This window comes from Episyrphus balteatus, chromosome 1 (assembly GCF_945859705.1).
Source record: "Episyrphus balteatus chromosome 1, idEpiBalt1.1, whole genome shotgun sequence".
In the NCBI taxonomy this organism is placed as follows: domain Eukaryota; kingdom Metazoa; phylum Arthropoda; class Insecta; order Diptera; family Syrphidae; genus Episyrphus; species Episyrphus balteatus.
In genome coordinates, this window is record NC_079134.1 from 129,716,264 (window position 1) to 129,777,211 (window position 60,948).

A 60,948-nucleotide genomic window follows, 5' to 3' on the forward strand; every position below is an offset into this window, starting at 1 on the left:
GAAAAGTACCTCAAAACAGAGATCTGTTGACGATGACCAGTGTAGGAAGTACCGTAATCTGAGCTTGAAATTTTGACATAGTTGGCTTTAAAAAATTCTTATTTTTTTTCTAGGCATGATAGAAATATGATTCATACGTCATATAAAAGGTGAAATAACCTTTCAGATGATATAAAATTTACTATAGGTTGTCATTTAAAAAAATATATTTAATGGTGTTAAAAGAGAAAAAAGATTGATTTTTTTGCTTTTTTGATAAAAAGTGATTTGGTTTGAAAAAAATAAGCTCTTTTTGTAGATGTTGTATAGACATGGACGATATAAATATTTTGAGCTGAAACAATAAGCTTTCAGATGATATAAAATTAATATAGGTTGTCATATAAAAAACATGTATTTAAAGGAGATAGAATAAAAAATAGGTAGATTTTTTCTTTCTTTTTGCAAGAAAAATTTTTTTTTTTTAAGGTTTCACTTCTACCACGTGTGAATTGCACACCTGACTTTTTTTTTGTTTGTTACCTCATAACTTTGAACTTTGATAATTCTTTTTGTAATGGAAAGCTGGTGGCTGCAATGTGGTCCCATTTCAATTTCGTTCAGTTCTGGCTATTACTCCAGTCAAAGCGTCATTTGACCTTGCGCAGAGAGGCACTGTCAGTTTTTATTTCATGGATCAATAGGGGTGTATTTAAAAGGCTTAAACCCAATTTCTCACCACCTGATCATTCTTTTTAGCGGAGTTATTCACAAAAATTCATTTTTTGGGATATTTTACTTCTAAGCTAATATCTTTGCTCCAGATTGTCGTAGATCAAAAAATAAACATACATTCTCTTCCTTATAATATTTTCTATCGTTGTATGTAATTTCATTGTATTTGAGTGAGTAAATACAAAATGGCAGCCATTTAAAGTCAATTTCTTGTTGTTAAAAAACACATTTTTTTCATTATTTCGAAAAAAGCTTATATCATGATTGACATTTTTCTAACCTATTTTGTAGCCCTATTCATGTCCTGCTCTAAAAAGGTAATAAAATATTTGGCCAACATTTTTCGAATGACACTGTAAAAATTAGTTGCCAGTTGCCCTATAACTACGGTGACCATCCGTCCCGGTTTACCCGGGACTGTCCCCTATTTCTACAGCTTGTCCCGGGTTTTTATTTAAGAAACCCGAGACGTATAAGTGTCCCGTATTTTGTAATTTGTCCCGTGATTGTCCCGTATTTGCACATGCTCTGATTTTTGTATTCAATATTTTAAAAACTTTGTACGGAAAACAAGAACAAGAAAACAGTAGTTGGAAATTAACATTTGTCTAATTTTTCGGATAAAGCATTAAGCCTAGTACGCTGCTGAAGCAAAACGAAAATTTTTCTAAGTCTCCTAAGTTAAAAAACTTTAGCTGCAAGAAAAATTGCCAGGACAAATAAACGGAGGTGACAAACGATTGAAAACTCTCCTTATATTCTAGCACAGATAAGAATTTCGTTGCCTAAGGTCCGTATTGTGCAACGAAAAGCAAAATTTTGTTAATGATTTCGTTGTGTTGGTTTTGTATGAAAATTTTCGTTTCGCCTCTAGACTAGGCTATAATTTTTTTAAATGTTCGTCAATTATTTAGTTCTAGCTTCTGTTTGTCTGGTTGCTACACCAGCTCTCCCGATTTTGATTAAATATTGATTTTTTAGAAGTTATTAACAGACATTATTATAAAACCATTTTCTTGATTTCTGATTTCTTAAACGACTTAAATGATTTCAACGAAAACGCTCCCAAAAAATCATTCTTGATATCAAAATAAGGAGAAAAATTATTTATTTAAAAAATATTGAATTTTTTTTGGAAAAATCAATATTTTCAAAACGATCCAATGGATTTTGTATGTGTCCCGGGTTTGGCTTCCAGAAATATGGTCACCGTACCTATAACAGAGGCCTTATTTCACGTAAGTTTTTATATCGCTATTAATTAATTTCTTGTAAATTGAGTGAAAGATTTTATTTTGAATATCATAACCCAAGTGGAATAGATTTTTCTGTCTAAAAACTAAAACTAAGCAATCTCTGCCAATTAGCAGTTTTGAAAAATGATCTATAAAAGTCGTCATCCCACAACCTTGAAATTTTGGCATTTTCTCTCCGTAATAATTTTGTCAAGGTCAAATATTTTAACCAATTTCGAACTTTGTTATGGTAACATATACGAATCCGATAAAAAAAAAACAGATATGTCCAGAAATCCTCTATTCCTTTCTTAATTTTCCATTATTGGTTTAGTCATAAGTGGTCTGAATAACACCTGAACACTTGCACATGCACATCCTGAATGCTGAATTCGTCCCGAGTTTCTTCAACTTAATCCAATAAAACAGGTAGTTTTGTTTTTTAATTTGTTGCTCTTCTTGAATTTTTCAAAAACCTTACTTGACTTTGGAAAAGGTCATGACTAAAGTATGTATAATCCAGAATCGTCTTCAGAATAAAATTATGTCCTTAAGAGACTGCCAACATTTTCAATGCCGACTCGATACTTGAAATCTAGCCTTCAGCTAAAAGTGGTTTCTTTACTCTCCTTCACTTTTAAATGTATATTCGCCGTCTTTTATAACTATTCTACTATTATCCCATTTAAAATAAAATTACTAAAAATATGTAAACAATTTTTTGTCCTTGAAAATGAAAAAAATAAAAAAAACTCATCCTCGCTGCGTTGTTTTTTGTATATCTAATAATGTAGATGTCCGTATCACCTTTCATTTGTACTATTTTTTTTCTTCATTTTGATTTTTCTCAAGAAGATAAGATGAGAGAATCCCTTTTCAGAATCAAATCACTTTGCCTTAAGCCACGACGACGGCGAAAATGAGAATAAAAATTGCAAAGGACAACAACAAGCAAAAAAAAAAAAACTCATAAAATCTTGTCACTCTGTACCGAGTGTGTATAATTTGTGAGCCTCTTTCATTGAAACCACCAAACAACAAAACCAAAATGAAATAGAGAGTCTCCTTGACGGCAAAGAAACATTCGCATCGACATTACCCGCACTTGAAAACAGCAGAAATAAGCTTTTAAGATCTCTCACAAAAGGATAAAAGAGGATTCAAGATTTGTAACTGGGTATCTACTTAGAATCATCACACACCAAGATATGGTACTTTGAAAGCATCTTTTTGCATAACCAGTTGTGGATTTAAGTATTTGATGGCCTTCCAAACAGAAAGATCTTTTGGACTTTTCATTTCTTGAAAAGAATAAACGTTAAAAACAAAGTTTAAAGGTCTCACAGAAATATTTCTTTCAAGCTTTTCAAGCTGAGTTCGAATATTTGATTGATAGTAAATTTGTTCAAAAGGGCCCTAAAAAAATCCCTGAAACCCCCAAAAATATCCTTTGTGTGGTGTTGTTTTTAATTCACTCCTGGTTCATGAAGATGTAAATACGCAACACAAAAAAGGAAAAAGGCCTAATCCTGCCGATTAGGTGCCAAAAGAATATGACACAAGCACAAAACTATAACAAATTTCTCACTTCCAAATCTGGTACATCAACACCCTAAGTGCCTCATCTTCATGCGGATAGATTTTTTGTCGACGAAATAGGATACATGCGGTGTTTTTGTTAACAATTTAGGAACAATTTTTCAATGTCGATTGAAATAAATGTTGGAAGTCATTAAAGTCTAAGAGATAGGGTTACCAAAATGGCCACTTCTAAGACAAAGTCTTGAGATTTTTGTTTGCTAAGTTTTGTGTTCATTTAAAATAGTTTTCGGGACCATTAGAATAGCAGTAGTCAAATTTAACTGAACACTTTCACTTCCACTTCAGCCACTTTAACAGCCAGACTATAATTTCTTTAAAGCAAAATCAATATAATAGTGTCAGGAGTGCCTGAATTATGTCGGTGAAAAATTGAATGCGGAAATCAATAATATCTAATCTTGCATGATAAGTTAGTAAACTAATGTATATTCAAAAGATTTTATGATTGATGACAAAAGTGAAGTGGAACGGAAAAGTCTAATATTTTGAAAATTGTTTTGTTGAAATATCGAAGTATTGAAAGACACATGTTAGTTTCATATCTAAAATGTCATAATTTAATAAGCATTCACAACTGTAATGGTTTTAATTGAATATTTTTTTTTTTTTTTTAAGAATGCACGTTTTGTTTTATCAAAATTTCACCACCTACTGAATTTTGATAAGATAATAATGTTAAAAATTAAAGTTTATAATTTTAATATATTTTCTTTTTTAATTTCAGATTGTTTTTGTAAGGTAAGTGACCTTAAGTGCGAAAAATATAACGGGTAAAAGATAGTTACCGGGACAAAACAAAATGCACGACTGGGCCGCTCTTGGAACTCAAAATGCTTAAATTTGAAAGACTTATTATACAATTTTGGTAAATTTATATAAAAATAAAAAAAAAAAAATAAAAAACGTTCTTCAAATGAATAAAACAACTCTTTAAATTAAATCCAGCCCAAAAAATTATGCAGTTTAATTTCTTTTCTAAAGATGCATTTTTTGAAAAATAAAATTAAAAAATTGTTAGAACCGTTTACAAAAAAACTAACTTGTTATAAATAATTTTTGGAAAAAAAAGTTTTAAAATAAAGTTGGTTTGCCATTTTTAGACAATTTTTAATCAACAACTTAAATAGCCCAGGGAAATTAGTAATTTAAATCGCATTTTTCGCGGGACAAAATTTTTTTCATGAAATGTGTTCGGGTGGTTGTCCTTATCATAAAAGTCAATTTGTTGGGATAATTGGAGGTTGGGAACAGCCGCCATCTTGGAAAAGAGATTGGTATCGTTTTTATTGAATAGCTCCATTGTTATTCATTTTAACAAAAAATGACAAAGGTAAGACTTATTAACAATAAAATTATCTAAGATATGATATACAAAACAATTCCATGAGTTGATTAAATAAAATTTTATAGTTGGTCAAAGTGCGGGTTTGTATCGCAAGGTTGGGACAAAATGACATTTTTTCATATATCTGACGAACTTTTGATTTGTTTGGATAATTCTTCATGAATGAATTGTAGTACTTATAATTACCTATAAAATGAGCCCACAATCGTTATTGTCACCATCGTATTGTAGAAGTAATCTAACTCCGAAACTCTCCATGTAGGGTAAAAGCGGGTGAGATGGCATACCTTTTTTGTTTTTGGCATATTTTTCAAAGTAAACCACATTTCATACTTCTAACAATGCAAAAATGTTCTATATTCAATATCCAACGTATTGTTTGTTTTACAGATTTTTATATATTAGATTTATATTTTTAAATTAATATAGAAAAAAAGTTTAAAAAAAACCATCTCCCCCTATAGGGTGGGTGAGATGGCGCATGAGTTTGTTTTAGGTTTCTATTGCCAAATTCATTGCACAAATGGTTGAACGATGTGAAGGAGTCAAATACTAATGCATGCCATAAAATAGATTGCAACTAGTCGTCTTTTTTATAAAATTTGAACTTGGTTGAATTACTTAAAAAAAATTGTTTGAGGGTGATATGGCACATGCTAACACTATACTCGAGTAAAAAATTCTAGTAGGGAATGCGCCATTTCACCCGCAAAAAACTGCGCCATCTCACCTTTTTTGCATAATTCCTATTCGTAAGCTCCTATTAAAAGCAGATAGAAATAGAGCTCAGATTTCACATGCAATGCATAACTTATACTCTCTTGTATGTATTGGTGTATCAAGGGCATCTAAGATCCCACCGACTCACAAAATATCGGAACAAAAAAAAAAGAGCGAAAAAAAATTCGAAAAAAATAATCACATGATTTGCTTTGAAATTTTTTTTTATTTTTTGTATCACAGACAAAGAAACGAATACTGGCTACTTCGATTTAAAATATTTAAAGAAAGCTAAAAATATTTTTCATACATTTTTAAAGCAATAAATGCCCAAGATATTTAAGGTGCGCCATCTCCCCCGTTGCGCCATATCACCCGCTTTTACCCTACTAGTCAAAAGTAAGAAAAAAAGCTGTTTTTTTGCTAGTAGGCCGAGAAAATTTTGGGAGTACAGGTACAACCAAAATATAAGTACGCAGTTTTGCAGCCATACGCGTGTTAATGTCGATTTCAAAGGTCTGACAACTCTAATTTTGTGCTTTATACGGTTTTTGAGGGGTTAAATAACGTAAGTTTTCCAGTTAATGTGAATGGGCTAAATTTATACTATTTGAAATTATAAATATACAAGCTGATGCTCTATTATTTTTCCTAAATCTGAACACCCCAATCTTGAGGATGTGACCAATAGAACTATATATAAGCCGTTTATACGATTATGTTTTAGAAGCTTTTTTTGTTTAGATTTTTGTTTGTTTATTTGAATTGAAAAGCCTGATATGGTTAGTTAAAAAAGCTTATATCGTGAGTTCTATTAACCCCATAGCCGAGATTGAGGTGTCCAGATTTAGGAAAAATAATAGAGCATCAGCTTGTATATTTATAATTTCAAATAGTATAAATTTAGCCCATTCACATTAACTGGAAAACTTACGTTATTTAACCCCTCAAAAACCGTATAAAGCACAAAATTAGAGTTGTCAGACCTTTGAAATCGACATTAACACGCGTATGGCTGCAAAACTGCGTACTTATATTTTGGTTGTACCTGTACTCCCAAAATTTTCTCGGCCTACTAGCAAAAAAACAGCTTTTTTTCTTACTTTTGACTAGTACATGGAGAGTTTCGGAGTTAGATTACTTCTACAATACGATGGTGACAATAACGATTGTGGGCTCATTTTATAGGTAATTATAAGTACTACAATTCATTCATGAAGAATTATCCAAACAAATCAAAAGTTCGTCAGATATATGAAAAAATGTCATTTTGTCCCAACCTTGCGATACAAACCCGCACTTTGACCAACTATAAAATTTTATTTAATCAACTCATAGAATTGTTTTGTATATCATTTCTTATATAATTTTATTGTTAATAAGTCTTACCTTTGTCATTTTTTGTTAAAATGAATAACAATGGAGCTATTCAATAAAAACGATACCAATCTCTTTTCCAAGATGGCGGCTGTTCCCAACCTCCAATTATCCCAACAAATTGACTTTTGTGATAAGGACAACCACCCGAACACATTTCATGAAAAAAATTTTGTCCCGCGAAAAATGCGATTTCATGCCCATATTTTGACTAATTTCCCTGAGCTAAAACCAAAATTTCAAAAAAATTCAATGCTCCGTTTTTGAAAATTCGATTTTTCAAAAAAAAAAATTTTCAAAATTTAAGTTTTTGTTTATATAAAAACTATATAAGTGCTTTTGTGTAAAAATTTTCGCTGAAATTAAGCAAATCGTTTGGGAGAAAATCAGATTTAAAAAAATACGGTTCTATGGGAGGTATACCGTAAACAACGGGTTTTCAAAAAAAAAACAACTGTTTTCATAAATAGATAGAACTTGTCTTAAAACTAATACCTACTTGAATTTTTTGATCCCGCAAGAGCCGTTTTTGATCAAATTAAACTTTTTTCTATTCTAAAAGTTCATACGGTATTTGTGTCTTGTAACTCAATTTTCGTATAGAAACTTTTCTTAATAAAGATCAAACGTTTCTAATTGTTAACTATTTCGTTTGTAATTGACCTTTAATATCACATGTCAAATAAAACATTACAAATTCTCCTACGAACCACACATGCAATTTTAAGGGAAAATCCAAAGATTCTTTTACAAAAACTTTTGGACGATGAAATCCTAAATCTATCTAGACACGTAAAATAAAAAAATCTGTTATTTTTTGTTTTGTACTTTAAAACACCCTTTTACCCTTCTCATGAATGTATCATGTCACATAAGAGGTTTTGGTATTTTTGCATACTTTTTTACAAAAAAAAAAATGAAAACAAAAACAGAGAAATTCCAAATTTGAACCATATACCCATGTATTATGATCAAGAGATCATTAAGGTGAATCTGGGAAAAATGACATGACAATAATATGCTGTAACTGACAAAAAAAAAAGGTTCCCGAACTCGCAAACGACTCAAATACAACTTAAAAATTGTATTATTTTAAGATCTTGACAATTTTTTTTATACATAAAATACATTAAATACATAAAAATCCTAGCCCTACGTATCACCGATATATTCTATAAACTCAAAGTATTAGTTAAAAGGTCAAGACCAATATTCACCTTATACCACCCCATAAGCTGATTCCTCAATACATAATATAAAAAGAGTTTTCCAAGTTCAACCCCATAATATTTTTGGTAATTTGATGTTTAATTTTTTTTTTCACTTTGATTTCATCAGTTTCGGGTCACATATTATTTAGTTCAGATTAATTGTCCGATCATTTTCAACCAATTTATATTGATATTCATTAATTAACAACACAAATCGACCCTCTAAATAATGCATTCAACATATTAAACATAGTTAACGTCGAAAGACTTAAAATAAAAGTCTGTTCTTTTTTCAACATCAAATTGCCACATTACACGACATTAAATTTTTGTCACGCAAGAGACATCTCATTTATTTGTTTTTGTTTGCCTCTTAATTGATGAAACGGATTGAACTGTCATGAATAACTTATTGGCAATCAGCTATGTAACCAGATTTTTTTTATATATATATAAAAAAAAACATAAATAAATGCTGTGTAGTGTTTGTCTTTCGTGATTACTTCGAATTTCAAATTGAGAATAAAAAGTTGAGATCGATTTATTTCCTTTTAAGAGAAAGAGAAGTCAAATAATAAATAATTATTTCATGTACCTATACTGGTTCAAAAAACTATGCAAATTCAATCATCAAACATTGTTTACATTTCTTCTAGGTCACCAATGAAAAATTTGCATTAAAGACAAATTTTTTACAGCAACTAAAAATATTTTGTATTAAAAAAAAATGTTGTTGCAAATGAAAAAATTTTGCATTGAAAATAAAATTTTTATTGCAAATAAAAATATTTTGCATTAAAAAATAAATTTTATGCATTGCAAAAATAAAATCAATGCAAAATTGCACACATTTTGCATTGATTTTTTTTACTCGTAGAATTTCTTACAATTTTGGCTAAACTTTTTGAACTATAATATTGAAGATATTATAAGGTCAAAAAGTCATATTTGTAAGAAATTCGACTAGTAATAAAAAAAATATTTAATGCACACATTTTGCATTGATTTTTTTTTCAATGCCGACAATTTTTTATTTGTAATAAATTTTTTTTTTTCAATGCAAAATATTTTTATTTGCAAATTATTTTAAATGCAAATTTTTTTTGTTAATGCAAAATATTTTTGGTTCCAAATTTTTTTTCCATTGCAAATATTTTTCAATTGTAATAAAAAATTTTTCAGTTCCAATACATTTTTTTTTTTTTCAATGCAAATTTTTTACTTGCGATATAGGTACTACATATATATCAAGTTATGTATTCGTACAAAAAAAAAGTTGAGATAACATTTTTCCATGACATTACATCTCTACCAGAATGCCAAAAAAGTGGGTCCCGGAAGTCCGTCTGTCTGTCTGTCAGTCTGTCTGTATAAGGAGCTACAGCCTAAACGGATGGACCGATTGACTTCAAATTTGGTATGTAGCGTTATTTAGCGACTCTCCAGAGGGGTTTTTGGAATTAATTTTTTTGGACAAAAAATAACGGTACTTGTCATATAACGATTTTAGTAAAGTTGAAATTGCTCAAAAACAGCTCCAACGATTTTGTTTAAAAAATTCAAATGTTAGTTTTAAGACAAGGTCTATCTTTTAATGAAAATTTTTTTTTTTTTGAAAATCATTATTAACGGTACCTGCCATAGAACCGTTTTTTTTTTCAAATCCGATTATCACCGAAACTGCTTATTCGATTTCAACGAAACTTTTTGTGGAAAAGCATTTATATAATTTAAATATAAGCCAAAAATAAAATTTTGAAAAAAATAATTTTTGGAAAAAATTTTGAAAATTTTTTTTTGAAAAATCAAATTTTCGAAAACGGGACATTGAATTTTTTTGAAATTTTGTTGATTAGTTATTTCTACAAAATGGCATACCAATTTTATTTTTAAACTTTTTTTTCAAAAAATTATTTATAAAAAATTAGTTTTTTAAAAAACGGCTCTAACGATTTTGAAATTTTTTTCTAAAAATGCACCTTAATATATCAAATAAAACTGCATACTTGTTTTGTGGGGCGATTTGATTTCAGATATTGTTTTATTTTTTTGAAAAATTAATTTTATTTTTTTGAAAAATTAATTTTATTTTTTTGAAAAATTAATTTTATTTTTTTGAAAAATTAATTTAATTTTTTGTTTTTTGTTTTTATATACCTACATTTCCCAAGTTTCTATATAAAAAGTCTTAACAATTTAGGCAACTTCAACTCTGAGAGCAAGTTCGTGCGACCCAGTCGTGCATTTTATTTTATTTGCAATAAATATTTTTTTTTTTTAATTTCTAATGCATTTTTTTAAGTTGATATTTTTACAACCCTACGCAACATATTTATGTATTTCAAGTGGAACATCGATAAGTCCTTGCAACTGATTTCCAGAAAAATTTGTAAAAATTCTTTAGTTCACTAGGTGAATTCCGAAAAAATGATTTTTGAACAAAAGTGTCAAAATCAACATACATTTTTATATAAATACCTCATTGTTGAAATTGTAACTAAAATAAAAAATATAATCTATGACTTTTGTTCTGTATTACCACAATTGATAAATAAAACTACTTCCATTACCTTTTTTTTTTTATTTTTATATGTGTTCTTCTTCTTCTCCTTCTTGACGAGTAAATAGTTATCTTCCTTTTTATTATACTCGTCGCCGTGTTTATAAAATCTAAAGAAACAAAAAAAAGAACGATTACAAAAGCTTTTTCGCACTTAGATTAATTATATTGTCGTCTGCTGGATCTCCTGCGATAAGGTTTTTACAAACGTTCAGCTATTATAAATGCGTTGCCTTAGAACACTTTCAGAGCTATGGACAATTTTAGTCGTAATCTGAAAAGGCTCCAGAATGGAGTTGGATCTGACAATTGGTGGGCCAGACGCCTTTATATAAACAAACTCGTGTTTCATCATATCTTGTGATAACAATAATTTATTCAAGGACGAACTGGAGTGGATAAAGAAATAAACCCAAAAAAAAAAGACACCAAAGTTTATAATATTTTTTTTTTATTCTCCTGTTCCTTAAGGAACTTTTTAGGTGATAAGCTTTTGAACATTTTTTTATTCTTTTTCAAGTTTTTCTATCCATTAGTGAAAGTGTTATTGCGAATATTTTTATTCAATCAGTTTGTCACCAAGTCATTGTGCATTCTAATAAAATCCGACGCGAAGTCTACTTGAGATACGGTCATTCAACTTTTCGGAACGACAAATATAATCTTTACCCTTTATTTTCAATTTATAATTGTATATCAGTGTTGATTGGATACTGTGTTTTTCTATTTTTGTAGGAGAAAGGTGAGTGATTCTAGTAATATACCGTATCATAAGTGGAATTAGAGATTGTTTTCTGTTAACTCTTTATATGATTGGCAGTACATATCGTCGCTATGCTGCCAAAACGCACTAAGTCATATTTTAAGGATTTTTAGATTTAAATGCAAAACGGTTCAGAATGATGATATCGATCTAGTAAAATACCACACTCAGAAATATTTGGCGTACTTTATGAATTATTTGAGGTATATTTTTGCACGAAGTCAGAAAAAATAACTTTAATACAGGCACAACGCACTAAGTTGACTTAGTGCTTTTTACCTGTAACGCAAAAAAAATTCAATCAGTACCAGTTTATAGCAAGAGAAAGCATTAATGAGACTTAGTGCATTTTTCCTGTCTTCAAAACAACATTTTTAAATTTGAAAAATGACTTACAGAGTATCTTGTGAGGTAAATGTAAGAAAAAAGCGGTCAAATGTAAATAGATTAATACAAATTATAAGTTTATCAGCGAGTAAAGACGACTTGAATTTTCTATATGAATCTTAATAACCTTTTAAAAATGAATTAGAATTCTCGTTCTTAACTGGCTTCAAATTAAATGTTTTCGATACGAACAAAATGAACCGGGAATACTTCAAACTTAATATGAATTTGACCACAATTTTCGAAACTTGAACGTTTTTAAGAATTTTCGAAGAGGGATAAATACTGTTCCTAATTATCTGCCGGTAAAAAAATGGCCAAGACTGTACAGGGTACACCGAACCTCTTAAATTAGCACAACTAGGAGAAAGACCTGATTGATATATGAGGTGTTCAGAGTAATAATGGGTTAAGTCCATTTGAAATTTGTGCATTAATTTGAACTTTGAAAAACCTTTTCTCAAGAACTAAAGGAACTTTTGAAATAAAGGTTTCACAGATTTCTTTCTTGTATATTATTTTATATAGAACAAAACCCTTAATTTTAAAGACCTTCAAAAATGCGACTTATGAATAGAGAAGTGGACTTCACCCTTTATTATTCTGAACGCCTCATTTGTAAGAAAGGTGTTATTCCTGAAATTTTTCATTTTTGGTTTTCATCATTACCATCAAAATGTTAGACAAAAGATTTCCTTCCAGAACTAGATGTATTAGATGGAAGAGATTATTTTAAATTGCTTCCATTTTTAAAGCCTTCTTTTAATAGTTACTTGTTTTTAATTCTTCTACGTTGTAAAATTTCTGATTTAACTAGGTATAATTGAGATTTTGTCTTTACTTTTGTGCTATAATGTTGTTTCCTTTAACTTCATATGCCAGAAAAGTATTCATTACGAACAAATAATTGCAAATCATTACAGGTAAAAGGCACTAAGTCATGGCTTTTTCTACTTTTGTTCACATAATTATCATTTTTGTTATTCAAAAACCAAAAAAGTTTTTGGAAACTAATGTCAAAATGTTGAGTTTGTGTTTAAAGTGATTATCTGACAAAAAATAACAGTTAACATTGAATTTTCACAAGAGAAATAATCTTAAAAATCGATTTACTCAGAACTATGTTTTTTGACTTAGTGCGTTTTGGCAGCATAGCGACGATATAAGGTGTTAATGAAAAATGTGCTTTACAAATCTCTGTTTAAAAAGATGTTTTAATAAAAGTTACTCAAAGAAAAAAAAAACTCGAATTTCTTAGTCTAAGGTCTCAACAAGTGATATAAAAAACCACTTTTTATTTTTATAATTTTTTTTATTTTTTATTCAAAAACTTGTCTGTGATATATGTTTTTTCAGTAATTAGTTTCTAATCTAACAATCTATAATTGAAGTTTGATTAATGCATTAAGGTTTCGAAAATATTCAATAGTGTTTTGAAATTGTTAACAAACTTCATTTTTTATATTTCAAGAAATTAAACAAATTTCATTTTGGGATATGAGTAGAGTATATTAGTCGAATGCTACTAATATATAATATTTAAAGTAAATTTACTGTCCTTTGTTTGTTTTTATGTACAGTGCAATATTTACCTATCCACTTTTTTCTGCAAACCTTTTTCAAAATTGTATGATAAAATTTGGCATGAATGTTTCTAATGACATGCATTGCATATAAACTATTTTGGAATAATTTGAATAAAAAAGAGTGTTTTGATGAAAAGAACAAACCGGGGTTGCAAAAATGTTTGTTTTTTTAATATATTTGTTTTCCAATATAAATAAAAAGAAATATTTATTGCAAAAAAATTGTTTTTGATTTAAAATAAAAATATTTAGGTATTACAACTGAAAAAAAATTGTATTGCAACTGAAAAATATTTGCATTAAAAAAAATATTATTGACAGTAAAAAAAATTTTGGAACTGAAAAATATTTGCATTGAAAATACAATTTGTATTGCAAATAAAAATATTTCACATTAAAAAAAAATTTTGTTGCAAATAAAAAATATTTTTTTAATATTTGTCGAATTTCTTACAATTTTGGCTATTCGACCATACATAAGCTATTTTAACCCCTTGTAGCCGAATGTGAAATTTTTGTAACAAACCGAAAAAGATTGCACAAAAGCTGTACAAACTTTTTTTTTTTCTTTTGAAGCTTCTAACACAATCTTTAATAATTGGCACCAATAGTTTTTAATTGGCAGTTAATGTTGAAAGTTGAGCTTTTTTTGAAAATAGGCAAATTTGTGTAAAAACTACGAAATTCAGAAAAAATAGTTTTTCTGGTTTTAGTTTGGGATTTTAGGAAAGTGCCTAAAAATTAATATTAGATAGTTTTTTGCTTGAATTTTTGCATTTTTATATAAAAATAAATTATTTAAAATTTCTTTTTTGCTCTTGAGTTAAAGTCGAAAAAAAAAAATGAAGAAGGAATGCATAAAATGTTTTGAAAAATGTATGCATATTTTTTAAACCGTTAGTTTGACAAGCAAAATCAAACAACAAATATTTTTTCCCTAAAAGAAATAATTGGAAAACGCAGTCTAAAACACCACAAAATTATTGGGCCAAAAATACAAAACCGTACCGAGTTTGGGCACTGTAGTTTCAGTTTAACTTCTGTTTCAGTATTTTATTGATTAACTCTTTTGTATAATACAGTTTTTAGTCCACTTCATATAGTTGAAACCAGGTTTTGCGAGCCAAATTATTGATTTTATCCAATTTTCCTTATTGTACAGTATTCAGTGTATTTGTAAAAATAACGGTAAATTTCTGAATTTTAAGCCTAAATGTAATCCACAATATACCACAAAACTAAATTCATCATATTAAAATTTACGGTCTTGGGTTACAAGGGATTAACTATAATATTGAAACTAATGTACGGTCTAACAACCAAAATTGTAGGAAATTCGACGTATACTAAAAAAAAAAATATTTAATGCACACATTTTGCACTGATTTTTTTTTTTTCAATGCAGAACATTTTTTATTTGCAATAGATAACATTTTTTAATGCAAAATTTGTTTAATAAATAGTTTTTTTGGAAATATTTTTTTTTTAATGCAAATATTTTTTAGTTGAAATAAAAATTTTGTTTGAATGCCTCTTACGGTTTTAAATATTGTTCTTTAAAAATGCATCTTAATTATTGAAATCAAATTGCAAATTTTTTTTGGAGCTCAATATTCATTTAGGATAGGTATTGTTTATTTTCTTTGAATAACAAATTTTATGTTTTTTTTTTTTCAGTTTTTAGTTTTTAAAAATATAAGCTACTTAAACTTTAAGCACAGATAATAAATTATACAGATGTCTTATTCATATGGAGAGAATTGATATATGAAACTGAAATTATTGACCAAAAACAAGCTTTTCCAAAAGCTTTAACATATTCAGTAAATACACACAAAATCATCTCGCTCATCTTCTTTCTTGAAAAAAAACCTCTTCTTCCTGTGAGAGTGAGTGAGAAAAAACTGTCCAATTGAAAAAGAGCTTTTTCAGCTTTATTTTTGAAAGCTCCTTGTCTGGTAAGGCTTGTCTGGTAAGGAAAAAAATGATTCATGTTTTTCTGAGCAGACAAGATATCTGTATGATTATATTATCTGTGCTTTAAGAGCAAATTCGGGGGTCCCGTTGTGCATTTTATTTTGAAGTGTTATCTCCAAAACTTAAGAAAAAAAACCCGAAACTTACCCCTATTGCCTGCGAAGAAGAACAAATTAATTTGATTTATATATTTTTATTTTCGATTTAAACCTCCAAGAAGTGAAATTTTACACTCGGATTATAATTGCAGATTATATTCAAATATTCCTACAGAATGTGTTGTGTAATCATGAAATAAAATTTGACTTGTCCTTTTTTAGAAATGAAACTTGAAGACCCACCGCATAAGAACTCACATGGTGCACGACTATGTTCTTTTTTTTTAATCCATGGTCAGCTAATCTGGCAATAAGAGACAAAACCTTTGGAGAAAAGCAAACCATTCGTTGTTTATTGTCTTTTCTTATCGCCAATACAACACAGATCGTATTTATGCAATTCAACACCCAAAATATTCACTTAGGATATAAATAATAAAAAAAAATATAAAACTTTAAATCCGTTCATCCCAATTGAGGACGTCTGAGTATTGAAATCCCAGAAAATGTGTTCAAAGAAAGAAAACCTCCATAAATTTAAATTAATTATATTGGTAAGAGTTTTAAGACTCCCAACATTTGTGTGAAAACTCACAAAATTGTAAATTGTATTCAATTTAAGTGTCTTTTTAATCGGAAACTGATTTATTTCAAGTTTATAGTGTTTAGTTCTTTTTTTGTGCTTTTTTTTCCAAACGAGCATGTCTAAAGGATTAATAATAATTAATTGATTCCCACTTACCAAAAACTATCTTTGTCATTTCAAAATTTGTCTTAATATTAATCAATTTCTTCCATTCCACTAGATTAAATCAATAATAACTTATCAGGTTATGTCAAAGAAACCGCTATTAATTTGTAGAAAAATGTGAAATTTTTAATACAAAATACTCGTAATTATGTAGGATTGTATCGGTCCAATTGTGTAGTAAGCCACATTACAAGTTTGGAAGACACATTTTCTCTCAAACGAAAACAAAATATTTTGTTCAAGAAAACCATACATTTTTTTTTAAACAATATTTTGTTTTAAGGTTAAACTTCCTAATATATTTATTTTTAGTTTTGTTTTCGTTAGAAAAATTCATCAAAATTTATTGTTGCTATAAAAATTATCTTATCTTAAATTTATCGCTATAACAATCAATAATATTCACACACACAAAAAAAAAACTGACAACCTCGATATGTTTGTCAATTTAATTTCAAAACATTTTGGCTAGACGCCTTTTTTTTAAGTGGTCGGCATCATAAATAATTTGGTGTGACGAAGGTAATGTTAATTATGATTAAAAATATAAATTTTAATAAAATAATAAATGAGTCTTATTTTTTGTTTACACATTAGCTGAATGTGCGTATTTACTATTTGCTAAATGAGTAAAAAAAAAGAATAATTTATATCTCACGTTGAAGGAATTAAGTATTAAAGAATTTTATTTTTAACTTCATAGGTTTGTATAAAGTACATATATGCAATATGCATATTGGAAAAAAGAACAACAAATAATTGTTTTAATGCATTTGTTGATAACAATACACGAATTAAACTATTGTAAAAAAATACTTGGTAAATAGTGCCCTTCTCCGGTTGAAAAATTCATAACTCTTCAATAAATAATAATTACATAATATCGTAAGAATTTTCTTGCCCATTCAAATAGGGAACGTGTCAGAGCACGTGTTCACTTCAATTGAACTTTTTTTAGGGATTTGCTCTTTTTTTTCTTATACATATAAATGATTTACATGAAGCGGTCAAGTGGACAGGGACAGCTGTAAAAATGTTCTATGATCTTAAAGCACTGCTTTTATAAACAAAGCTGCTCTCTGTTCTTTGTAACTTCACTGCTCTCTTTCAGAAAATGTTCTCGAGTTTTTAAAATATCACTTTTTTTTGTGAGTATTCTGTAATTCATATCTAATTATTTGATTTAGCGACGAGAAAAAGCAAAGATATAGTTAAAATTATACCATGATGATGACGAAACAGATTGTTTCAGTACTGTAAAGAAGTTATTTCTTATTAAAATATTCGAAAATGGTGACTCAATTTTTATATTTCAAATTATATTTCAATTATGTATGTATGTATGTATATTTTAAATCAGGAAGACATTTAAAGAGAAATTTGCTTTGTTAACTGCTTTTAAAGATTGCTTTTAATCGCTGCTTTTGTGATATATTGCACACTGCTATCACTGCTCTTCAAAAGTCGCTCTTCAGCACACTCCTAGTCAAAACTTAACACCGCTCTAAATATTTTGGTACATTTATCACTCTGAATAATAAATTAAGCTGGAAGCTTACGTTCCCTTCCTGGTGTATTGCTCTCAGTAAAAAATATTTCATCCACAAACTCAGCGTACGAGTGAGGCTCTCCTGTCCAACTCGTGCCTCTAGCGGTCTCCTTCATATCAAATATCTCAACAAGCTTTAAGCCATAATGTGTAACACTTCTTTATCCTAATCTAATATATTTTACCTGAATCTATTTAATTTATATATTCTTACAGATTACGTTAAGTTGCTGCATCGTTAAAACGACGTTAATAAAAAATTGTTAATTTTTATAATCTCCAAATTTCACGGTTCATTAAAACTTGCAATTTCACCTTAATTTGTATGATCTATAAAGATTGCGCTTTTGATAAGAATTTCAAAGTAAATATCTACTTGCAACGCGACCCGACACAAATTAAGTGATCTAAATTCTTGGTCGGCAAGATTTGTTCAAGGTTTAAAATAATTATTAAATGCGATTTAACAATCATTTGTAACAATTAATATTTTATAATTTTTTTTTTTTTTTTTTTATTACTTAACTGACAAGACATGACTGTCGGAAATAATGTGGTAACTAGCATTGACAATTTTCTAAGAGATAACAAAATTTATTCCAGGGAATCACAAAATAACTTGTCATTCTTATGAACATTGTTGAATTATTGCACTTTACGACAAAATCTAATTATAATTCATATGAAGTTGAGATAAAATTTAATTATACAGCTTTTGTAGACTTGAAGTTTGTCTACACGAAGGTTTGTAACTATAAGTTATATACACTGAATATAACTATAGTTACAATGTAGGAAAGTAGTTATTACAACAAGATGTTAATATTATACACGTGGTGATTTTTTTGATTTTTAACTAATCGTCTTATCTATTCATACAAATTATTCTCGTCATTCCTTTATTTTTTTTTTGTGAAATCAAGTTGATAGTTAGATACCATTTCTATCTAATATGCCGAAAATTATTGATTTAATTTATTTAAATAGATAAACAGCTTTACAATAGAGTATTTTTTTTTTCAATTAAAGTTAACTCTAAAAATAAGTTTTTAAATAGGTAGAATAAAAATACTGATAAATGTGATTAATGCAATACGTACCATTATCATATTAATTTGTTACATTTTAATAATAATTGTATTGAAAATCAATATTAGACTTTTCAGAAGAGAAATAAAACGAATTTATTTTGAGAAAAAAAAAGCCATCTCGGGTGGTGATTACTTAAAATTCAAACTAAATTTAAAATCTTATTTGCAACGATTTTGCAGAAAATTTTTTAATATCTACAGAAACGTACTCTTTTAAAAATGAAATGCAAAACTGGGTCACATATACCAGCTCGTTTTGTAAAAGTTGCTTATAATAGCCGTGTTTTATTTTACTGAGTACACATTTTATGCTGTTAACAACAACAAACGATTCCTTTTATTTATTTTATTAAATCCTTTACAGTTGAAAAGTCAAAAATTTATAAGTTTAGAAACAATTTTCTTCTGTAAACCAACAAATAAAAAAGTTTTGAAGAGGTTTGTTTATAGCTTTCATGATACTTGCAGTTCAGCTGCAATTTATATTGAAGGTTTTGAATGAACAACAACAACTTGTGTGTGTTACCACCAAGTTCTTTTGTTTATCCTAAGCAATCATTTGCTGTTGTTTCCCGTGCGAAATTTTACTGTGCTAAGTACTGAGTTACCAAAAAAAAAAAACGAACATAATATTAAAGCTTTTTATGTAAAAATGTATAAAAGAAAAATTTAATTTTAATTAATTTAAAAAAAATATAAATAATTTTTTTTTTTTTTTTTACCTACAAAAAGACCTCTAGACCTCCAAACAGGTATTCTGATTAATTTCACTGGTCAACAAAATTGAACTTTTTTTTGCCACACGAACAAAGATATACTTTTCTAGAGGTTTTTGATGTGCTGAAGATGTAAACATTTTTTGGAAGAATAATACAAATTTATTCATTATGAATTACCCCACATAAAAACATATATTCGAAAACAGCCCAAAATGACGTTTTTTTTTGGCATTTTATAACGGTAATATTTAAAAAAACGGAAGCCAATTCAAATTTTTTGACTTCAGATTCAGTGGCAAAAACCTTGTTGACCAATGTTTTTTGTGTAACGAAGTATTTAAAAAAAAACAAAAAATTGAAAGTCGTTGGATGCATTTTGAAAAAAAGTTGTATTTTTTTATACGAACAAATTTTCAAAATATATAAATGAAAAATAAATTTTTAATTGAAATATGTACATTTATGAAAACAATTTTTTATACAAATTAACGAACCGTTTTCAAGAAAATAATTTTTCATACTTAAATGTTCACTTTGTTTTAATTTTTTTTTTAATTTAAAATCGTTGAAATCAGTTATGTTGTTTAATGCTACATCCGAATTAAAAAAAAAAAACCGTTTTAAGACTGGTACCGTAAATAACGGTTCAAATATCTTAACAGTAGGAATTTATTTGCGACGGTAGGTACACGTATTTTAAGTAATCAAAATCGTAGGCCATATGACAAGTTACTTTGAATTTTGCTCCAACAACGCTTAACTACCAAGTTTAAATAAAAATTCTTCAGTGGTTTGGACTGCTGCTTAAAATAGAGATAGTCAGAAACATTGCAAAAGTTAGTGTTCTTTTGCGTTTTAAATAAAAACAAACATGTAAAATTATTATTTTGTCGTAAACTTTATTTATAGAAAAAACAAACATATGTACCTATTTTCTCTCCAAAAAACTTTCCAAACAAATGAATTTTATTTACACAATGTCAATGTATGATCTCATTTTGTCTTTGAGTTTGAAAATATCCAGTCAACAAAACCCCCCAATGAATTTCGTCTATTTAATTTAATTAACAAACAAAAATCAAATTACAATATACATACTTATCCTCATTTCTATTTTCTTCTTCTTTCATTTCAGACAACAAAGCAGCACTCGACATAATTGCCAATCGTCAAACCATCATCATTTAAAAAATAATTAAATAACAAAAAACCAAAATAATATTAATAAAGGACAAGGATACAGTGTCCTTAATAAACAAAAAAATATACAAATATTCATCTTGTTTGTGGCCAAGAGGCCACCCATCATTAAAATTCAATATTATTTAATTTTCTAATTCAAAATTTATTTAATATGTCACTCAGAGGAGATAACGTGTTCACCTGACACAAAATAAAAAAATTCAAATAAATAAAAAGTTATATTGCGAAAGTGATTTAAATCTTTCTTAAAAAAGAACATTAAAAAAAAAATAAATAAACTTATTTTTCTTATTAATTTAATTTAATTTCATATTTTTCGAGCATAAAACGGAATTTAAATAAATAAACTGCCGCATGTTGGTTCTACGTTCATCATCACGGTTATCGACTACTCACAAAAACTCGACAAAAAGGACATTACTGCAACTGGACAACAACAATAACAATAACTGCCCCCAACAACAAAAACAACTTCTAACGTCTTCTTCTAAATTAATTTCGTCCTTAAACTATTCTAATAAAAGAATATCTAAAAAACAACAACCCAGCATCCCCACCGTTTTCCAAAGGACTACAACTATTACAAAGGAACAAACCGAAAACATCAACTATAATAATCATCAACATCTACCACAACAACAACAACATTTGAACGCTCAATTTCTAATTACTACTGTGATACAAAAACTTCCATTCTTAATGAATGAAATTCGGACTAAAAAGAATTTCAGTTCAATATTAAATAATTGTTCACCGTTTACGAACAAAAAATACCACACAACACATCTACTACGTCATCAGCAGGCCAGTAAATCGAACAAAGTGTTTTTACGTTACACACCACGCGATCCACGTCTAAGATTTATAATTAATAAACACTCTGAATTAAGTGAATATTTATGTAATTATGGCGAATTAATTGGCGGCAACGTTATTTGTAGTAGTGAAAAAAATTATAGTAGTAGTAGTAAAAGTAAAAATAGTAGTTTAATTTCTTTCAGTGTATTACCTAGTTTTAGATCAAAGTTTTCCAAACAATTACGGCATGGTGATAAAATATTCATTAAGAATTCATCATTTATTCATGGTGAATGCAAGAAGAAAAACAACAACAAGAAATTACTTAAAAGTATTTATTAATTAAACAAAATAAAAATACACTAACAAAAAAAAACTCTAGTTAAATTAAAATTAACACACAAATAATTTTTGTTTAAAAATTTAATTGTATTTTTGGTTACAAAAGTTATTCACAAAAAAAAAGAAGAAAATAAATCAGTGCAAATAAAATTAAATAATTAATAACAAATAAATAAAAAAAAGTATAGTTCTTAGTGGAAAATAACAAATTAACAAATTATATGCTATCGTGTGATACCGTACTTCTTGCTACTTACTCATTTTCCTTTGAATTTTCATTTTTCTATTAATTGATTGCAAATATTCAAATAAATAACACACAAATTAACGTCAGAAACGGTTGTTTTCGAAAGAAGCAAAAGAAGGCCTTTACAGCATACTAATCATTTGGATTAGTGCCAAAATATTAAAACACAACATAAACAGCAGGAACCTTCCATCTCATCCGTCTGCACATAGGAATACAAATCAACAAAAATATTTTTTCGTCAAAAGCTCAGAAGAAAAGCCACAAAAAGCTCAAGTTTTCGAAAAAAAAAAAAAAAACTATTTTGGTGCGGAAACAGCTGTTCGGAGGTCAAGTGGAGGGTGACAACAATAAAAGCAAAGCAAATAAATACAAAACCCCCAGAAAAAAACATCAAGCTCTAAATATTTATTTAAAATATTTCGCGCAGTTTTCGCCGTGTTCTTCTATTGCGAAAATCATAGAATTTGTGTGATTCTTGTTTTGTCTGTCGAACAAAAAAATTCAAAATAAATAAATCGATTTAACGACGAAGACGCCGACGGTATATTGTGCAAAAAAAAGTAAACAGACAAGCAATTTAAATTGAGAAAAATTGAAGAAAAAAAATCTCACGTCATTAACTGACGCGTTTAAGTCTGTGAGAAAATTTTAAAAATAAATTTAAAATATTAAAAAAGAAAAGAAATCAATAAAAAAAAAAATTAAACCACAAGTGCCAAGGGAGTGTTTTGATTTTGGTCTTATTTTACTTTGCGTTACGGTTTGTTGTTTTGAGTTTTGAACAAAAAAGAAAAAAAATATTAAAATATAAATTCCTATCAACACTACCTTTACCATAAAAATATAGCAATAAACAAGTGAACCTCTTTTAAAAACCACCATTTACTAAAAAAAATAAAATCATAAAAGCAAAAAATAATAATTCGCAGTCAATTAAGGAGTAGTTTATAGTGCGTTCCGAATTTTCAAATAAAATAGAGCTTAAGAATTGTTAAACAAAAAATAAATACATAAAAAAATTACCAAAATTGTTAAAAACAAAAAATATTTATTCGCGCAGTTAAATTAAATCACACAAAACACAAAAACGTCTCAAGTAATAAAATATCTTACACACCGATTGGATATAACTTAAAACGTTTATATTGATTGATTTATTGGTGGTGTAATATCAACAGTTTGGATGGTGCCTAAGTGGAAAAGTGCACATTTTTCGCGCAGTTTTATTGCGTGTAAATCGAAAAGACGCTCGTTCAAGTTAATACAGAATTTTAAACAAAGAAGTTGTCCTCAAAAGAGAAGCTATTATTGTTTCGCGCAGTTTCGAGAAGTGAAACTGATTGAATTTTAAACTAAATTCAGTAGAATTAGGACTTTAAAAGCAACCCCAGAAGTTTTCAAGGGTGAAATTGCTATTTGGTACCATATTTCGTGCAGTTTCGGGATCATACATTTTGAAGATTTTGAATCAAATTACTTCAGAACACGAAGAAAGGACATTTTGACTGGTGAAAATTGAAGAAATACGCATTTCTGGCAGTTTCGAGAAGTTGCTAGACAACATATTTGGTGTATTATTGAAACAAATAAGTTGCATTTGAAGGATAAAATATTTTTCTCAAAGACTTAAACAGTATTGTGAAGAAATTCATATAAGAGCTTTCATATTAAGAAGTTGCAAAACTACAAACTATCAAATACAAAATATCGAAGGATTTTTTCTATAATAATATATTCAATTTTGGACGTAGTACTTAATATTTTCAATAAAGTAGCTTAACAAGTACTTACTCTATATCTTTCTACAATACAAAAAAAAAAAAATCTACAACTTTACAAATTTCGTGCTCTTTCGAGAAGTTTTTTGAAAACAATAAAAACAAAAGAAAAAAATCAATTTTTAAGCAAAATAATTATATACGATACAATTACATCAGTAGAAGAAAAAAAATAAGCAACTTTCGTGCTGTTTCGAGAAGTTTCATATAAACACCACACATAAACAAAAAGTCCAGAAATTTATTGGTACCAAGAGAACAAAAATATTCTATTTGCTGAATTAACTGTGTTCAATTCTACAACAAGAAAAATACAAAAAAAAAAAACTCACCACATTGATTATATTCACCACAAACATCTAGAAATTAAAAAAAACTTCCTCAAAAAACACAAAAAACTTTAATTAGTTTTAAGTATTTGTAAAAATGGTTGTCATTGGTGATTCAAATAAAAATGCCGCCAATCAAAATGGCGGCGTTCATCCCGAAAAAATGAAAATGCTCAAGCAGGAGCTTTTCCCCGAGGTGACTTTCTGTAATATCTCTGAGCGTTCGACCAGCGTTGTAACCATCAATGGTTCTGGTGATAAAGGAACCGTAAAAAAACGCACACGTTTGATATCAAATGAATCTGGTGATTCAATAGAATCTTCAACATCATCGGATAAGAAAAAGCCCGAAATTCCCGATGGTGGATTTGGATGGGTTGTTGTCTTCGCTTCGCTTATGGTATCAATGATTGCCGATGGAATATCATTTTCTTTTGGTTTGATCTACACCGAATTGTTGGCATACTTTCATGAAAGTAAAGCAAAGACTGCATGGATTGGATCGTTATTTTTGGCAGTTCCACTTCTCGTTGGACCTGTTATGTCAAATTTGGTGGACAAATATGGCTGCCGTAAAATGACAATAATCGGAGGTTTACTATCCTCATTTGGATTTGCCTTATCGGCGATTGGAACTTCGGTAGAAATGTTGTATCTAACTTTTGGAATTATATCCGGATTGGGTTTGGGTATTGGCTATGTTACGGCTGTAGTATCAATTGCCTTCTGGTTTGATAAGAAACGAACTTTTGCCACGTCTATTGGAGCATCTGGAACGGGTATTGGAACTTTTCTATATGCTCCATTTACTCAGTGGTTGATTGATTATTATGGATGGAGGGGGGCAACCTTAATACTGGCCGGAACTATGCTCAATACCTGTGTGTTTGGAGCGCTGATGAGAGACCCAGATTGGTTGATTGAAGAAAATCGATTAGAAAGCCGATCCCAGAGTGTGACAACGTTTTCAAATTCAAGTGTTTGCTTGGAAGAGATTAAGAAGCTCCTTGAAACCGGTATAACCAAGGAAGCAGTATTGGACACTCTAGTGACGAACTACAATACCGAAGCGAATCAGCAAATTGGGGATCCTATGGCGAATAGTCTGAAGAAATATCGAAGTGAGCTATTTTTACCAACTTACTTGGGATCACAGGAGTTGGACAGTATCTATGAGGTCAAGAGTCTAAGTCGCCGATCTCTTCGTCAAAAAGTCGGTGCTGAAGCTCCATCAAGGGAAAACCTTCTATCAATGTCGTCAGCTGGAAATCCAACTGTTGCCGTTGTCTCAGGAAACGAAGACAACAAGAAACCCTATTTGGCCAGCATGGAAACTCTATCCCCATCAGAGAAGATATCCAACTTCTCCTTGCACACTCGTGATAGTTCAACTGACGAAGGTTACCTTACCCAAAAGCAAGGCAAAGAACATGAACGTTTCGCCAGCAGTCGTTATTCCCTAAATGAAAATATATTCGGAAATACCAACAATTCATTGGTAAACATTCGAAATAATTGTCATCGTCGTAATTCTTTGGATATTTTAAACGATGATCTGTATCATTGTTATTCGATGTCAACCAGAGACGAATCGACAGCTCTGATTGAGGCAAATGTTAATAAGCTAAACGGTACTGTGATTGTAATTCCTGAAAATGAAGTTGCACAATATAATAATGGAATAACGGGATTGCGAAGATTATCGAGGACAAAAAAATTCAACCGTTCGAATTTGCGTCGTAATGTTTCGATAAGGAATTCAAATTTCCTCAAGGATATGCGAATTCATCGTAATTCGATACATTATCGTGGTGCTCTATTGAATACACATCGTTATAGGTTGAGGGCGTCATCGTGTCCGAATATTTATAGGAATTCAATGACCACCATTGCTAAGGAAGTTGAAGATGTAAGTTTTTCGTTTTTGTTTTTGTTTTTGTTTATTCACCATATTAATCTAATTATTTTCTTGTATTATTTCCATAAAAGGGGCGATTTTTATTTGTGTGTTTTATTGGGGGGAAAAAATGTTTGTGTTTATGTTTGATCCTATTGTCTATTTGGAAAGAATAGAAAATTCCGAAAATCATGTGTCAGTAAACTAGAACAATGAATCATTGTTATTTCAGCTAGGAATAGTTCAGTTTTTGTGTTTACAGCACTTTCATTATGAGTATTGTATGGTCTGGGAATATATTTAGGCATTTTATCGTATCATCAGTCATCGCATATCTGAGTTCGTTTATATTTTTTTTTGGAATCTCTTTATATGTATTAATGGTTGTTTTTGTTGTTGGTTTTATTGATCACAAGCATTTATTTTGGTATTCCTTAATTTGGAAAGGTTTCTTTTACAGGGACGGAGCTAGAAATTTTAGGTTGTGTATTTGAATATTTTGAAACTTTGAGCTTTCTCAAGTCAAAAAAATTATTTTGCATGGAAATAAAAAGGATAGGTTTTTCCCCTATTTTTATTCATAAACCTTTGCTAAAACGTAATCTACAAACTATTACTTTAAGAGTATTTATTAAGCTCGTTTAACCTTTAAAAATCAACATAAATAACCTACTTCTACAAAAACAAATTCGGTTCTTAAAGGGTACAAAAATTAAATAATATGGAAAAATTACCTATAATAAAAAAAGTCGGATTTCTTAAGAAAAAAAAATTTTAATAACGAAGAAAAATGACAAAAATTTTTTCTCGGTTATTTATGAAATATTCTCAACCATGTTATACCATGTTTTGAAAAGAGAATTGAACACACCAACTTTTAGAGGGTAATTTGCCGAAACATCGTAGTGCATTTTTTTTTACACTACGGTTCATTGAATTGGAGTCATGTAAAATTTTTGAGTAGGTACTTAGTTGGACAAAAAAGTGATATTGCTTTAAAACTAATTCAGTTAAAAGTTTTGAATGCATTTTGGTAGCAGGGTTATTCAAGGTTCCGTAGCAAAAGAAAAAAATTGAGAAAACTTAAGATTTGTAGTCATGATATACATGAAAAACCGTCACAGGGTGACCATTTTTTGAATTTAAAACAATTTTAAACTCACAAAATACATACATGGCTGCGATTTTTTTTTTATTATTTTTCTGACAACTGTCACCACATACCCTATCTACCGTTTTCGTTTTGGGCGTTGACTTTTGGGACACCCTGTATGCTAGGTTTGAAATGGATAAAATGTGTGTAAAAAAAGTTCATTCTTTACAATTTTTCAAGTTAAAGCATTTACTATATTTTTAATGCATATCACCCATTGTTTAGAGAAACTAATACAGTTTTATTCATTTATTTAAAAGTACCCTAAAGTCGTCTACAAAGGGAGTTTCGAAAGCTGAATTGAGCTTTAGGGCTGAAATTTTGAACTGCAAAATGAGAACAATTCCCCGTGTTCTGCGGAATAAATCTTTTGCCAATGTCTAGCAGAGTACCGCAAGGCTCAATTTTGAATTCATCACTCTTCTCTATTTACATGAATGAAAAAGTTGTCATATTGATATGCTCGACGATTGTGTGGATGCAATTAATAGAGTTAGACACTGGACAGTTAAATGAGGTCTTAGGTACCTCTAATACCTTAAAAAGAAGTTTCTACCCGTGAATTAAAGTGGTTTTAGAATTTAGACTCATGGATACAGTTTAAAATATAGGCAATTTGCTTTAACAGAACCTTGAGCTGGAATGACACCATCAATCAAATTGTTAAAAAAACTTACACTACTAACAATTTTGCTTCTATAATGCTTTACAGAATCAACAATTGCATCTATAAAGCTTTATAGAACCAAAAGTGTTTGTCGGGTATGGAGCTCTTCGATTGTGCCAAACAAGAAGCTTATAAGCTTGATAGAGTAACAAGAAGATTGCTGTAATTTTCAATTTGAATGGAAAAATAGTCAAGCACCGAGCTGGGCATACAGAATATGTCTAGCTCAGTGCTTGACTATTTTTGTCAAACAACCTTCTGTAGCACATATACATACGTTTTTTATAATAAAAAAAGACTCGAACTAGCCCAGAGCCTAACAATTTAAGTTCAAATAACTGTTTTATTATCTTCTTTAATATTTGGATAAAAAGAAAACTCGACTCGATATTTGTCCTATTTTTTTTAACCAGTGCACAGTGGGTCACCTCCCATACAAAGTGCGGTCAAAAATATAATGACCATTTTTTTTTTTAATGAAACACCTGTATTATCATTTTATATGATTTATTATTGCAAAAAAATGCATCAAGTCAGTTTTTTAAAATTTTCGTTATTTTCAAGAAAAATAAAAAAAGGTAAAAATTTTTTTTTTTTGAAAATATAAAAAAAAATGGTTAATGCCGGAAATGGACCTGCCTGTCAGTCGAGCACTTTACCCTTACCCTCTAGTTCAGTCTTTTATAAAAATAATAGTGCCAAAAAGGAATTTTTTTAGTTTTACGTTGTATTTTTTTTTTCTCCGTGTATCGTCATTTAAACTCGTATTGCTCGAAAAGGGAATAAAAGTGTAAAAAACGGCGCTATTATTTCGAAAGCTAGGACGGTATTCTTCATTTGAGAACTTAAATTGTAGAGGGCACTCGAAGGCAAACCAACTAAATCTCTAATTTAATGAAAATTGAGCTAAATAAAAATTATTAAAATTGCTTCGCTAACGAGCCCCATTGCAATTAGCCTTAATGTTAATTAACAATATAATTTATGTTTTTAGAAAGTATTAACCTTCTCGTTTAATATCCATAACAATTTAATACTGTTCACAATTTTTAACACCCGCTATCACTATCGCAAGTTCACACCTTATAACTGCAGCGATTAAAAAACTGTACCTTTTTTTATATACCGACTTTGAATGGCTATTAAGAAATGAAAAAAAAGGGTAACCGTCAAATTTTTTTTGGTTTTGGTTCGATGGGAGATTGTAGAACGTTGTTTAATCATTGGATTTAAAAAAATTGACATTTACTTTTTTTATTTTTGACCTATGGCGGGACCCACTGTGCAGTGTTTTACCTTGCACCTTCATTCCTTTGATGAGTTTAAGTAAATAAATGAATTCATACTCGAAAGCTATCAAAGTTTCGTAAAAGTTTGGAAAAAACATTACAAACTGTTTCACTATCTACAGATCCTTTATTGGATTTATTTTGTCTCCTGAAAGTGGTCAGTTTCTTGGCATAAGGTTTGCCTTTATAAGTTCTAAATAACCAACAGATTTAAACTAAAAAAAAAATTGAATCAAACCAATATTTAATGTTCATTTATTAAATTTTATTTAAAATATACTTTTTTTTTATGAAAATGTTCCACATGGCACTAATAGTAAAATTAAAAACTTAATTGCCAAGACAATTTTTCAAATCATTGAGTAATTGGTCACTAGAAGACTTAAAGATCTCCACTGCATCCGTGAGACATTTTTGTTCTTCATCATTAATTGCAGCTGTCTGATTAAAATTAGAACTTATAACGCTCCTAGAAATGGCTTTTATGTCCTGCATTGCCTCTATACCAAAATCTACCTAATTTGTATGAATAAAAAAAGAGTAAACAATTATATCAAAAAAATATCCCCCAAAAAAATAGAACAACTTTCTCATACATGTCCACTCATACAATTGTAAAAATCTATTCCTTTTGGAATCGAACAATCATCGAAGAAGTTTTTTATCTGCGAAGTGCGTTCTTCAATTTCGGCACGTTCCTTAATCCCATCAATTTCCGTCAAATAGGACTCTCTTTTGTAGTGGGCGTTTCCATCACAAGCCTTTGTATTATATCGAAAATCAGATAACAAATCACCGTTATTGTTTGCAAATTCATCATAACAATAAATAGGGCCAGCCAAATTCCATGGGAGCATACTCCTCATATTTTTCATTGTTTCTTGGTTATGGTACATTACTTCGGAGTAGGCCTTATCAACAATAGAGTTGCCATATGATAATCCAACCTTATTTAAAAAAAAAATTAGAAAGACAACAATGTAAGGTTATTGAAATTAATGTATTCAAATTTTTTATAAAACACTACACTAGTCCAATACTAAAATCCTTACACTTAGAATGCACGAAAAGTAAGCCAAAACACTGATGCACTTCATTGTTTTTTAGTTATTTTTTTGTTTTTGATTTGAAACTGCTCAAGAGGAAGAAGCCGGAAAACTAATTGAATTCGATAGAAGTTCAAAGTTTTAATAACTTTTGCAATCAATATTTCTGTCATTTGAGACACCTGATATTTGTTTGTTTTTTCCAAGTACACTCTCGTAATACCTACAGAAATGTAATCAATTCAAACTTGTACAATACTTCAAAGAATTGATATGATTATCTGTTAAACAATTTGTTCGCTTCCTTTACAAGTTTAACAAAAAAAAAAGTCAACTATACAATTATGAGTAGCCACATCAATTGCATTTTTTGTTGGTCCGTGATATGTGTTGAAAAGACTCAGGACCGTAAAATGTGTAAATACAAATGTTGTTCGACTCTTACTAAAGCGAGCTCCTTCTCCAGATTGCAATTACCTAAGTTCAAATGGAACTTATCTACTTATCTCAAAACGACTAAGCAGCGATGTACGTTTTAATTAAATTGGAGGCTTTTTAAACTACCCATAAGAGGCAGTACCCCTAAAAAAAAATGTCTAGATGAATCTTATTCTCGCATAAACATTTGGGGCTCTACGTGAGAAAGTAAGCCACTTTCCCGATAAAAGGTCTTATGCCTTTGTGTAAATTCACAAACGCATCACGGCAGAGATGATTTGCGATCATTCTTGTAGCACGTTCATAAACGCAAATAATAAGCATCACGTAAAATGTCAATTGTTCATTATTGCAAAATTTGATAAACTGATGCACAAATATAAAAAAAAAAAAAACACCAAGAATTTCCTTGATAAGTTGGATTTGGAGTAAAAAAAGGCGGAAAAGGACAATGAAAAGTATTTAATCAAGTTCTAAATTAATTAATTTGATAAATATCAGGGAATATTTTACCAGCCCACAAATTAAACCACTAATACAAAACCAAATTATTTTAAGAAGGTGAATTTGAATGGCAGGCAGAAAATCGGAGTCAGTATTGTGGGGGGGAAAGTTCTTTGAGAGATAAAATGTTTGGCTCCAGATTTTAATTACAACAAAGAGTTTTTATTAGTGCATTTCTATCATTAAGCAAAAATTGTATTTAAACGTAAAACTTTTTGTCAATCAGCAACGCATTTTCATCAGCTGAACAACGATCAACATCGCAAAAAAAGCAGTGATGCGTAATCACTACCAAAAAATTTGACGTTTGTGAATTAATCATTTAAAAAGTTTTAGAAACAGAAATATTTCAAAAATGGAGTCCAATAATTTTTTTCCGACTTTGATTCGAAATCAGCTCAGAAAAGTATATTTTAGAGTTCTTGTGCCAAAAAAAGTTTAATTTTGCATATTACCAATATTATCATTGTAGCCAACCAACATAATTGAATTCGTCAGGTTAATACTAAAACAGTTTTAAACTTAAAATAGTTACCAAAATGTAATAAATTTAGAGTTGTACTTAAGTTATTGTGAGAACTTTTTCGATCAGATGAAACTAAACCGAAAAAATGTAAAACTCACGATCATCTCCGAAAATATATATTTTTGTCAATAACTTTTTATACAGATACATTAAAAAAAATTACAGAATACGTTTTTCTACAAAAAAAGACAAAAAATGCATTCTACAAGTAGCAGGAGCCGAGAAAATCACGAAAACGCATATTTCAAAATGGCGGTCAAACCACACATTTTTGAAATATCAAATTCAATTTTTTCCCAAAAATTCTCAGATGACCCATTTTCAACTCCGTTTTTCCTGTACTATTAATGCATATTAAAAAAAATTAATGCATTTGATTTCCATTACAAATTAAAAAAAAAAACGTTAAATTTCTTAAAACATATTGCAAGAAATTCGAAAATATTATGTAAAAAATAAAATGCACACTTCGCATTCATATATTTTTAATGCAAAATATTTTTATTTGCTATACAAATTTTACAATGGAGAAAGTGTTCAGTTTGCAATAAATATTTTTTTATGTAATGCATTTTTTTAAATTATATTTTGACAACCCTGGTTTTGTGTGCAATTATTAGGACTTTATATTGGTTTAAGGTTGATTTTATTGTTTTAACAGTGTTTTTGTTTTTTTTTGTCTATTACTATCTACCTGTATTTTTTATTTACTTCTCAATATCCTTTATAAGATTAAATCAACTAATAAATGTCATCTTTTTTTTCTTTTTTTTTCAGACATGGTATGAGAGTTTTGTTGATGTGATGAAATCGGCTTTTGATTTTTCCCTATTTTTGGATTTGAAATTCTCAATTTTCAACCTGTCAACTTTGTTGCTGTTTATTTGGTAAGTTATATTTTTTTCATTACACGGTGTAACACTCAAAATATACGCGGGCGGAGACCTATCAGGTTTTGTAGAGCTAGTCGCACTGAATACGAAACGGTATTTGAAAATCCCCTAACACCCCCAAAATCTGGAGTTACGGGCAAAAAACGGTTTTTTGGACCTTCATCCATTGAAAAAATTCTAGCTTCGACAATTTTTTACCCATTTTCGATTTTTTTACAGTTTCTGATAGAAGATAAATATACTTTTTTAACAATGTATAAAACATGTAACTCGGTTAAACCACTTAGAATTTATAAGCTGTCAAAGTTCAAAAATTCAATTTTTTTTGTCATTTGCCCAACTTCGGCATCAATTTAAAGTATATGTTTTCAAAACAACATGCTATTTAAAAAATATATTCTAAAACTATATCTATTTCCCAATTGATCGAGGTATTTTTTATGAAAATCACTTCAAAATTGGCTTAGAAAAAAAAAATTTTCGATTTCAACCCAGATACAGAAATTGGAACTTTTAGGTATAGAACAAAAATGTTGTTTCGGCACGTAGTAGGATAAGTTGGGCGCCAGGATTTGATGAAAGGTTTTTGTAGAGGAGCTCAATACAAACATTTTTTTTCTTTGGGAGGGGGGTCTATCTCCCCCCGTTTAGGTGGGAGGGGGCATTTTTCTAAAAAAAAATTATCAAAATAAAAAAAAATTATTAAAAAACAACGGCAACACTTACAGTAATAAATGATACCATTTCCAAAAGGCAAAATTGTGCATTTAATTCTAATTTTTAAATCAATATAATATTCCCAATAGTTTTTGAAATAATCGATTTCAAAGTTAAAAATAGGGGAAAAAATTTTTTTTAAAACTCATTTTATACTATTTTTGTCCAGACTGTGAATTTTAGTAAATAAATTACTTAAACAGAAAACTGCCTCAATTGATTCCTTATCGAACCGTGAAAACTATATGTTTCTACGTCTTCTAGTTTTTGAGAAAATTGAAAAATAAAAACAAATAAAAACAAAAAATATTTTGAAAAAAGAAAAATCTGATAAAATAATTTTTCAATTTTCCCAAAAACTAGAAGACGTAGAAACATATAGTTTTCACGGTTCGATAAGGAATCAATTGAGGCAGTTTTCTGTTTAAGTAATTTATTTACTAAAATTCACAGTCTGGACAAAAATAGTATAAAATGAGTTTTAAAAAAAATTTTTTCCCCTATTTTTAACTTTGAAATCGATTATTTCAAAAACTATTGGGAATATTATATTGATTTAAAAATTAGAATTAAATGCACAATTTTGCCTTTTGGAAATGGTATCATTTATTACTGTAAGTAATGCCGTTGTTTTTTAATAATTTTTTTTTATTTTGATAATTTTTTTTTAGAAAAATGCCCCCTCCCACCTAAACGGGGGGAGATAGACCCCCCTCCCAAAGAAAAAAAATGTTTGTATTGAGCTCCTCTACAAAAACCTTTCATCAAATCCTGGCGCCCAACTTATCCTACTACGTGCCGAAACAACATTTTTGTTCTATACCTAAAAGTTCCAATTTCTGTATCTGGGTTGAAATCGAAAATTTTTTTTTTCTAAGCCAATTTTGAAGTGATTTTCATAAAAAATACCTCGATCAATTGGGAAATAGATATAGTTTTAGAATATATTTTTTAAATAGCATGTTGTTTTGAAAACATATACTTTAAATTGATGCCGAAGTTGGGCAAATGACAAAAAAAATTGAATTTTTGAACTTTGACAGCTTATAAATTCTAAGTGGTTTAACCGAGTTACATGTTTTATACATTGTTAAAAAAGTATATTTATCTTCTATCAGAAACTGTAAAAAAATCGAAAATGGGTAAAAAATTGTCGAAGCTAGAATTTTTTCAATGGATGAAGGTCCAAAAAACCGTTTTTTGCCCGTAACTCCAGATTTTGGGGGTGTTAGGGGATTTTCAAATACCGTTTCGTATTCAGTGCGACTAGCTCTACAAAACCTGATAGGTCTCCGCCCGCGTATATTTTAAAACCTCATTTTTGTAACACCGTGTTATTTATCTTAAGTATTTTACTATTAATCATTATGAAAATGAATTTATTTTAAGTGTAAACAAAAAGAAAACATTTTCTATAAATAAGCCCTCGTGTATCATTTTTAAAAATAAAAATTTTAATAAAACAACAAATTATTAACGAAGAATAAGAGACATTTCACGTATTTGAAGGTATTTCGCCGTCAAGGCAGTCTATATATTATTATATAGAAAACAACTTTAAAACAAAATAAAAATATATAATTTTAATGATATATATTTTTTTAATTTGAAAAGTCGCCAAAAAGATTATTTTGTTTTAAATGCGTGACGTAGGTATTATACACATGGAAGAAATGTACTTATTTTTGTTTAAATAAACGCAGGAAAAAGACGGAAGGACGTTTTGTTTTATCAATAATGGTTGACTTGTTAAACCATTGAGAAGCATTGATGCAATTCAAAATTTGTTTAAATAAGGTCATTTTCTTGTTGAGCTTATAAATCTTGTGTTTTGCAATAGATTTCAAAGAAAACACTGCCGAACACTAAAAAATTTTCTAAACCGATGTTAATCATTTCTTACTAAATGGAGCGTGCTGATTTCGAAAACAACAAAAGTTTTTTTCTAGCAGCTCTAGTTTTTAAATTACACTGCCAAACACACAAACATTTTTCAGGCCGTTGTTTATCATTCCTTATTAAATTTAGGGTGCTGATTCTATAAACGACATTAGTTTTTTTCTAGCACCTCTTGTTCTTCAATTCTTCATACATGAAAAGGTATAGAAATTCATACAATTTTTTTTTGTTCATTTTTTTGTATTTAAAAAAAATTTTTGTATTTTTATTTTACTTACTAAACCGAAATACAGCAAAACTTTAAAAACGCTTGTTTAAAAAAAAAAATAGTATAAAATCACCCCCAAAATGTGAAAAATTAAAATATCTAAAAAAACTAGATTTCCTAGAAAGAAACCAGTGTGATTTTTGGGCCAAGTGAACCCAAATGCTTAGGTTCGACAAAAAATTTTCTCGAAAATGTTAACAAACAGTTAAAATAAGCATAACTTTAAAATTAGTATGAAATTGCCCCCAAAATGTGCAAAACTTAAATATTTCAAAAAATAGAGCTCCTAGAAATAAATAAATGTGATTTTTATATTTACTGACCCTAAATACATTAAATTTAATAAAAAAAATTTCTGGAAAATTCTAATAAACGTTAAAAATAAGGGAAACTAAAAAATTAGTATGAATATTCCCCAAATATGAAAAATTAAATATTTCAAAAACTAGAGCTGATAGAAAGAAAAAATATCATTTTTGAGCTTATTGAACCCAAATCTATAAAATTAGATATACATAAATCTTTCTGGAAAATTTTAAAAAGTTGAAAATTATTGGCCAGTGTTATTAATACAAATTCATACACATTTCTTTTTAAATTTTAATTTTTTTTTTTATTTTACTAACTGAACCGAAATACATAATTCCGGCTCCTTGGAGGCTTACGAAAGTTAAATCCTTAGGAAATTTAAAACAAAATTCACATAAAATGTATCGTAGTATTTTTTAAATGTTTTTAATTTGTAAAGTTTAACATATTTGTATTTTCTCATTAAAGGTTCATTATTCCCTATTTCTACATCGTTGAACATATGAAAACCTACAACTATACGGAAGAAGATAGTGCTCATTTGATTTCGATAATTGGTATCTTTAATACAATTGGTATGATCGTACTTGGTTTTATCGGTGATCGTCCGTGGCTGAATGTAAATATTTGTTATGCTGTTTGCATGGTTTGTAAGTATCTTTTTATATTCTATTAAAACAAACAACTTTAACAAGAGCATCTGTATGAAAGATTTAAATTTCAAAACCATTAACATTTTTTTTTTTCTTTGCAGTATGTGGGCTGTCAGTTGCCTTAATACCAATTTTTGTCGAAAGTTACATAACACTTGTTGGTCTATGTATGCTGTTTGGTTTAACGTTCGCGAGTTCATTTTCGTTTACACCCAGTATTTTAGTGAGTCTGGTTGATTTGGATGATTTTACGTGTGCATATGGTTTGGTGCTATTGGTGCAAGGACTTGGAATTATTGTTGGTCCACCATTGGCTGGTTTCATCTATGAAGTTACACTGAGGTATGTAAAACTTTAAGTTCTACAACATTTTTTTTTTTAGATAAGATAAAGGTTATTTTTTATTCCATATAAACTTACACTTTAAAAACAAAAACCTTGACATTTATTGCATTAAATTACCATTAAGGATTTACAGCTATAAATTGACAAATTTTAAACTTAGTTTTATATAAAATCTTGTTCTATGTTAAAAACTAGCTCAGCCAATATTTAAAATTGAAAATTCTAGTGTCATCTTATTGAAATTGCAAAATTTGAACATCCACTCAACTATTTTTTTAAATGAGTCAATAATATGGCTTCGCGGATAAGTGTCACTTAACTGGAGGAGCACTTGATTCCAAACCCAAAATTATTGTTTATTTGTTTTATAAATTTAAGTTGTATAAGGTTTTACAGGTTTTTCATATGACAATCAAAAAATCTGAAGTCGAACTACGGCATACGTACGTTAACGTATTGACGCTTTATGTCTCTATCATTTTCTTCTTATGTCGAATTCCTTGCAATTTTTTGAATCGCCTCAAAAAAATCGAATTTTTGGTGTTAAAAAGGAACATGAAAACAGACCGAATTCTTTTTGCGATTGGATGTGTGTCATTTGACAACAATTTTTACACGAACGTCAAGCTGAAACCAAAACAATTTCTGCAAAATAAAACCAGAGATTCCTTTGATCAATAATTTTGTTTATTTTCTTCGGTAATATAGATTTATTTTAATCAGAATCAAAGGGAAATTGCAGTTATTATTAAGATCTGAGTGAAGATGAAGTAGAAGGTTATTATTTTGGCCGTATGCTGTGGTTTTACAGAGAAAAAATTTTCTGGCGACAATTACGAGAAGAAAAGTCACAGTAATTTAACTTTTTCACAAGAACTATTCCAGAAAAAAATATATTTTGATCGCACATTGTTTTTTTTTATTTATTTCATATTTTTCCGCAAAAAAAATACGATATTCAATTAAAATTTACTCTTTATTTGAAGTTGGTGTTCTCAAATAAACAAACAACACGAAGAAAACTTTCAGCTTGACGTTTGAGAAATGTCAAATGTTCCAAGTGTGTGTGTAAATCCGTGTAAATCTCTCAAAAAAGAGGGATTAAAAAAAATTCGAATTCTGCTTCATTTGAGCCGAAAATTCGATTTTTCAATTGAAAGGAATTCGACATTATTAAATAGAGAGAGCAATAGTCAAAACGTTCACAAACGTACGCCATAGTTCGACCCCTGGATTCAAGGGAAATTTTAAATTTAACCGATTTTGAAGTGAAAACTTCTTTAGTATCGTAGTGATTTGAAACAAGATGAAACGAAAAAGCGACACGAAAAATCAATTGATCATACCTTTTTTTTTTGTTATAATAGATAGATGAATGAAATTTATACAGTAGATAGGTAATTAAATATTTACGATTGTGCAAAATTTCAATTAATTTCATATTCAAAATTCTGAGATAACGGTGAAAAGATGTTCTTTTTCTAAACACGTTATATCTTTTGATCTAGAGCACATAACAAATTTATTTAACTTTAATACGCATGCTGATAATATTACCTTTCATTTAATATATCACACATAACGGTACGTGCTCTACAAGTTATATAATCTTTAATTGAAAAACTTGAAAAATACCTCAAAACACCTGTGAAGATTTGTTGCCGATGACCAGTCAGCAGTAGAGAAAGTACCGTAATTTCAGTTTGAAATTTCCACATGGTTGGCTTTAAAAAATGTTTACTTTTTTTGTAGGCATGGTAGAAATATGATTGAACCGTCATATAAAAAGTGAAATAATAATGATATAAAATTTATTATAGGTTGTCTTTTAAAAAATGGATTTAATGGCGTTAGAAGAGAAAAGAGATTGATTGTTTTGCTTTTTTTTTATGAAAACTAATTGGGTTAGAAAAATTCTAGCTCTTTTTGTAGATGTTGTATAGACATGGTCGATATAAATATTTTGAGCTGAAACAATAAGCTTTCAGATGGTATAAAATGTATTGTAGGTTTTCATATAAAAAAAGTAATGGAATTAAAAAAAAGTTATATTTTTCGATTTTTTTTAAATGATTTTTAAGGTTTCACTTTAACCACGTGTGAATTGCACACATGATTTTTTTTTTTTTAATAATACATCAGACCTTTTCAAGTTTTGTTTTTTGCATCATTTAGATTTTACGTAGAATCTTAAAATGTGTCAAGATGGTAAGAATTATAGTATGTACTTTTAAAGAAAAAAAACTAAGTTTTATATTGAGAGGCGATGTTAACCCTTTCGAACTCAAGCTATGATAATCAATATTAAAAAATGTTTTTTCGGTATTATCGGGTCAAAAACATCACAACTAAGAATTATGAATAGCAAAAAAAAATTTTCCAAAATAATAAATAGCAAAACTAGTGTGTTATTCTCATGTTGCATGTAAGTAACATGCACAGCTTATGACCACCAAAAAAAGTCGGAGAACTGAGAAAATAACTTTTTATGAATAATGTATGCTACTTCTTCTAAGCAAAAAAACAAAACACTTTCTGCATTAACATTTTTTATATCTTTTTTTCAAAATTATGACCATATATAAAAAAAAAAAATTTTGCAAAAAAAAAAAATGTGAATTTCAGTCTCTTTTTCGATAAAAAAAAAAATTAGAGGTATGATATTTGACTAACTTTTTGTAATAATCCAGTAACTAGGCATTATTATCTTTCAATTAAGCCATCGAAACCTTAAAAATTGTTTAATTTAATATTTTTTACGAATTTTTAAAAAAATGTTACATGAGAGTAACGCTGGGTCCGAAAGGGCTAATACCCGATGACCCCCTTATTCTCTTAAAGTTCCATAATTTTGATATTTAAGAATATATTGATGTTTAATAAACATCAAATTTTCAAAGTTTACTATTTCCAAAAAGTTTCGTTTATTTCGTCCATTTTTTTCATATATTTGTTTAAAGGGTTTCAATAAAATTTTCAGGGCTTTTGGAAACTTTAATAGGTTTTTCTGAAAATCGCAATAACAGGACAAGTTTTTAAAATGTTCCTGATAAAACCAACTGCTTTTAATGATTTTTTTTTCCGTGGGTTGGTGTTGAAATCTTCAAAAGATTCTATGAGGACCGGAAAACACGTGCTCATAGATATGTGGGACTCTTAACGACTAAAACCACCTCCTCCTCCCGATTGCAACTAAGTTCAGATGGAACTTATCTAGCAATTTATCTTTCTCGAAGTTAAGTTACGTGTTGTAGGTAACTTTCCGGTGAAAGTTCCTACTGATGATATTTAGAAATAGCTAAATAACATTTTTTTTTTTTAAATTAAATCATTAAAATAATGGTTCAAATTTTGTTTATCAAAAAATAAGTATTTTATAGGAAATTAAACAAATAAAATCTATAAACATTTACATTTATATGTATTAATCAATGTCGATATTTTGAAATAAAAAAATTAAATTGAAAAATTTCACTGTACCTACCAAAGCGGAAGGTTTAGTCCTTCGCAAACGTCCTACTAAGTTTGTCTCGTCGAGAATTTCTAGTATTGTTCTATTAGTATGTTCGACTAACCGTTTTCTATGCTTTCGGGCAAAAGTTTTTATTTCTTCCAAGATCCCTGTGAAAATCTTCGTTTCTTATTCATATATCACGGCGCATTTACAAATGATCTTAATAATTTATTTTCAAAAGTTTGTAATCTATTTAAATTTGTATCGCGGGTACAACCCCAGAGCTTTTAAAGATTAAAAACATTTAAATAGATATTTTATTATATTAAAAATATTGCCCTTTTTAATTTTCTTACATTTCATTAACATTAAATTAATTAATCTATTATAATTTTTTACAAACAAGCTTTTACCATTAGAAATATACGTGCGACCCAGTCGTGCAATTTATTTGTTTGTTGAAAGATTCTCGAGGTTTCCTGTTATATCATAGAATTATGCTAATTTAATGTTGAAATCACAAAACAAAAAAATAACAAAAACGCTACAAATCATCTTATGCAACTTTAGTTATTTGAGTATTTAAGAACAGAAACTTAAAGAACTCTATAGTTTAAAAGAGACTGATTAAATAAAAATTTTGATTCTGAAATTCTCAAAAAACTAAAGAACATAGCATTAAGAGTCTTCTCACTTTATTTAATCGAACTTGTTCAATTTTTATTTAAGTTCTTTTACATCTGATTTGGATCCAAAGTCTACTGCGTTGAGCTAAGAAAATATTAATAATAATGAAAAAAGAGGTTTTTGTGGAAGATCATAGATAAATATACATATCGTCGGTGAAACCAGAAAAGTGTGTAACTCCAAATTTTCTGAAAATTAGGTTTGAATGCCATCTGTTAGACAAACCTGATATCTACCGTTCCTTAAACTCGGAATCCCCTTAAAGTTCATAGTTTTTATTTTATTAGCAAATTAGAAAATGAAAACTCATACAAATGCCTTCAAAACGATTTTGTTTTTTTGCTCTCCTATAAAATTTGCTAAAATGGAGTTACACACTTTTCTGGTTTCATCGACGATATGTACTAGGTTTATTTACCCGATTTAAATTGTCATACAAAAACACTCTAACATTTTTCTTTTTCATTTCAGGTGGGATGATTCGTTCTATGCCGCTGGATTCTTCATAGCTTTATCCGGAGTTCTTGCCTATTTAATTGAGTTTTTCGAAAGAAGAGAAAAACGTCTAAAAGGAAGTGATAGTGATTCTTAGGAGCACAAAGGCAGTCTTTATAATAATATTATAAGAAAATTCAATTAATTTTGTATATGAAATAATTATTTCTTTATATTTCGTTGTCCTAATAAGAGAAAAAAAAAAACAAAAAAATTACTTTTTTATCTGATAATTAATTTTAATTAAAATTAAAATCTTTAAACAATATACTTAAAACAAAAAAAAAAAAAAACATATATAAATTTATTTGGACAGTGCATCACTGCCCTTCGGACAACAACATAGAAATCCTAAATTTCTAACCGAAGAACAAATTGTTAAAAAAAAAAATAAGAATCGAAATTATTACTTTAACAAACAAAAAATTTATATCTACAAATTATAAATAAATAAAAAAAAACAATAATAGTTTTTAAAACTAATAATTAAAATCATATAATATTGCCGATATACAATCATCTCGAAAGCCGATTTACTAATTTTTTGAGATATTTCGTTCTCAAATTAGCACCGTTTTATACTGTCACAACAATAAAAAAAATTCAAATTAAACAAAGAAATTAAAAAAAAAAACAACATTTAAGGCAAAAAAAATATGAATAATAAATATTTTGTTTTTGTTTTTTGAATAAAATACCTACCTACTTGAAAATTTCTAATGCACAAATTTAAAATCAATAACTAAATCATAAGAGTTGAAATTAAATAAAATTAAATTAAAAAAAAAATAAAACAAATTTAATAAATAAATAGAAATAACTTCTTTTCAGTATAAAATTCATTTGCATTAATAAAACAGTAACCATAAATAAAAAATGTTATATTTTCTTATACATATTTTTATTTTTTGGGATTTCCCATAAATTCATCTCTCTTCTTACTGACATTGCAGTTTATTATCTACTACATGCTACATACAAAAGTGAAATTTTCAAAGTATTATTAATTCTTAATATTAATTTAAAAAATAAGTTGTAATAGCTTTACTGTATATAGAAAAATTTATTATAAAAAAAAGAAACTGATTTCTGTTCTTATGTTTAAAAGAATTTTTTTTTAAGATTAGTTTTATTTTTATTTTGTTAAAATAAATTCATTATTTCGTTTTTTTTTTAGTTTTTAATTTTTACTTTAGAATTAAGAAGAAGAATTATAAAATCAAGGTTAAACAAATATAAATAAAATTTAAGTCTACGAAATTAAATACGACATTGTAATTAAAATAAAAAGTCTAAATTAAACGATAGCATAAATAAATTGTTTTGTGTTTTACATTTTCTGCAAAAGAAGTATTAAAATGTGTTTGGGTAAGTTTTTTTATTATTGCCATTGATGAAAATGCGAGCAACTCAGACTTTAATTGACTCCCACCTATTTATATTCAAGAAATGGCGAAACGTCTATTTATACATTAATTTTTAAGCTAGCAAGATCCGAATTGATTAATAGAGCTTAGTGACCTTTCTTTTGATGTCTCACTCGATGGATTTGAAGACAATTTTTAAAAATTCGTTTTTTTTTAGACAAGGGCCTTGGATAATTTTCGAAAATCTTAAAAAAATAAATTTGTAATTTTATTCGCTGAATGGATAGGCATGTTCACTGTGATCTCATATCTGTAAACCAAAACATGTTTCGGGACTTTGATCAGAAAATAACTGCTTTCGAATGAAAAAAAAATCGATTGCAAATAATTCAGCAACCCGAACTCCTACAAACTTTTGGTTTTCAGTTATGAATAGAGTCTAAAAAGTACTTTCTTTTGATATCTCATTCGATCGATTTGGAGAAAATTTTTAAAAATTCGTTTTTTTTTAGACAAGGGGTACCCCTTGGATAATTTTCGAAAATCTTAACAAAAAAAAAAAATTTGTAATTTTTTTCGCTGAATGGATAGGCATGTTCACTGTGATCTCATATCCGTAAACCAAAACTTCAGGACTTTGATCGGAAAATATCTGCTTTCGAATGAAAAACAAAAATTCGATTGCAAATAATTCAGCAACCCGAACTCCTACAAACTTTTGGTTTTCAGTTATGAATAGAGTCTAAGGAGTACTTTCTTTTTATATTTCATTCGATCGATTTGGGGAAAATTTTTAAAAAATCGTTTTTTTTAGACAAGGGGTACGTACCCCTTGGATAATTTTCGAAAATCTTAAAAAAATAAATTTGTAATTTTTTTCGCTGAGTGGATAGGCATGTTCATTGTGATCTCATATCTGCAACCAAAACATGTTTCGGGACTTTGATCCAAAAATATCTGCTTCCGAATAAAAAAAAAAAATCGATTGCAAATAATTCAGCAATCCGAACTCCTACAAACTTTTGGTTTTCAGTTATGAATAGAGTCTAAAAAGTACTTTTTTTGATATCTCATTCGATTGATTTGGAGAAAATTTTAAAAATTTCGTTTTTTTTATACAAGGGGTACCCATTGTATAATTTTCGAAAATCTTAAAAAGAAATCATTGATTAATATTGCTTAAAGAGACATTTCTTTTGGTGTCTCACTCGATGGATTTGCAGGGAATTTTTGAAAAATGGGATTTTATGTCGAAAATCCTTCAAAAACAGATTTGTACCTTGTGCATTTTAAGTAGAAGTTTTTGGTGGCATGAAACGAAAAATAAGGAGGGGGCTAAATATTTAACTCAATTAACACACGGCCTAAAGTGAAAAAATGTCGAAAGCTTTTTTTTTGAAAATCCAAATCGGAGTAGTATTGCAAAAATCGTTGAGTATCATTCGAGTATCTGGCTGCTTTAAAAAATAAAACAAATAAAGTTTTGAATAATTGTATTTTTATTGGTTTAATTTGTATATGTACGCGTGTGTGTGTTTTACATTTATTTATTTATATAAATACTATACATAATTTTTTTTTATATTATTTATTTCAATTTACTGAAAATATTCAATTAATTTTTAATTTTAATCTCCTTTTAATCCACCATTCTATCAAATTTAATTATATTTTCTTTTTTTTATATTTATTTAGATTTCCTTGTACAATATATAAATTAGAATATAAATCAATGTTGTATATATTATGAAGTTTACTTATCTTATATATTTTTTATAAAAAATAAAAGTGCCACTTAGAATGAAAACAAAAAAATATATATATATTATAATATAACAGAAAAAAGCACGCAATGCAATACAAATGTGTGTGTGTGTTATTTTTTGAGTGATTTTTTTGTATTTATTTATTTTCTAGATTCTAGACAAGCAGTCTAAGCTTGGCAAAAATCCTACTGAACAAGAACATTTCGTTAAGATCTATTGAAAATCGTTAAGGAAAAGGGATGTTAATCGAGAAAAAATTAAACAGAAAAGAATTCGAAAAACAAAACCAGAATTACATCGGAGTTAGATAATTTTTAGAATAAGAAACATCAAATTACAAACGAACAATTGCACAAGTAAAATAGTAAATTTAATATATTTTTTTTATATAATAACCATATTAACCTAATACATAGTACGACACAATAGTTGTAGTTTATTTTAGTTATTCTGTTAATAAAATTTAGCAACAGAATCGTTTTCGTTTGGAATAAATTTTCTTATAAAAGAAAAGGTAAAACAATAAAATTGTTTTAAAAAATTCGCATTTCAGTTCTCTTGTCTGCGTAGTCTTTTATTATTTTTTAAAATTTATTTTATTTAAGTGCTAACTGCTTACCAATGCAAAATAAAATTTTGTATAAAAGAAAGAAATGTGTATTTTTGTAGTTTATTTTTTTATTATTTTTACCTTAAACTTGGAAGTAAATTTTTATATTTATAGTTGAAAAGTGTCACACAATTGTATTTTATTTTTTGTTTAATGTATTTTTCTTTTTTTATTTAATGTTGACTTTATGTTGAAAATTTTTTGTTTGGTTTTGTTTTTTTTTTTGTTTATTTTAATTTGTTATTGAAAAAATAAATTTGTAAAAAAATAAAATGACAGTGTTACTTTTAACAGCAACTGCCTCCAGCTGGACCACCCTGACTGCCAGAGCCAGGCAAAGCCGGATTTGTCGGGGAATGTTGCTGTCCAATTTTGATTCCATTTGCCTAAGATCAAGATTGAAACAATTATTTATGTTATTGAAAGGAAAAGAATAAGCAATTAAATACAAACCTCGTTGTTGATGTCAAAGACACCTTCTTGAATTTTTTCATAAATCTCCTTGGCGGTGTTAATGAAAGCTTCTTCAACATTGGCAGCAGTTCTAGCTGATGTCTCCATGAATACAAGTCCGTGTTCACGAGCAAAAGCTTCGCCTTCTTCTTTTTTCACTTCTCTCCGTGAATCCAAATCACTGTAATAGAAATATAATTTTATTTTTGAACAAACAATTTCAGAAATAAACAATTAAAAATAAATTCGTAGCACGACATTGACACCCCATGAAGGCGCAAAGCCTAACGACTAATAACTGTCAAACATATTTATGTGCGTATAATTAATTTGAACTAAGACTTGCACTTTTTAATGGCAATGATATTTTTGGAAGCTTTGTCAATTTCTCTCAAGAGTAACACAAAAAAAAATGTTTTTTTTAGGTGGTGAAGGCTGGGATACAAACTCAGTGTCATAGTCCATCGCACTAACCATTGGAGCCCGGGGTATATGTATAGTATATAGATAAGATTTATTTATAAATGTACGTGGCGACACCTAGCGACAGAAGTAAGGAACTTTCATGGTTCAGTGTAGTAAGTTAAGCATCCTGAATCTTTAATTTATTTGCGGTAGACGAATTCTAAATATGTATAAGAATAGTTGACAAAGTTTTGTGTACTGGAATTGGTGGTTTTCTTTGCATAAGAAGCACGTGATGAATTTAATAAATTTATTGGGGTAAACTTCCCTTAGTTGAAAGATTTCTAGCTTATTTCGTGACTCGAGGGATCTCAACCTGAAAGCCGATGATGTAATGAGGAAGCCTGGCTGATACTTCGTTATCGTTCAAACGGTATTACATATTACGATAATCATTTTATTTCAACGATACTCGTTAATCTTTACGACTCTTATTTGCCTATGTTTGACTTTCGTTTTTTTAAGCTGTAATAATATTGTTGTGCCTGCCGTTTGAATGCATGTGAGCCTAAAAAAAAATTTGTTCGGTTTAGTTTGGCCATATGACTTTCTCGTTTTACATAATCGCTCTTTGTAGTAACTATCGTTTACTTAATTGTAGTTTGCTTGCCGTTCGTTTCGAATTATGTAATAGACCACTGTTGTGCTGGGTAATGGCAAACAATCAGCATCCTTCTTGCCACTAAACACACCATTACTATGTCAATCTCACGCAGATATTTGACCAGGAAAGATTCAGACTAGGTATGTTGCGGATGTGGATTTTTTCACATCCGGGGATGCGAATTCGGATGGGGATTTTTGAAAGTTAACATTTGCAGATGCGGATGTTTAAGATCTTATATAAAAATGAATATAAATGAGTTAAAATTATCAGCCCTATTGTGAGTTTCCCGTGGAATGTTTTCCGCTATCATGAGTTTCACCCGAAGGGAATTTACATTTTCCGCTAAACTAGTTTCTTGTTTGCCACCAAAATTTAAGTGAGAGAAGAGCTGTCGAATACCTCACAAGTTACCTGAAAAAAAGTTTAAAATACAGGGAGATGTCCGAACGTGAACAACTTTTCGCCCGGAATTCACAATAGGGGAAAAGTGAAATTCCGCGTGGAATCTTGTTCACGTGAAATTCACAATAGGGCTGAATGATATAGTTATTAATAACATTTTTAATATTTGTATTTAATAAGAGAAATTGCACCTATTGCATTAGACTCATTAAATAATAATACCGCAACCTTCTCTGCATCAATTTTGAAATGAGATAATTTGCGAAATTATTTCATTTGGGCCATTTGCCAGACGAACTCTTAATTGGGTTGATAACAAACCGAAGGATCGTTCTTTAGATCGTATTACATTTCTAATTGATTTTTACTATCAACTAGTTAAAAAAAAAATCTTCTTTTAAAATATCCATAGCTTATGCCATCGAATCGGACTAATTCGCGATAATTTGTTCGCTGAGCAAGTTAAAAACATACGATCTATCATTGTTTACTATCGAACAAAAATTACCAAAACAGCCTCTTATTCCTTACTATATAAAGAACTCGAGAAAAAACTTTCTTAACTATTTCGGATTCTTTGCTTGAGCTCTAATTTTCTTTATTTGGTTTATTTAAAAAGTGCATTCCATCTTCAAAAATATATACATATAACCTCTCAGGCGTCATAATTTCTACATACTTTTCCCAAAACAGATTTCTTAATTTTTAGAGGTTTAGTTGAATATGATGATGTAATTGCAAATAAGAAATTGATAAACTTATTTAAAAATGAAAACCTGTTGTTGTAAACTAACGATAGAAAAGATATCTTCACACTAATACAGAATTTATTGTTGATTCATTTCAAGTTTAATCTGTTCAACAAATAAAACCATTAACTATATGATGTGAATGAAAATAATTTAAATCAATAATTTTTCGGAACATGATTCATAAAAGAAAAACAAATAAAAATTGGATTGTTATTGTAAAGATACACTCACCTCTTATTACCAATCAGCATAATGACCATATTTGAATTCGAATGTTGCCTGGCATCTTCCAACCAAGTTGTCAAGTGATTAAATGTCTCGCGTCTTGTGATATCATAGACAAGCAATGCACCGGCAGCTCCACGATAATACGAACGTGTGATCGATCTTTAAAACAATAACAAAAAAAAATTAAAATCAGAAAATGAACAAAGATGTAGATTTTTAAAACATATATGGGCGAAAAATGTATTTTGCTTTCACGACAATGAAAATATTTCCTCACCTAAATGCTTCTTGTCCAGCAGTATCCCAAATTTGTAATTTGATTTGTTTGCCATCGATTGTTATCATTCTTGCTCCAAATTCAACACCAATAGTCAGATCATGAACGGGCTGGAATCGCTTGTCGGTGAACTGCAATAACAGGCATGATTTGCCAACACCTATGGGAGGAAAAATATACAAAGTTAGAGAATTAATCAATTTGCATACAAAACTGATGGCAAACAAGGAAAAAAGAATTTGTTTTTAACTGAATTCAATACCCTATCTAACCCGCAACACGAATCTATATTTTTAAAAAAGGTAAACCGAATATAAAGTGTTCAATATACACGTTGATTTAAAGATAAAAAGGTAATGTAATAGATGCATTTGCTTGATTAAGCATTTTCATTTTGAAAGCAGGGATAAGGAATGAATCAAATAATTTCATTCCTAAAAAAAGGGATTCGCTGGACCAGCCTTTGAGAGTTAAAAATAATATACTGTACAAAAAGAGACTGCTTCGGTATATAAATCGTTATGCTTTTTGGTTGAGGCCGATATCTATTTGTGACTGTAATCTAAATCTTAAGTAAGAATACAAAATCAATAAATCTAGAGAAACTAGCATTACGATGATGGAGAAATAAAAAAAAAAAAAGTATCGTCATGACGTCCGTCAGTTTGTACAAATAGCTACAGCATAAATAGGTGGACGGATTCTCTTGAAAATTGGTACGAATGATTTTTTCGTAGTTTCCAAAGTTTTTTTTTTTGTTTTGTACACTTTAGAAAGTGTACCTCCCATACAAATTTTTGAGTTATTGAAAACGGCTCTAACGATTTGATTAATTTCAATATACATAATGCAAAACAAAACTTAGATTTTCTCAAAAAATGCGGATAATAGAAATATGGTGCATATTTCGGTTTTGATGTCGGCTCTTCCCCTAAATCGTTAATTTTGTTCAAAACTTATAATATGGACGATTTTCTAAATATTTAAAGTGAATGGTTGGTTATTGGTTTACTAATATAAAATTAGTTTGAACTACAAGAGCAAGTTTGTGCGACCCAGTCGTTTCAATTGGATAAGCAAGAGCGTAGGAGTTTTAGTTACTAAACAGCACCGTTATTTTATTTGTTACCCTCCCTTTATCGGAATCTTGATAGCAATGTCTTTAAGCATCATAATTTTGAAGTTTTATTGTTCATAATTGAATCATTTATTTTCAAAACATGATAAGTCCACTTTTTTTCAAAATTCGTTTTTTTGACTAAATTTGTACTCCAGGGATAACCACGTCTGTCTTCAAAATATGAAGTATCTACTCCAACTATATCAGATTTTACAGCTACGCGAAATATTTTTTTAGTATCAAAAACAGAATAAGTCCCGGACTTATCATCTTTTGAAAATAAACAACAGCTTCTTTTTGTGTAAATGCTATATTCGACTAATGATTGAAAATCTTAAGTTTAAAGCTACTTTAAAGTTAAATAGGTAGTCCGAACATTGTATTTTAATCTGAAGTACAATTTTTTGATAGACTGGGGCTAAAAGCAAAATTGTATATCCATTTTAAAACTAATTTCATATCCGTTTATTTTCAAAGTATGATAAGTCCAAAAGCGTTTTTATTTTTTATCTTTTGAACTATCGCTCCAAAAATTAAAAACGAAACGGTATTTTGTAGCTAGGCAAGAGTTCTACAGAATATATTTTTTATAAATTTTGCTACGCATATCAAAAGAAAATAGAACGTTTTAAAAATCATGGACTTATCATGTTTTGCAAATAAATGATTCAATTTGTGATAGTGTGAATAACAATATTTTATGTTTGCTCCTAAATTGGCAAATACCTATCAAAACTATTTTCTTATCATCATTTTTGTCAGCTTGACATATTTTCATGGGGTATTGTTATCTGAAAATTGTCTTTTGAAAAATAATAATTACAAAATGACAGCATTTATTTTCTGTGGGAATAAGCAGAATCAGTAGTAAACCCTTAAACAACATTTCTTGAAAAGACTCGTATCTCAATTCTCTAAACATGTCATTATTATTACGCGTTTATTTGTTTTTTATCACCAGGGAACGGATTTTCATTTACATTATTTATTTACTTTTATTTTTAAATTTTTTTTTTCAAAGGACACCAATTGGGCAAGTGTTTTCCTTTTTAAAGAATATCATCGAAAATGAATTATTAAAAATTCACTACTGTTTTCAACTTTAATCTGTAATTAATGGCGACATCAACTCCAGACTTTCCGAAAGTGAATAAGTGAATAATTTTAAATCGGGTAGTTAAATTGGTAGTTCAATACTGTCATAATTAAATGTCAAGCTATTTTTATTTATTTATTTTAGTTATAATTTATTTTTTTTGCCGTTTATTTGATTTTCATTTGCCTTTTTTGAATATTGTAGGTGATACAAATCGTTTCCCTGTTGATTACAATATAAAAGCATCATAAGACCTGGAGTCTTATGGTGCTGGATTTTAGTGATACCATGAATTGGCGAATGCCTGTCGTTACCATTTACCAATTATATTTGACAACTTGATAAATTTCAATGAGGTAGCTATTTGTTATCTGAGTAAGTAACTGTGTACCAGTACCTATTTGTTATTTGATGAATTCAGTTGATGAGGGTATGAATACAATTAGTACGAGGGTTCATTGATATCTTGAAGCCTTAGTTTATGTGGGAGTAAACAGAATTACTAATGAACCCTAAAATAACTATTATTGAAGTGATTACTATCTCGATTCCCTAAATAAGCCGATATTATAAGGCGTTGATTAGTTATCACTTCTTATCTAGTAGTATCGACTTGACACATGTTCCTTGCTTGACATCATAAATTTGTCCATTTCATTTATGAAAAAAGTATAGATCACGTATTTCACAACGGCCAATTTCTTAACACGAGTACTAAAAAAGATTAATATCCGGTCTAGCTAGACCAGGTCCTAGCACTTGTACTCGATCCTAACGAAAAGTTAGTACCTGAGCATTTCTTCACATTTCTTTGGCTCCGGGTACAAAGGTGTTTAGTCAGATAATGTAGTTTTGAGGGAAATGAAATTGAAGTTTCAATTTTTGTTTGTAAATTTGAATATTATTATTTTTAAAAAGTAATGATGCAGAAACATCATTTATAAGATCTATTTTAATATCCATATGCTGTTGACCAGAAAATGACCGTTTTAAAAAAAAAATGTGTTGACTTAACACTTTAGAGCCATTTAGTCTTCAAAAATTAACTTGGTCTAAAGGTGTTAAGTCAAGAAAAATCTTTGTTTACATTAATAACAAGGTTTAATTTATAAAAGAAAGTTAATCCTGTAGAAAAATTGCTTTTCGTTTTTTTTCTTCCTCTTGACTTAACGCTTAAGGATCAATTTTTTTATTTAAAAATTAAAAATGAATGCAAAAACAAAGGAGTTAAGTCAACTTACGCCCTTAGTACCATACAATTTAAAAAAAATTTGACTTAAACCCTTTGTATCGAACCATTTCTAACGGAAGGAGATACGCTAGAGCTATGGCGATAGGACCAAACGAAAGAGAAAAAAAAAACTGACTGAAGTCCAATAAAAATCCGAAAATCGATTTTTTTGACTTAACCCCTTTGTACCCGGCATCAAAGATTTATAGGACCTGATCTAAGTTCACAACGCAGTCCTAAGAATTAAGTCGTATAAAACTGGTCAACTGTCATTTTGACAATATTTTAATGTTTTAAATTATATTATTTTGATAATTCAGCAAATTTAACAAAACAAAATAGACAAAAAAAACGTTAAAATTTGTTGAAATAATCATTTAGAAATGTTGAAAATATTTATTTAATGTGATTACTTTGCTCAAAATCACTGTAGACTTTGTAATCATATTTCTGTATTTAACAATCATAGAGAAAATATTAAATATTTTCAGCTTATATTTTCATTCTTAATAAAACTATTGTTCAATCAAGTTCTTCCAAATCAAGCTAAGTTTTATTTCTAGAACCTTTTGGACTTCCGATTAAATTATCTTTTAACAAGAAAATAATTTAAAAAAAAATTATAATGACGCTTAAGAAGGCCTAACAACAAAAAATGAAAACAAAAAATGTTAAAATTTAAGTTCTATCAAGAAGTGTTACCATCAAAAATGCGATGTCATGATCTATTAACTACGAGGGTTGCCTGCCGGAAGAAGAATCATATTAAGTTAGCAAATAAAAAAAGATAGTTTACGTATTAAATGTTTGTACTTGTATATTTCAATAAAAATAATAGTTTTAAAAGCGCAGTCTTTTTTTTTGTGATTATGTCTCATAAAAGTCATCGGTGCGAGTCGCGTTATTAACTATAACTTGAAGAAGTAAAATTCGCCGACTTTTTGTTAAAAAAAGTCTACCCACAATTTTTTTTAATTGCGGGACAGATGTCGTTTTCCATTTGTGTATCAAAAATTAAATCCATTTTCTTAAAAAAATACAAAATGCACAATTTCGACAAAAAATAAAATACCTACCAAAATCAGAATACAAATCAATAAAAGCAAAAAGTATCTATTTGAAATGACACCAAATCTCAAAACTGCTAATTAAATTTTAAAATAAATGCAAAAAATCCAACTAAATCAAGTAGTATCGTCGCTAGACTGTCGATTTTTAGGTTCTAACTTTTAGAAAGTCCTAAGCTAAAATAGCTACCAATTTGACAGTACTAGGGCTTAGTACTTGTGTGAAGAAATCACTGGGTACCGATTTGATTACTACGGCCATTCCAAAGTAACGGAGAAGACATATTGACCTTGTTTCCAGTTTATCTCGTTGAAGAAGCAATCTTTTTTTCTTGAAACTTGGTAGGCTCATGATAAAGTTGATGTTCTAGAAGTTTCACTAAAAACTAACTAAACGTAGCCAAATTATTCACAGATGAAGCGGTAACGGAGAAGACGCGTACAAATCTTCTCCGTTACCGTCTTTGTCTGTTAATAATTCAGCTATTTTGAATTAGTTTTTCTGGAAACTTCTTTAACTTTATAATGAGCCCTTAAGACCTACCAAGTTTCAAAAAAAAAGATTGCTTCTTCTACGAGATACACTGGATAATAAGCGTGAAAATGTCCTAAAAATGCAAATGGAATGGCCGACTAACGATTGGTATAATAACCAGGTACTAGCTGATTTTGAGGAACTAGCTAGTACCGAGTCCTAACTAGTACTCGGTCCTAAATTGAAAGTTCTAGGGCTTAGTACTTGAGTGAAGAAATGAGTTGATACCGATTTAAATACTAACTTTAGGACTAGGACCGGTAATAGCGCTAGGACTCTGTGAAAAAATCGGCCGTAACATAATCTATTGGAATTAAATGCAATAATTAACCAACTTAAGCTTCTTCTAATGACCAAATCTAAGTCCCATCGGGACGCACGAGTAATCTTATATATAAAAGAGAGTTCGTTTAGTGTGTGTGGCCGATAAACTCGCGTTTGGCTGGTTCGATTTTGGTAAATTTTTTTTTGTTTGAAAGGTATTAATATGTAGATGGTTTGTATCAAAAAATAATAATACCCTTTCTCGCATCTTTACATAGCTGTCAATTTGTACGAGTAAAAAAACACAATCTTTTTAAAAATTTTTACTAAGCTTGATTTGTAAAGCTTTCAAAATAATTAAAAAAGCCTGATTTTGAGTGAAACAAATAATTATTCGTCTTGTGACGAATCTCTCAATCTCTGATCTTCATTGAGGACACGTGTTTGATTATTGCGAGTAAAGCATTCGCACAGTTAGGATTGGTTGTTCCAAATCGTGCAGACCAAGATGTTCTTGATCAGAAATACTACGCGAAAGGCAATAAAATTACGTTGAATAAATTAAAAATATGTGCGTGCCGAAGTTAAACTATCAACAAAAGTATGTGTATGACACCATTATGCAAGGTGTCAGCAATCAGAGTTATGGTTTGTATCTATTATATATATTTCTCCTGTGCGTTTGTTTGTGACCCTACTCCTTCTAAACGACTAGGCAGATTTTTCTGAAATTCTGTGTGAAATGTATGAGAAAAGGTCCATCCGAGACAGGTTTTGTTTTATAATTGGACCCAATAGGTGCCGCTAATGTCAAGTTATAGGCAAATTCCATATTTGGGGTCGAATAACTGGACAGATTTTTGTGAAATTTTGTGTATGTGATAAGGTCTATCCGTTACAGGTTTGGTTTTATAACTTGATCAGGTAGGTGGCGCTGTTTTCAAGTAATAGGCAAATTCCATAGGTTAGGTCAATGATTGGACAGATTTTTGTGAACTTTTATTTTGACAAGTTTTATTTTATGATTGGACCCAGCAGTTGGCACTGTTGTCAAGTTTTAAGAAAATTGCATATTTTGAACGAGCTACTGGACAGATTTTTGTGAAATTTTTTGTGTCTGATAAAATTCATTCGAAACATGTTTTGTTTCATAAATTGGACCCGGTAGGTGGCGCTGTTGCCGAAGTATGTATAGACAAATTTCATATTTGGAGTCCGAAAGACTTGACAGATTTTTGTGAAAGTTCGTTTATGTGATAAGGTCCATCCATGTTTTGTAAATTGAAATTGTATGCGGTAGGTGGCTATGTTGTCAAATTATAGGCAAATATTCCATATTTGGAGTTCGAAAGACTGGACGCTGTTGTCAAGTTATAGTTTGATTCCATATTTGGAGTCCGAACGGTTGTATAGACTTTTATGAATTTTTTTGCGTTTGATAAGGTTCATTCGAGACAGGTTTTGTTTTATAGTTATACCTGGTACGTGGCGCTGCTGTTAAGTTATGAGCAAATACAATATTTGGGGTTCAAAGAGCTCATATTCAAGGCTAATAAAAACAAACATGATTTAACTCTTTAAAATGTTATTTCCTCAAATAAAATTGTTTACCACTAAGCTATCTCACAGTTGAAAACTGGTATGATAAACTGAAACTTAAAATTTGTTTAAGTTGTTTTAACTACCAATTATTAATACGATTTCAGCATTAATTTAAAATGATTTAATTTTTTTAAGAAAATATTTTAATATTTAGACGTTTGCATATAATTAAGTTGGTTTTTTACATTTTACAAAAAAAAAGATCGCTAATTTTTGAATTTCCTAAATAGCCAAAAAATATCAAATTTTAGTAGCGATTGCAAGTCATTGAAAGGAGTTCGAGATACATAAGATTTTATTTTTAAAAACATTTTTTTACTATTTGACGCAAAAAACCCGTTCTAATAACAGAAAAAAACAGTGGCATGCATACAACATACATATCGCCTGGGAAAGCAAAATTATTGTAACTCCATAGGATCTGTTAAGGACATAGCACCATTTTGCTTTCCGCTGATGATTTATGTGGTTATACCTTAATCATAATATTAATGAAACTTCGTACACATTCCAATTAAAATTATAATAGCTTTTTTTGCTTTTGTTAATACTTTATACAATTTTATGTTTGTGCTCCACATATCAAGTTGTGGCCCGATTTTTTTGTGTTGGAAAAGGTTAACACATTAAAAAGCAAAAAATTGGAAATAAATATTAAAAAATGCGGAACGAAATCTGCCGGGTCAGCTAGTATTTTAATATTTTTGAACTATTCCGACCAGGCAATATTTTCCAATCTTAAATGGAGTTTTACTATTGGTTTTTAGGGGCGTCGATGTAGTAAATGTACCTAATGTAGTTGATGAAGTCGAGAAACAGCCCCTTTGATCCCAGATAAGTCATCCAAAGAAAAGTTGCACCCTTAAAATACCACTCCGAGCTTTCAGGCAGTGGTCATTCAAACGACATACATTTTCATTGAAAACAAAAAAAAATTCAAGTGAAAGCCAAGTCAAGTAAAACAAAAAAAAAGAAATCCCAAACAAAAAACCAAACCAACCATGACTCGAGTGAGTTTATTTTTCTCATGATCATTTTGCAAAACAAAAAAAAATACTGAAAATGAAAAATGTGCTGAAATCAACTGAATTTTCTGTTGTGATACGGAAACGTGACAGCTGTTTTTAGTTAGTCATCTAGTTTAGATTCGAGTAAAGTGAATTTTCTTTGCAAGACGACGACGACAAAAAACGGCAGGCGCAAAGGGCACACAACTTGAATTTTGTATAGATAATGGGGGTGTAGTAGGTACATAATCGTTTCAAGTGAAGTCAAGGCAAGGCAAGGAAAAGCATCCCCTAGCAATATCTAAAAAAAAATAAAGGGAAAAATCGATTTTTTCAATCGTCTGACGGAATATAAAAGTTATGACGACGATGACAATGAAGACCCAAACGACGACATTGTTTGTTGGATTTCCTTTATTCCTGTGGTGCTTATCTTTTTTTGCTACCAACTTACCAGTATCTCCAATGATGATGTATTTGAATAAATATGCGTAGGACATTTTTTCGAATTGAGTTTTCTTTGTTTCTTTTTACAGTCGACTTTAGTATATATCACAAATGAAAATTGTTATAAATTTTCACAGAGAGAGAGAGAGAGCAAAAAATTACACAAATTACGCACTACAAAATGAAATTTATAAATTTATTATAGTTGCAAAAGTTTTTTTCTTTTTCCACACGATGATGATGGTAAACAGCAGATTTTTTTCTTTTCTTTCCTAGTCAAGACAGAACAGCAACGATGAATATCTTTTTCTTTCTGTTTTTTTATTTTTTTTTTTTGGGTTTTTTTGAGGAGTTTGGGGGATCTTTTTTCTCGCTTATTTTTTCTTTTGTCATCGAAATGGCTTCATAAATTATAGGAAATTATATGTCAAAATTTTGGGGAATTATAACACTTTAAAGGAAATTTTTGTGGGTGACATCTGGGTGTGAAAAAAAGAGAAAAATTTTTTTATCAGATATAAGGGAATGTGGGGTAGAAAACAGCCAATAAAAGAAAGTAAATGCGTATATATCCCTACTAACAGTTTTGCTTCTATAATGCTTTACAGAAGCAACAATTGCATCTGTAAAGCTTTATAACACCAAAATTGTTTGTCGGGATTACTGATAAAAAAGAGGAAATGCTAATAATTTGTAGCTATTTTGTTATTTATTTTGACTATTGCGACCTGAAGAAGCTGAATATAATGCCATCCTGGTAAGATATGGTTATCTTTTGGATCCACGTCGAGTTCAATTTTGGAAAAAGTTTTATGGCGTTTTTTGCTATAAAAACGCTGTAGCCAACGTTTTTTTTGTCGTTGGCATGGGAGATTCTAAAAGACTTTTAAGACTACAACGACTTACATGAAAAAAAAAAAAACTGCCGAAAGCTTTTTTTGTATGAAACACATTCCAAACTGAATCGTTGACGTTCAGGTGTAGATTTTTTTCTTACAAAACCGCTGTCGGTGGTATTTTTTACCGTCAGTCGTCGTTGGTTTGGGAGAGCTTTTATGGTCTTCCCAAATCAACGCAAAAATTTGTAAGCCGTGGTTTTTATTCATGTGGATCTGGATCAATTTTACACGTAAAACAAAAACAACATGCGATCCTGCTTTCTATCGGGATCATTTTCATTGAACCAAAAATAAGTAGCTATTTGATAAGTAGATGGCTTTTGCACGTCGGTAGGGAGAAAAAATAAGAGTAACCCAACTAGCACAACAGCTTCTATAAATTGAGATCTCGCAGGTACTACTTTTTATACAGCTTGTATTGAGCTTGCTTCAGAATTTAATTGCTTGTAGAAGTTGAAACTTGTTTAACAACTTCTAATAAGTTGTTTAAATAGTCAGCTATTACATGAAGCCTCAAGAGGCGCGCCTCTTTTCAAAACTAATGAGTGCAAAAGAGAAAGAAGATAAAACAAAAAATTATCCGACCGGAGAGTCGTGGGCCAAAATTCTGAGACTCTTTTTTGACGTTTCTTTTTCCACTCTTTCTTTTTTCAACATTCCCTTTCATTTCTTTTTGCTTCTTGGTGTAATACAACAACAACAATACTTAAATCAAAAGAGAAATGTCAAATTTGAGTCTTTGACTCAAGAGGCATCATGTAATAGTACGCGCCTCACAGAATGATTATCAAAAGAAAATTCGAAAAAAGAGTCACGCCTCTTGAGGCTTCATGTAATAGCTGACATACTGTTAAAGAAACTTAAACGAAAAAAGATTGTTTTCGGAAAAGCCTGCTTAATGAATTTATAGAAGATTTACAGAAATTACCAAGTTTAGTATTTGATTTTTGGTTTTGATATTGAATAATCACTCCACTTAAAATAAAAATAATTTTAATAATTTTTTTTATTATTTTTGTTATTTTTTTCTTCGTTATTGAATAATCTAGCTCGGACACTTTTTGGTTTTGACATTGAATAATTTAGCTCAGACATTTTTTTGACATATCTGCTTTTTGAAGTGATTAAGATTTTGATTTCATTAATGAATATACTACACGGAGAAAAAATAAGGTATGAACCATCTTATTTCTGGTATATTTAACTTTAATGTAAAGTTTAAATAGGGATGACTCCCCAATAAAATTTAATTTACCTTACTTTTCTAGTAAATTTATAGCTTATGTTTAACTTTACAGTAAAGCCTTTTTTTGTATGAATTTCTAATAGAAATTACTAGAAAGTTAGGTACATATTTACCTTACTATAAAGCTGAAAATACTGATTTTTAAAGTAAATTGAACTTCTCTATGGAAGGTATATAATTTAGTTACAGATTGGATCAAACAAAGTCAATTTCATTGTTATTGATGACATTTTTCTAAATAAAATTGTATGCATTTACCTTACAAAAATTAAAATAAAAAAGGTGATTTTTGTAATTATTGAAAAGCATAACTATATAACACGTACTTAATCCTCAAAGCTATTTAGAAGTAAGTAACGTATTACCCTGTTATGTTTTTCAATAAAATTAGATAAATTATCTAGTTTATTATAATTTTTGTAAGGTGCAAACAAACAATTTTATTTAGGAAAATATCATCAATAAGAATGGAATTGACTTTATTTGATCCAATTTTTTTCATGAATTTTCAATTTTCTTCATGAATTAATTAGATTGAATGATGTTAATGCATATATGGATACATAATTATTTTAACACAAGAAAAAAATTTGCTATCCGTAATTACGGAGCCAATAACAACGCATAAAAGAACACAAAAAGTAATGAAAACATTTCACTTCCAAAAGAAAAACACAAAATGAGAAAAGAATTTTTTAGATTTTATTTCTTTATTAATTATTCCGCACCCGGACACCTAAAAGCTTTGACAAAAAAAAAATTTCCAAAACACATGGAAGACAAAATGGCAGACTTTTCAATGACAGCAATTAAGAGTTATTACTATGTATAAGGGGAAATTCCTGGAATTAGGTAATATTATGACCTTAGTGTAAGGTAAAACTTATTCATAGAATAGTTAAATTTGTAAAATATTGTAATGTTTTATTCCGGGTTCACAATAAAACTTATTTCGTTTATTTTAACTTCCACTTATCTTTCCGTTCAAATAAGAACACACTTTATTTCAAATCAATTTACTTTTATTATTCGCTCAAACAAACACACTTTTCAATCACTTTATTTACTACTAACAATTTCCAACACTTTATTTCACTTTGTACTGTACTCTTTCACATTCAAGATTAAACTGTATCCGGTCGGTGTCCACGCTGCCCTTTTATACCTGAAATTCGGAATTCGAGAATGTCTTCGAAGGTTCTCGTCTTTGCTTCTCGAAGCTTCCTTTCCAAGAGGGGGCGCTTCATACTTCCAGTCCAGTGGGATATTTTGGGATATTCAGCAGTCGAGGGAATTTCTTTGGATGCGTTCAGAGGGTAGTTTCTTAATTACTAAAGGTCCGTTCACATTTCTACCTTTACTGTAGCAGGTAGTGTGTTCAGACTATTATCTTAAAAGTAGTTCGGTAATTCATCGTTACATTGCCCCCCTCTTAGGATTGTTCGTCCCGAACAACTCCATTGCTTCTTTCACCATTATAACGATGTAAACGGTCACAATGAACTACCTTTAATTTGCCTCTTACCCCTCTCTGTATACGGTAAACCACGTCGTTGATTCTGGTTATTACTGTGTAAGGGCCTTCCCAGTTTTGTTGTAGCTTCGGTGATAGTCCCTTCTGTCGGTGGGGATTGTAAAACCAAACAAGTTCTCCTTCTTGAAACCCTGTTGCTGTCGCTCGTGCGTCATATCTTGTTTTCATCCTGTCACTAGACGATTTTATATTTGTCCTTGTCCGTTGTTGAATGTCAGCCAGTGTTTCTTTCAGGTTTTCTACGTACTCATCCATTTCATGAGGCTCGTTTGGAACACATCCAAATTTTATCTCACTTGGCAGGCGTATTGTTGAGCCAAATAGGACTTCCGATGGTGTATGTCCAGT

General features: G+C 29.2%; 4 protein-coding genes across 7 annotated transcripts; 2 read left to right on the plus strand and 2 right to left on the minus strand.

The window, feature by feature from the left end:
* Nucleotides 1-4,267: 4,267 nt before the first annotated feature.
* On the plus strand, nucleotides 4,268-22,044 carry LOC129907260 (uncharacterized). Of its 4 annotated transcripts, none has more exons than XM_055983376.1 (2): nucleotides 4,268-4,289; nucleotides 20,821-22,044. In XM_055983376.1, exon 2 carries the CDS (start codon nucleotides 21,243-21,245, stop codon nucleotides 22,026-22,028), a length of 786 nt encoding a protein of 261 aa, XP_055839351.1. In that variant the 5' UTR covers nucleotides 4,268-4,289; nucleotides 20,821-21,242; the 3' UTR covers nucleotides 22,029-22,044. The 4 variants fall into 4 exon arrangements, with proteins under 4 accessions (XP_055839351.1, XP_055839352.1, XP_055839350.1 ...); XM_055983377.1 differs by lacking the exon at nucleotides 4,268-4,289 and adding an exon at nucleotides 10,920-11,246; XM_055983375.1 differs by lacking the exon at nucleotides 4,268-4,289 and adding an exon at nucleotides 11,259-11,506.
* A 1,268-nt stretch (nucleotides 22,045-23,312) lies between these two features.
* Nucleotides 23,313-42,022, plus strand: LOC129907258 (uncharacterized). The gene is made up of 5 exons (XM_055983374.1): nucleotides 23,313-26,294; nucleotides 32,683-32,792; nucleotides 36,460-36,641; nucleotides 36,746-36,986; nucleotides 41,602-42,022. Exons 1-5 carry the CDS (start codon nucleotides 24,483-24,485, stop codon nucleotides 41,720-41,722), a joined length of 2,466 nt encoding a protein of 821 aa, XP_055839349.1. The 5' UTR covers nucleotides 23,313-24,482; the 3' UTR covers nucleotides 41,723-42,022.
* LOC129907261 (uncharacterized) lies at nucleotides 29,635-30,588 on the minus strand. The gene is made up of 3 exons (XM_055983380.1): nucleotides 30,444-30,588; nucleotides 29,988-30,338; nucleotides 29,635-29,907 (listed from the first exon to the last, which is right to left on the minus strand). The coding sequence occupies exons 1-3, from the start codon at nucleotides 30,486-30,488 to the stop codon at nucleotides 29,722-29,724; spliced, it is 582 nt and encodes a 193-aa protein (XP_055839355.1). The 5' UTR covers nucleotides 30,489-30,588; the 3' UTR covers nucleotides 29,635-29,721.
* Nucleotides 42,023-45,577: 3,555 nt separating the features above from the next.
* Nucleotides 45,578-57,239, minus strand: LOC129905617 (ras-related protein Rab-2A). Its single transcript, XM_055981145.1, has 5 exons — nucleotides 56,929-57,239; nucleotides 48,553-48,712; nucleotides 48,279-48,434; nucleotides 45,822-46,002; nucleotides 45,578-45,754 (listed from the first exon to the last, which is right to left on the minus strand). Exons 1-5 carry the CDS (start codon nucleotides 56,972-56,974, stop codon nucleotides 45,656-45,658), a joined length of 642 nt encoding a protein of 213 aa, XP_055837120.1. The 5' UTR covers nucleotides 56,975-57,239; the 3' UTR covers nucleotides 45,578-45,655.
* Between the last annotated feature and the right edge of the window lie 3,709 nt (nucleotides 57,240-60,948).

Excerpts from the sequence above, each read along its gene's own strand:
- LOC129907261 (XM_055983380.1), bottom strand. The coding sequence starts at position 30,488 with ATGAAGTGCATCAGTGTTTTGGCTTACTTTTCGTGCATTCTAAGT. Across the intron at positions 30,339-30,443 it reads ACTTTTCGTGCATTCTAAGT|GTTGGATTATCATATGGCAA; the intron begins GTAAGGATTTTA and ends TTTTTAAATAAG. Across the intron at positions 29,908-29,987 it reads ACAATTGTATGAGTGGACAT|GTAGATTTTGGTATAGAGGC; the intron begins GTATGAGAAAGT and ends CATACAAATTAG.
- LOC129907260 (XM_055983376.1), top strand. The coding sequence starts at position 21,243 with ATGTTGGTTCTACGTTCATCATCACGGTTATCGACTACTCACAAAAAC.
- LOC129905617 (XM_055981145.1), bottom strand. The coding sequence starts at position 56,974 with ATGTCCTACGCATATTTATTCAAATACATCATCATTGGAGATACTG. Across the intron at positions 48,435-48,552 it reads GCTGGACAAGAAGCATTTAG|ATCGATCACACGTTCGTATT; the intron begins GTGAGGAAATAT and ends ATTGTTTTAAAG. Across the intron at positions 45,755-45,821 it reads TCTTTGACATCAACAACGAG|GCAAATGGAATCAAAATTGG; the intron begins GTTTGTATTTAA and ends TCTTGATCTTAG.
- LOC129907258 (XM_055983374.1), top strand. The coding sequence starts at position 24,483 with ATGGTTGTCATTGGTGATTCAAATAAAAATGCCGCCAATCAAAATGGC. Across the intron at positions 26,295-32,682 it reads TTGCTAAGGAAGTTGAAGAT|ACATGGTATGAGAGTTTTGT; the intron begins GTAAGTTTTTCG and ends TTTTTTTTTCAG. Across the intron at positions 36,987-41,601 it reads ATCTATGAAGTTACACTGAG|GTGGGATGATTCGTTCTATG; the intron begins GTATGTAAAACT and ends TTTTCATTTCAG.